At 37.6% G+C, this 72,089-nt stretch overlaps 6 protein-coding genes and 1 long non-coding RNA gene across 8 annotated transcripts in view; 2 read left to right on the top strand and 5 right to left on the bottom strand.

Annotated features, from left to right (window-relative positions):
• The window catches only part of LOC107801569 (auxin-responsive protein IAA12), a 4,003-nt gene extending 26 nt beyond the window's left edge, over positions 1-3,977 (top strand). The window contains 6 exon segments of the mRNA XM_075237727.1: positions 1-619; positions 2,088-2,410; positions 2,737-2,869; positions 3,334-3,401; positions 3,487-3,495; positions 3,498-3,977. The exon segment at positions 1-619 is cut by the window's left edge and continues 26 nt beyond it. Coding sequence (XP_075093828.1) covers positions 225-619; positions 2,088-2,410; positions 2,737-2,869; positions 3,334-3,401; positions 3,487-3,495; positions 3,498-3,526 — 957 coding nt within the window. The 5' untranslated portion in view covers positions 1-224 and the 3' untranslated portion in view covers positions 3,527-3,977.
• A 671-nt stretch (positions 3,978-4,648) lies between these two features.
• Positions 4,649-8,137, bottom strand: LOC107801568 (uncharacterized). The gene is made up of 2 exons (XM_016624913.2): positions 5,375-8,137; positions 4,649-5,262 (listed from the first exon to the last, which is right to left on the bottom strand). Exons 1-2 carry the CDS (start codon positions 8,037-8,039, stop codon positions 4,850-4,852), a joined length of 3,078 nt encoding a protein of 1,025 aa, XP_016480399.1. The 5' UTR covers positions 8,040-8,137; the 3' UTR covers positions 4,649-4,849.
• Positions 8,138-24,879: 16,742 nt separating this feature from the next.
• LOC107797028 (bifunctional TH2 protein, mitochondrial) lies at positions 24,880-29,900 on the bottom strand. Of its 2 annotated transcripts, none has more exons than XM_016619862.2 (6): positions 29,174-29,900; positions 28,964-29,072; positions 27,284-27,574; positions 26,746-27,160; positions 26,393-26,659; positions 24,880-25,955 (listed from the first exon to the last, which is right to left on the bottom strand). In XM_016619862.2, exons 1-6 carry the CDS (start codon positions 29,362-29,364, stop codon positions 25,549-25,551), a joined length of 1,680 nt encoding a protein of 559 aa, XP_016475348.1. In that variant the 5' UTR covers positions 29,365-29,900; the 3' UTR covers positions 24,880-25,548. The 2 variants fall into 2 exon arrangements, with proteins under 2 accessions (XP_016475348.1, XP_016475349.1); XM_016619863.2 differs by having other exon boundaries at positions 24,880-25,952.
• A 2,093-nt stretch (positions 29,901-31,993) lies between these two features.
• Positions 31,994-33,524, bottom strand: LOC107797027 (uncharacterized). Its single transcript, XR_001650575.2, has 2 exons — positions 33,299-33,524; positions 31,994-32,283 (listed from the first exon to the last, which is right to left on the bottom strand). It is a non-coding gene; the product is annotated as an uncharacterized LOC107797027 (long non-coding RNA).
• Positions 33,525-36,030: 2,506 nt separating this feature from the next.
• LOC107797030 (photosystem II reaction center Psb28 protein) lies at positions 36,031-37,486 on the top strand. The gene is made up of 2 exons (XM_016619865.2): positions 36,031-36,204; positions 36,863-37,486. Exons 1-2 carry the CDS (start codon positions 36,132-36,134, stop codon positions 37,330-37,332), a joined length of 543 nt encoding a protein of 180 aa, XP_016475351.1. The 5' UTR covers positions 36,031-36,131; the 3' UTR covers positions 37,333-37,486.
• A 179-nt stretch (positions 37,487-37,665) lies between these two features.
• On the bottom strand, positions 37,666-40,279 carry LOC107797029 (subtilisin-like protease SBT1.2). Its single transcript, XM_016619864.2, has one exon. The coding sequence runs from the start codon at positions 40,165-40,167 to the stop codon at positions 37,858-37,860; it is 2,310 nt and encodes a 769-aa protein (XP_016475350.1). The 5' UTR covers positions 40,168-40,279; the 3' UTR covers positions 37,666-37,857.
• A 26,221-nt stretch (positions 40,280-66,500) lies between these two features.
• Positions 66,501-69,074, bottom strand: LOC107832056 (xyloglucan galactosyltransferase MUR3-like). Its single transcript, XM_016659859.2, has one exon. It carries the CDS (start codon positions 68,539-68,541, stop codon positions 66,754-66,756), a length of 1,788 nt encoding a protein of 595 aa, XP_016515345.1. The 5' UTR covers positions 68,542-69,074; the 3' UTR covers positions 66,501-66,753.
• Positions 69,075-72,089: the final 3,015 nt, after the last annotated feature.

The raw sequence follows: 72,089 nt of genomic DNA, 5'->3' as shown, positions 1-72,089 counted from the left end.
GGGGACCGTTAGGAGAAAAATCATCATCCTATTCATCCTCCGCTGAAGCGCACAAAGCAGACAGGTGGTACCCCACTTCTCCCTCCTTTTTCTACCTTCTCATACACTCCCCCCCCACCCTCACCAACCTTTCATTACCATTTCCTTTCTCCCCATTTGCTTTTCTTTTCTTCTTTCCCTTCTTACCCACCTGCAAAAAATCAAGAAACCCCTCTCTGTTTTTGATGGAAGCTACTCTTGGTCTAATGGATTTAGCTGGTGATGGTGGAGGAGGAAGTGACGGGTCAATTTCAACAGTGTCAAAGGAAGAGAATATGGTGTTGTTATCATCTGAGGCTTCTTCATCATCATACCCTGATGAATCTGAGCTTGAATTGGGTCTTGGACTTAGTCTTGGTGCTGCTGTTTCTAAGTCTAATAAAACTGGAGCTTCAAGGGCTAAATTCTTGACGGCTAAAGATTTCCCTTCTTTGGGTTCCAATTCATTTTCTTCATCTTCCTCTTCTTCAGCTACTAAACTTAATAATAATGCCTTCTGTGGCACCAAGAGAGCTGCTGATTCTATTTCACCTCCCCGTTCTACTGTCAGGCAAGCAATCAATTTCATAAATTTATCTGCGTAGGTGCTAGTTTCATGCTTTGCTAAGGTTATGGATAAGCACTTACTATTTCTTAGCTGCAGCTTCTTTACTGCTCTAATGTGATTTTTTAATGTAACTATGTGTCAATTTTCTCTTCTTTATTACATTATGTTTGATTAGAACAAGTTGTTCAAGATATTTGGTTCTCTAGGAATCTGATACCTATGATGAAATGCGTTTTCTTTTATTCATTTCCTTTAATAAGCATTATCTTGTAGTATGTACTTTCTATATCTCTCTGCATTATTTTGTTCCTCGTGGTGGAATATTGTACCAAACTATGTGATCTCCGACTTTAATTGAATATTTATGTCCCTTCATCTAAAGGAAGGATCCCTTTTGAAGTGACAAAAAGGTGAAGTTTTAATCTGACAGAAATTATGTGACTCATGACATGTGGCTTGTGATGTAGAGCACACGTAGACATATATAAATTTAACAAATATTAGATTCTAAACCCATAATTCCAAAAGTGTAATGCTTTTTGTTGTAAGAACCTAAAGGTTAAATCCTTAAATTGAAATATGGATCCGCCTCTACCTGTGTAAGATTTTCATGAATGGTTTCAGTCTTAGTCCATCAAGTAGGAAAAGGTTCTTTGGCAGAATGGTTTCAGTCTTAGTCCATGAAGAAAAAGATTTTGTTTATCCTCTATTCAACTGCCCATTCAAGAGCATTTGGAACCAGCACAGGTAACTCAAATTCGTGTAGAAAAAGAGAGGGTGCTCCTTTGGATATTGAGCTCGTCTTCATCTTCCAAGATTGGTGGTTGAGACTACATTTATGTATGAAACTCTTAAGGAAGATTTTGATATTGTTGTCCTGAAAAGTTGCATCCTCCTATAACATTCCTTATGGTCAGACTCAATAAGTTTTGGTTTCACTGAACCTATAGATAAGTTTATATCCTATCAGTTAATTAAAAGAGTGTGATTACATAGTTTTGGTGCCTCTTTGTCGTTGAGTTATTCCTTGAAGCGCTCATTTCCAAAATGTCTGGGGTTGGTGATATAAAATTTTGCTCCTTTTCAGGAAGTTTATTGTATGTTAAATGTGAGTACATATTGTGTATTGTTTGTTATGGTTTATATGTTTAGTGTGTGATGTGGTATTGTTCCATATCGTTATGTTACTGCATGTATGGTTATTTTGACTGTTTTGCTACTTGGCACCCCTAAAGAAAATGTCATCTGCCACTTGTCAGTTGTCATGACTAAACTATGTCATCACTGTTGTTGCATACATAATTTTGTGTTTGAAACTTTTCCTATGTCACAGGAAAATATGCCTTTCCTTTTTCATCTTTGCTAATGTAGGTTGTGCATTTTATTTAGTGAGTAAACTATAATAAGCTGCTTAACATACTTAAGATTTATAGTTTTCTTTCTCTTTGTCTTTTTTAATCTTTTACTTTTACTTACCTTTTGCTTGAATCCGACATTGCAGTCAGGTTGTTGGATGGCCTCCTGTAAGAACTTATAGGATGAATACCCTAGTTAACCAGACAAAATCACCACCCACCGAAGAATATTGCGGGGCAATTGAGAAATGCAAAAGCAAAAATTTTATCACTAACGGGGGAAGCAGCAAGAGCAACAGTTTTGCCAAGGAGAAAGGGCTCATCAAGACTTCCATGTTTGTGAAGGTCAATATGGATGGAGTTGCAATTGGAAGGAAGGTAGATCTGAATGCTCATAGTAGCTATGAGAACTTGGAACGGACTTTAGATAGGATGTTCCTAAAACCCAACACAGCGGTTTGTGCAAGATGTAAGTAGTTCTTCTCCCTAGTTCATTAATCTGACAATGGAACAGAAGATTGTTACCACAAATATGCCGTAAAGGATAATGAGTTTTTAGTTGCTTCAGAAGTTGAATGAATTATACACCGAGTTTTGGTCATGGTTGTAATGAATTATGTTTTTTTGTTGGAAATATTAGCTGTCCCATATGTTCTAAGCCTGATATCTTGGAGGAACTGACAGACATTTCATGCTAATTTCTGGTTTTTTAACAATTCTTTGGAGTTCTTATAACTAGTATTTTAGGTTCATTTTCCATGGTTTCTGACATTAACAATTTTTGTGTGCTGTCAGCGTCAAATGCACAAGAGCTAGGTGTAATGTCAGAAACGTCATCTTCAAGATTATTAGATGGATCATCAGAATTTGTGCTAACTTATGAAGACAAAGAAGGAGACTGGATGCTTGTTGGAGATGTTCCATGGGAGTATGTCCTGCATCTGTTACTTTGCTCCTCCTGCACATAGGCAACTGAAATACACCTAGTTATTGTTTATAAAACGTGTTGGAAAAAATCAACAGATGCATAGTACTTTACGTCTGAACTTTGTTATCTTAAAGTGAAAAATGAATAGGAGAAGTTGCTTATTAAATAATAGGGGGATTATATTCATCAACATGAATTGGCAATTTGGTTCTTACATTATATGTATGCAGTTTTGTACTTTGTTTTGCTAGTTTAAATTCTTATTATGTTCGAATTATAAGGGTTGGGGATTGCCCAATCTGGTTTAGCTTTGGCTTCATAGAAATCAGTAATTGTTATAATGCAGTTCCCTCTGTGCTTTCTGGCTGATTTTGTAGAACGCACAACATTCTTCTGTATGGAACCGATTAAATGTACCCGTGTTTATCATATGGCCGCCTTATTTGTTTCCTTGTTTGTTTCAGGATGTTTATTAGCTCCGTCAAGAGACTACGAATCATGAGGACATCTGACGCCAATGGACTTGGTACATGTAAGCGTGAGTCACATATATGATGCACATGCTCCTCGTACAGATTAAAACTGACATGCTGACTAAATTCTTTGTTGAATTTCAGCTCCAAGTTTCATGGAAAGAAATGGAAGACAGAGGACTAAGCCTATATAGGTCAGATAAATAATCTACTTTCAAAGATGAAGAAGCCCCTTATTGGAAGGATGAAGTACAGAAGGAAATTATAGTGGATTATAAAATAATTTCTCAGTAACAAACTGATCATATGTGACCTTATTGGCTTTTTATTTTTTTGTCACTTTTTTCCTGCTTTTTACCACACGGGTCATGGTGCCCACTCTCTGGGAGGAGAGACCTTTTGGTAGATTACAGAAGATGCTGGTATATGTCATACACTATGCAATCTTCAGAGGAAGTTGCTTTCTGCCTTGTGAGTATGGATATGTCTACTTGTATTATATTACGATGATGAGCTTGCCGCCCTGAAACAGATGAACGCTAATGTTGTTGAAAGAAAAATTTGCAAGGTTCATACTGGGAACCTTTTTTGTTGGTTTTGATAAAAGATTTCATTGCTTCATGTTTGTATTTCAACTTTTTGTCTTCTCTTATTTCCGCAAGTATTTCTCCAACTATTGCTTGGAGCAAGATACATTGTCTATAAAACTTAAAATTATTTGATTGTCAGAAGCGTAGGGAAGAAAGTATAGCTTAGCCACGGAGGAGGTGTGTTGGAATTGTACATTTTACAATGCTGGTTGTAACCTTCCTTGGATTCTTTATATTGCATATCATCACTTGTTCAAGAGGAACGTACAGAGTTAAGAGGGAGAAAATAAGAAACAAGAGAAGGGGAAATAGAAAACCTACAATAAAGAACAGAAATGCAGACTCGAGTTGCCAAAAGTGATTTGATTTGTGATGGGTTTTGGTTGAAGAGAAAAGGGGCTTAAGGGTAATTCTTTCTGAACAAAATGGCAAATTGGATGAGAAAACCATTATAAGCTTTGGATTTTTTTCTAAACGAAAAAATGTTAGGGAGGTTATGAACATCAAGTGAATAACCTACAGATAAAAGGAGAAATTGGAGAAACCCTTGTGAGGGATATTTAAATATCCTGGAATTAGATAGTTAGTTTGAGTTGATTTTCTTCCCCTTAAAGATTGTTTTAGATAGTTAGTTTGAGTTGATTTTCTTCCCCTTAAAGATTGTTTTTTCAGGTAAGCAATACAATTCCATATCTTGATTAGAGAATATTTCCGTGTTAAAACTGTGTTATTCTGATCAATAACTTTTTCTTACATGATCAAAAAAATCACTTGCAGCAGGAAAAGTGCTGCCTGTACTGCCTTAAATTCTACACATACAAGAATCGATATATGAACTTCTAAATACAGGTCAAATACTACATGAAAATTACAAATAAAATGGACTCAAGTAGGAAAAAGGGTCATGACTTCTCTTCTTACAGAAGGCCATTTACAGGTGATGTACTGAATATTGGCTTATCTTTATCAGTAGTAGCAGGACTACTTCCACTGTTGCTACTGCTCTTTCTTCGAGGCTTTGCCTCTTCGAGCATTGTCAAAACATCCCTCATGGACGGTCTGTCCTTGGGGAGTTTGGCTATACATAGAATTGCTATCCTTAAAACTAACAACATTTCTTCTTGAACATGTTGTATCGTTCCTACATTGGGGTCTAGAGCTTCTTCTAAAGATTTATTGTCTCGGATCTTCATCCGAAACCATTCTACAATGTCAACAGATTCCCCGAATTCAGGATCTAGAGGACGTTTTCCAGTTAGGAGCTCCATGAGAACTACACCATAGCTGTAGATATCAATCTTTTCATCCACTTTCAGTGTGTACCCATACTCTGCAAAGTCATCATCCAGATAAATGATTGTCAAATATTAGCAAAGATCACTCTATAAGTATACATTAAGATTTTACTAAACTAGGCTGAAAATTTTGGAGTAAGGACTTACCGGGGGCTATGTATCCGTAAGATCCAGCAACCATAGAAACTGTTTCATTCTTCTTGAGCATCATTCTTGCTAAACCAAAATCTGCAATTCTTGCCTCAAGATTTGCATCAAGAAGTATGTTATTTGACTTTACATCACGGTGAATAACTGGTGGATGGCAATCATGATGGAGATAAGCAAGGCCTTGTGCCACTCCAAGTGCTATGTTGTATCGAGTGACCCAATCCACAAGCAATCTCCCTGCTGCTTGTTTACCATGTAAAGCTTCTCCAAGGCTGCCATTCTGCATATACTCATATATTATCATTGCATCGCGATTGTTGTGAAGGAACCCCAGAAGCCTGACAATATTCCGATGCCTCAATTTTCCTAGAACGTTCACCTCACCTACAAGATCTTCACTTCCCCCCATCTCAATATCAGTTCCAGATTTCCATAGCTTCTTCACTGCAACAACCGTATTCTGACGTTGCATTTCAGCTTTGTATACAACCCCTGTTGCTCCCATTCCAATGACATTCGACTCTTTAAGGCAAGCCAAGATGTCATTACTAGTGAATCCTAGCCTCTGGAATGCCATCAACCTCCACGGCCATTCACTACTGCTCATCTCAAACCTTTGTTCGAAACAGCTTCCACTTTCATTCCATCTCTTGTATAGAGACCTAGCTCCAAGACTTGCTGTAACAAGAAGTAGAAGAGCTGCTACCCCAGTTAGCCATCCTGCAATGATGTGCTTCGCGTGCAAGCTCTTTTCCTTCAATGTGTATGCTGCATTGTGAGAACATGGAGGAAGCACACCACCACAGAGACCGGCATTGCCAATCAGGTCATCTGGATTGATTGTTCTGAGCATGCCATTTGCCGGAACAGGGCCCTCAAGTTTGTTATGAGAAACATTCAGCGTTTCTAATGCTGGGGAATTGCCAAAGTTGTCAGGTATTCCACCAGTTAAAGAATTGTTGGATAGATCTAGAACAGCTAATGTGGGCATCATAGAAATTGCTCTTGGAATTGGACCAGTTAATTGGTTGTTTCGAAGATTCAAAGTTACTAACTTCTCACAGGAAGCAATGCTAGCTGGAAGATCTCCAGTGAAATGGTTTGTGGATAGATCCAGGACAGAAAGAGAAGGGCAATCCTGGAATTGATCCGGGATTTCGCCTACAAGGTTGTTTTCTGAGGCAATGAAATTCTGAAGACTTGGAAGTCCAAGAATGGATGAAGGAATAGAAGACTGAAGGTTATTTTTAGAGACATCAATAAAAGAAAGAGAGGTAGAAGAAGCAAGATCACTTGGGATTTGGCCTGTCAAACTATTGTTTGCCAGTTCCAGCCTTTGGAGTTTCCCAAGTTTACCAAAACCTGCTGGGATTGTCCCGGAAAGAAGATTGTTTTGCGCTCTTACACGAACAAGGGACGTGCAGGTTGATAAACCAGATGGAATTGGACCAGAGAAAGCATTGTTGAATAAGATAAGCTTAGTTAGGTTACCTTTGGTGCATAACCCTTCTGGAATAGGACCAGTGAATGAATTGGATGAAATGTCTACCCATTGCAAAGGCGAGTTTCTGCCAAGATCACTTGGCAAAGGACCTGATAAGCTGTTATTCCACAGCTCAAGAATTTCCAGCTGAGGCAAACCTCCAATTCCAGAAGGAACTGAGCCTGATAATTTGTTGGACATCAAATTCAAAAGCTGCAAATTCTTAAGGTCAGCAATCTCAGCTGGGATGTCACCCGAAAGCATGTTATCGGAGAAGTCAAGTAGCTGCAATGAAGTCATGCTGCCAATCTCTGGTGAAATCTTACCTACAAGACTGTTCTTGTACAAGAAAATGGTGTTGAGCAGCTTCAGCTTGCCCAACTCAGCAGGAATTTCACCTCCAAGATTGCCAATAGCAAGATCAAGATACTTGAGATTGGTCAAATTTCCAAGCTCAGCTGGAATTCCACCTTCAAAACTATTGTATCCAAGAACTATAGTCTCAAGCGACGATAGCTGCCCAAGCTCTCCTGGAATGTGGCCAGTCAAATTGTTCCCTGAGAGGCCTAAAAACTTCAACTTTCCTAAATTCTTGTAAGATTTAGGAATTGAACCTTCGAAGAAATTCCCTCGAAAATCCAAAGTCTCGAGGAATGTTGCATTGCCAATATCCTCAGGAAGATAACCGGAGAAGTTATTACTCGAAGCATTCAAATACATAAGCCCTGCTGACATTCCAAGACCCAAAGGAAAGCCATAGACAAAGTAGTTCTGGCTTACATCAATGCTTTTCAATGCAGTGAGATTGGATAAGGTTCTTGGCAATGGTGATGAGAAATCATTGCAGCATAAATTAAGTGAAGTCAAACTCTTCAGCTTTTGAATATCATCAGACACTTTGCCAGTGAGATTCATGTGTGACAGATCAAGCTTCTCAACTGCACCTTTGGAGTTGCATTCAACTCCAGTCCAGCTGCAGGGAACCGAAACGTTCCCTGCAGCTGCATTCTTGGGCACTGTCCAATCGCGAAGTTGATCCAAAGGATCAATAAGACTTTCTTTAATAGAAAGTAAAATAGACACTTCGTCTCTCAACTCAACTTTTGCCTCCACCACCACCTTAGCAAAACCAATGTAACAGTAAAACAAGAACAGTAGGAAAATGGTAAGCAAATTCATTTTTCCCTCTACTTACACTTTCTTTTGCTAATAATTTCTGTGCTATTGTTGCATCATGATTGAGACAACGATGAGAGGGAAATGATGGGGCCGGTGAAGTGGGGTATGAGGGGGAAGAAGAAGAAGATAAGAAAAAAAGAGAAGAGTATAGTACTAGTAATATAGTATATACAATATTAATGGAGTAAGTAAAATACTAAGTTCACATGGGGATTAGTTAACAAAAAGGAGGAGGTCGTGAGATCTTGGGTTCTGCAAAACAGCTGTTAATATGCAAATAATTGACTGGGCAAATGTTTGGACTTTATTGTAAGTGACTCCGACATTGAACATGGAGAGAATGTGTTCTTCTTCATGTGTTGCCTCGTTCTACATCAGTTACTTCTTTTTCTCCTTCTCATAGTCAACGTAATTTTGTGTTAATGTTCTTGTTTTACTTTTTCCCCTTTATTGCGTATAAGAGGCCGGTAGAAAATATATATAAAACTTCCAATGCTAGAGAAATTATTTCTTGATAACTGATATTGGACTGTGACGGACATAAATTGAGCGACATCATAGGCAATGACTCATGTATCCGACATTAACTTGCTTAAGATCACTGTTTTAGAAAAGGCGTTTTCGGGGCGAGCTTCGGGGCGAGGCGTACCAAAAAGGCGATGGTGTGGGCGAGAAAGTCTCAAGAGGCGTACATCCAGCAATTTGGGGCGTACGCCCGAACGTTCGAGGCGCGTTTTTTTTAATGAGGAGTAAGTCTCAGAAATTTTTTCAAATTAAAACGAAATTTGTTGAATAAGTCATTCATATAATACCCAAATTCTCAAAAATCAGTTTGGTAATTACTCAAAAGTATTAAATTTAAAAGTCAAAACCTTTTTTATTGATTGAACCCCTAATTCATGATCTTTCCCAATTTTTTATCTTGTCCGCTAGTCTGCTAATATCTCCCAAAAGCAACGAATATTTATTTTTTTTTACAAATACATAGAGAACTACATTCTCCTTCATTAAAGCAAGTTCAAAGTTAAAATTGCAGGTTAATCGTCATTTTTGTTCCTCCATATAAATTTTTTTATTCTTTTATACTCAAATTACTGTGCTTGTAAGTAGCGTATAATAGATTGTTTTGATTATTTTTTTGTGGACTTTTGACTCTAATGATGTTTTTAAAAAAAAAAAAAATATATATATATATATATATATATATATATATATATATATATATATATATATTTCACATATTTATAGTTTTCTTCAATTTTTATGCAATTTTACCTGTTTATAAATATTTACTGTTATTATATTATTTTATAAAATATTAAAAATTAAATACTTATGGGGCTCACGCCCCGTGCCTCAGGGCTTACGCCTCGCTGAGGCATATATAAAATGTCTCGCCTTATGTCCACGCCTTTTAAAACATTGCTTAAGATTAAGACGTAGCTATTGTTGTTGCACATTTAGGTTTTTTCAACTTTGCGCTACTCGATCTGCAGATAAATAGTTGAACAATTTTGATAAAATTACATATTTATGTTAAGTTCGTATCTACTGTCACAAAGGAGTAGTGAGTGTATTATTAAAATATTAAAATCGTATATCTATCTTCATTTATTAGTTCTTTTTCTCTCTTTAGTCGATGACTTTTTGTAAAAGATGGCTTGATTTACCTACATGGCCGAGTGGCAAAAAAGGTGCAAAATCAGAGAATTTAGGGAAAGGCAGCTTTCTTAAGGACAAAGGTATTCTTAACTCATGTGAATGACAAAGATTTCAAGAATAATTACGAGTGAAGGTTACTCTCTCCATTCTTAAAGTTTGAGTTACCCTATTTTATAAAGATTAACTAGACAGTACTAGTTGAGAAACATTACTAACTTTTGATACGTGAGCTTTGTCTTTTCCAAAATATTAGCTTATTGTATTACATTTCTTTATACTATCAATATAATTTAATAATGTGATAACAAACTAATTACTTATTTTTTCAGTTGAGAATCTTGATTTAAGGAACTGTTCTTATAAGAGGTAATTTCGAGAATCAAGTCAAGGGACTCTCAACCTTTCTTCTCACACAAAAACATAATGTAGGATGAATCAAATCAATAGAAAGTTAGCTAAACTAAGTAGTACCAGTAGGTACAATTAAGTTAGAGCACAAAGACAAACAGAGGAGGAAATGGATAGATAAAGGAGGGGGTATGTCTGAGGCAATCAACTGTACCTTTTTATTTAAAAATAGAGTAAAACAAAGGCCAAAACAGAGTAATCTTAAAAAATAAATCACATGGAATCATGTGAGGTTTTCTATTTAAAAAACAGTGAGTGGTGTGTCACTTTGTTATGTGATGCTTCTTGGCTTCTCAAGTAGTGAAAGTGGTAAGGGATTTTGTGTATGGAGGCCATGTGAAACTGCAGCTTCCTTGTCAATTTTCCTCTTTCCCAATTATTAGAGAGAGAATTGATGTTAAAACTTAATATCTTTTCCTTCTCAATTTTAATTGTTTTCTTTTAATTTTTACAAATATCATCTTACTGACATGCTTATGTAGAAATTACATGACATATTGAAGTTTTAAGAGTTTGTGTTAAGTCAGATATCGCCATAAAAAAAAGAGTGAAGATATTATTTCTAAATGTGACTGTTCTGATATTTTGTAAACATTTAGAATGTTTAACGATTTATGGCTTAATATTAAGTTTACAGCTTGTTTGGATGGTTGTTACCTGTTGTATTGTATCGTATTGTTACTTTAAATACGATGTTTGTTTTGATTGTTACTTAAATTTTATTGTATAGTATCGTTAAATCCGTCGTTACGTAACGACAAAATGTGCCACTTTATGTAACGACCGATTTGGTGTGGTCGCGTCGTTACCTTATTTTTTTCTCTCATCTCACCCTTCATTATTATTAAATAATTTTATTTTATCATTTACCCTATCTTTTTATATAATAATTTACCCCGTATTATAATTTTTCTTTAAAATATTGCAAGTTTATTGTTGGTGTGTGATATCATGACACAACGTCAAGCGATACAATCTATCCAAACATTATATTAATTAAATGATACAGTACAATACAATACGATACATTATAAAACGATACGTAATAACCATCCAAAAGTGCACTCTCTACATATATAAATTTTATTTTCAATAAATACATTGATTTTCAAAATCATACTGAAGATTGAATACTCTGACCGTCTTACTTCAAGTTCTATGAATTTGGCTTTATCCAACCTATATATGTGTATACGATCAAAATCGGTTTCGACCTTCGTATGATTAGTCAAGATTAGGACATAATGGATCGAAAGTCATCTTCATAATATCAGGTATAAGATCCGAAACCAGGTTACCGAGCTCAAATTTCTGGGACCGATCAAATACCGAACTCGAAGTCATTACCGAACTCTGAATTCAAATCGAGCTATGATGCGAAACGGCGTTATCGAGCTTGAGAACCAGAGACCATCCAAAATCGAGCCCAAGTCAATATCGGGCCCCGAGTCAATATCGGGCTCTAAATCTGGAAACCAACCAATACCAAGTCCGATCGAGGTCGAGCCAAGGGACAAGAGCCGTTACAGCCGCACTAAGGAGAGAGAATCTCGGCGGGAATTAGGAAAAAGCTATTCTACCACAGGTTCCCCACTATGTATTTTTAATTATATCTAAAATAGGATACCTCCACTATAAGAGGCATAGCTACTATTTATGTAAGGCATCCATGATTAAGGCATTGATACACTCTCATATTATTAATAGAGAAAAACATACTGATACAGTTATAGAGAATATCCTCTTGCGAGCTTATACATTGATTCATCTTGCTTGTTCATAAAATAGCTTTCTATTCAATTTGGTTTGCATTTCATTCTTTATGCAGTCAATACTCAATATATTTCTACTCACTTTTCGATTTGTGCCAAGTTATACCACGTATTCTTAGAACTATGTATAAATTCAACTCTCTCCGTTTTTCGGGTAACAATTTGGCGCCCACCGTGGGGCTAAGGATAATAGTGTTTGTTTGGTACGAATCTCTACAAAATACACCATTTTACACTTGCTCTTGGAAGTATCTTTAATTTCAGGTTGAAAATGATGAATTCTCAATTAATGGCCCTACCTATCGATAACGAAGCTGACCTTCAAGATGAGAACAACAACTTAACCCCTAGGAATGGAAGGCCACTCGTCGATCCCGCTGGAGCTTGGGTCGAAGAGCCAATAGACGTCAATTCACATGCAGCCATCGAGGCGAACCAACGTTCCGACCCTGAAAATAACATTCATGGTGGAACTCGATCCGCAGCTCGAAATACCCAAAACACTGAGGAAAACGAAATCAGTTTGCGTATGATCATCGAGATATTGCAAGCTCAACAAGTAGCAATAGCCCAGTTGCAGAGCCAAACCCAGACACCAACCAGACTCGAGCCCAGTCCACCCCAAGAAGTCACCCACAAAGCGGGGCCAGCTATAGTAAGGTCAAATGAGCAAGAATCAGGGACTAATCCCAAAATTGTTAAGATACTCGAAGAACTAACAAAACGAATCGAGTCATGAGAAAGGAGGATCGAGGCAAACGACAAAAAAATAGAAACATATAATTCCGGGGTTAATCAAATTCCGGGGGCACCACCGATATTGAAGGGCTTAGATTCTAAAAAATTCATACAAAAGCCTTTCCCCCCGAGCGCGGCTCCTAAACCGATCCCAAAGAAGTTTCGTATGCCCGAGATTCCTAAATATAACGGAACGACCGACCCCAACGAACATGTCACCTCTTACACATGTGCCATCCAAGGGAACGATCTAGAGGACGGCGAGATCGAATCTGTATTATTGAAAACATTCGGGGAAACCCTGTCAAAGGGAGCAATGATACAATATCAAAATTTACCGTCTAACTCTATCGATTCTTTTGCTATGCTTGCAAATTCTTTCGTAAAAGCATATGCTGGGCCCATAAAGGTCGAGACCAGGAAGTCGGACCTATTCAAGGTAAGACAAAAGGATAATGAGATGCTAAGAGAATTCGTATCTCGTTTCCAAATGGAACGAATAGATCTACCACTAGTCACAGACGATTAGGTTGTTCAAATTTTCACTCAAGGTCTAAACGAATGAAGCTCAATGGCTTCACGGCGGCTGAAGCATAATTTGATCGAGTACCCAGCTATTACTTGGGTTGATGTGCACAATCGATATCAATCCAAAATAAGAGTCGAAGATGACCTGTTGGGTTCTGGGTCCGATATTAAAAGGGATATCGACCAAGAACCAATGGCAAACAAGGATCGATATCGGCCGTATAACGGAGATCGTAGGGGTAGCGAACCTTCACGTAACCCCGTATGAGGTGAAAAGAGAAATGATCAAGGCCAAGGGTCTTGGAGGCTGATGAACATGAATGGGTTCGACAGGCATATCGGACCCAAGGAAGCACCTCAATTATCGGAGTATAACTTCAGGATCGATGCATCCGCTATCGTGTCGGCTATCGAATGCATCAAAGATACTAAATGGCCTCGACCTATGCAGACCGATCCTGCCCAGAGGAATCCCAATCAAATGTGCGAATATCATGGCACTCATGGCAACGGAACGGAAGATTGCAGGCAACTAAGAGAGAAGGTAGCCCACTTATTCAATAAAGGGCATCTTCGAGAATGTTTAAGTGACATGGCCAAAAACCATTTCAAAAACAGGGATTTCAGTAGACAGAACGATCAAGAAGAGCCACAACACATCATCCACATGATCATGGGTGAGATCGATACCCCCAGGGCCCGGTGCTTAAACGCACTAAGATGTCGATTGTAAGAGGAAAACGGTCCCAGACTTAGGATTACACCCCTGAAGGAATCTTGTCCTTTAATAACGAAGACGGGGAAGGAATCATGCAAACACATAACGATGCACTGGTAATATCTGTACTTATGAATAAAACTCACGTTAAACGTGTGTTAATTGATCCAGGTAGTTCGGCCAATATCATTTGATCAACGGTCATAGAGCAACTCGGTCTACAGGACCAGGTCGAGCTGGCAACCGTGGTACTAAAAAAATTCAATATGGCATGTGAAACTACTAAGGGCGAAATAATCCTGCCAATTAACGTGATCGGAACCATCAAAGAAACGAAGTTCCACGTGATCGAAGGCGATATGGGATACAACGCTCTGTTCGGAAGACTGTGGATCCACAATATGAGGGCTGTACCCTTGACCCTCTACTAGGTTTTGAAGTTCCCAACATCAGAGGGAATCAAAATTGTCTACGGGGAGCAACCGACCGCAAAAGAAATATTTGTCGTCGATGAAGTGATTCCGATATCATCATTCTCATCAGCAAAAGGATCGGATTCGAAGGAGGAGCAAAATACCAAATAGCAATCACAAACGTCAGCTCCGACCCAATTAGAGAACCAAAAGACTGACGAAGATGATGAACATAGGATCCCTCTATCTTTCGTGATTCCCGATGATTCCGACGCCACCCAACCAACAATCGAAGAACTGGAGCAAGTCATACTAATCGAATATCTGCCCAAACGAAAGGTATAACTAGGCACGGGGTTAGATCCCGAGCTCAGGAGAAAGCTTATTCAATTTCTTATAACTAACATAGATTGTTTCGCTTGGTCCCATCTTGACATGGCATGGATCCACCGGGAATCACCACTCATAGGCTAAGCTTGGACCCAAAATTTCACCCGGTAAAATAAAAAAGAAGGCCCCAGTCTGAGGCCAATCACGCCTTCATCAAAGATGAGGTAACCAAACTTCTTAAAATAGGGTCCATTCGGGAAGTAAAGTACCCCAAATGGCTAGCAAATGTGGTGGTAGTCCCTAAAAAGGGGAACAAACTTAGAATGCGTATAGATTATAAGGGCGTGAAGAAAGTATGCCCTAAGGACTCTTTTCCTTTACCTAATATCGATCGTATGATCGATGCCACGACCGGCCACGTGACTCTCCGTTTTCTCGATGCCTATTCCGGATACAACCAAATACAGATGAACCCGGAGGATCATGAAAAGACCTCATTTATCACTAAGTACGAGACCTATTGCTATAATGTAATGCCATTTGGCCTAAAAGATGCTGGTACAACTTATTAACGCCTAGTAAACAGAATGTTTGAAAAGAAAATATGAAAATCAATTGAAGTTTATATTGATGATATGTTAGTTAAATCCCTGCGAGCAGAGGACCATTTAAAGCAATTGCAGGAAACTTTCAACATACTAAGACAGTACAATATGAAGCTCAATCCCGAAAAATGTGCTTTCGGGGTTGGCTCGGGCAAGTTTTTCAGTTTCATGGTGTCCAATCGAGAAATCGAGATCAACCCCGATAAAATCAAAGCTATCGAGGACATCATAGTGGTAGATAATGTAAAGGTCATTCAAAGGCTAACGGGATGGATAAACGCCCTGGGACGATTTATTTAGAGATCCTCGAATAGGAGCCACCGTTTTTTCTCTCTGCTTGAAAAGAAAAGCAATTTTGCATGGACTCCGGAATGTCAGCAGGCTTTGAAAGAGCTAAAACGGTATCTATCGAGCCCTCCGCTGCTTCATATCCCGAAGGTAGATGAACAACTTTACCTGTATCTAGCTATCTCGGAGGTAGCGGTAAGTGGAGTCCTAATTCGAGAAGAATGAGGTACGCAATTCCCTATTTATTATGTCAGTCGAATTCTAGGCGAGGCCGAAACTAGATATCCACACTTAAAAAAATTAGCGCTTGCTTTAATAAGTGCCTCTAGGAAATTAAAACCATATTTCCAGTGCCATCCAATACATGTTGTAACAACTTATCCTCTACGAAATATTTTACACAAAACTGAGCTTTCAGGTCGATTGGCCAAATGGGCCATAGAGATCGGCGTGTACGACATCGAGTATCGACCTCGAACCACTATCAAATCTCAAATATTAGCGGACTTCGTGGATGACTTTATGCCGGCCTTCGTACCCAAGATCGAAAAGGAATTATTGATAAAATCGGGTACCTCTTCGGGAATCTGGACCCTCTTTACCGACGGTGTCTCGAACGCAAAGGGGTACGGACTGGGCATCGTACTAAAATCGCCCGCAGGTAATATAGTTAGACGATCTATTAAAACTATAAAATTGACTAACAATGAGGCCGAGTATGAGGCCGTGATTGCAGGTCTCAAACTAGCTAGAAGTTTGGGAGCCGAGGTCGTGGAGGCTAAATGTGATTCCCTCCTCGTGGTAAATCAAGTCAACGGGACTTTTGAAGTCCGGGAAGATGGAATACAGAGGTACTTGGATAAATTGCAAATGACTCTACATCGATTCAAGGAATGGACTTTGGAACATGTACTTCGAGAGCAGAACAGTGAGGCCGACGCTCTTGCAAACTAAGGGTCGTCGGTCGAGGATGACGAACTCAACTCAGGGACTATCGTATAACTCATGAAATCGGTAATCGAAGAAGGTCATGCCGAGATAAACTCCACAAGTTTAACCTGGGATTGGAGAAACAAATATATAGAGTACTTCAAGAACGAGAAACTTCCATCGGATCCTAAGGAATCAAGAACTACACGCACAAAAGCTGCATGGTTCACCTTATCCAATGATGGAAAGTTGTTTAGAAGGACGTTCGATGGTCCACTGGCAATATGTTTGGGACCGAGAGATATCGACTACATCCTACGTGAGATTCACGAGGGCATTTGTGGGAATAATTCCGGTGCCGATTCATTAGTCTACAAAATAATCAGAGCAGGATATTATTGGACCGATATGGGCAAAGATGCAAGGGAGTTCGTTCGAAAATGTGACAAATGTCAAAGACATGCGCCTATGATTCATCAACCTGTGGAACTTCTCCACTCGATCCTATCTCCTTGGCCTTTCATGAAATGGGGAATGGACATCGCCCCCCCCATCGGCCCCAGGTAAGGCTCAATTTATTTTGTTTCTGACTGATTATTTCTCTAAATAGGTTGAAGCACATGCTTTCGAGAAAGTTAGAGAAAAGGAGGTGATAGACATCATTTGGGACCACATCATATGTTGTTTCGGGATGCCATCCGAGATTGTATGTGATAATAGAAAGCAATTCATCGGAAGCAAGGTAACTAAATTTTTCGAAGACCACAAAATCAAAAGGATCCTATCAACACCTTATTATCCCAGCGGAAACGGACAGGCCGAATCGACCAACAAAACCATCATCCAAAATCTTAAGAAAAGATTAACCAACGCTAAAGGAAAATAGAGAGAAATACTACGTGAAGTCCTATGGGCATACCGCATAATCTCAAAATCGAGTACCGAAGCGACACCATTCTCGTTGGTTTATTGCGCCGAAGCTCTTATCCCGGTTGAGGTTGGAGAACCTAGCGTCAGGTTTCGATATGCAACAGATGAGTCAAATAACGAGACGATCAACACGAGCCTAGAATTATTGGACGAAAAAAGAGAAGCGGCTCTCGCCCGATTAGCCGCCCAAAAACAGCGGATCGAAAGGTATTATAATCGAAGAACCAATCTTCGATATTTTAAAATCGGGGACTTAGTGCTAAGTAAAGTCACCCTCAACGCCCGAAATTCAAATGAAGGAAAACTGGGTCTGAACTAGGAAGGACCGTATCAGGTTCTCAAAATCGTCGGAAAAGGATCCTACAAGCTCGGTGTAATAAACGGCAAACAACTACCAAGCAATTGGAACGTGTCGCACCTAAAGCGTTACTATTGTTAAGGTACGAACCCCCCATGCTCATTTATATTTCGAAATTAACCCTTGCAGGTGATCGATCAGAAACGAGGATGGAATATTCAACTCAAAGCCTTTAGGCCTGAAAGTACACGTTGCACTCTTTATCCCTTAGACCGGTTTTATCCCAAATGAGTTTTTCGGCCAGGTTTTTAATGAGGTAACCAATAATCGTGCTAACTTAGAAAAATTCAACAGTATCCAAGGCCTCCTTACAATCAACCTCGAATACCGGGGGGCATTACCATCGAATATATTAAGATCGATGCAAGGAGGTTACTTCATGACAACAAGGTTTCGATAGGAAAAATTGTAAGAGCCAAATGGTCAGAATAAACCATGCTCGTGTAGTTTGCTCGATCCCTGGTAAAAAACATATACACATGTATAATGACATAAAGAGAAATTTCTCCTTTACTGCTATCTTATATCTCGGAATCCATCCTCTATTTCGCGATCTATTATGCAAACAAGCTTAAGGGCTGACCATTACCCCATAAATCGGGAACTGCCAACCAAAAAATCAACAAGATCGAGCCCCCACATAAGCCTAAGGGATACCTTATAAAGCCTACAGACTACATTACTTTGAGTTCGAGCAATCACTCACTCGACCATAAAGCCTACGGGCTACATTACTTCGAGTTCGAGCAATCACTCACTCGACCATAAAGCCTGCGGGCTACATTACTTCGAGTTAGAGCAAGCACTCACTCGACTACTAAGCCTATGAGCTACATTAAGCCTAAGGGCTAATCTTATTTGAGTTCGAGCAATCACTCACTCGACCATAAAGCCCACGGGCTACATTACTTCGAGTTCGAGCAAGCACTCACTCGACTACTAAGCCTAAGGGCTAATCTTATTTCGAGTTCGAGCAATCACTTACTCGACCATAAAGCCCACGGGCTACATTACTTCAAGTTCGAGCAAGCACTCACTCGACTACTAAGTCTACGACCTACATTAAACCTAAGGGCTAATCTTATTTTGAGTTCGAGCAATCACTCACTCAACCATAAAGCCTACGAGCTACATTACTTCGAGTTCGAGCAATCACTCACTCGACCATAAAGCCTACGGGCTATATTACTTCGAGTTAGAACAATCACTCACTAGACCATAAAGCCTACGGGCTACATTACTTCGAGTTCGAGAAACCAAATACACTCGACTATTAAAGCCTAAGGGCTACTTTTTAATTCAAGTTCGAGGAAATGCTCACTCATTTATAAATTTTACAAGGTCCAACTTTGATCAAATTGCCTAAAGCCTTGAAATTATGAAAACTTTCATAAGGCATGAATGGAACAAAATCTTCACAAGGCAGAGAATAAAACAGAGACAAGTCGGGAAAGGAAAAGATCTTTATATATATATATAAATGTTTACAAACGTCAGATCAGGACCCTACACAAAAAATCAAAATGGAAAAAACCCTAAGTTTCATGGTTATCTCTGGGGGAAGTCTCTTCTCCATCGGGCTCCTCCCTGCTCTCAGACCCACTCTTGCTCCCATCATCACCATCATCATCATTGGAAGTCAAGGCTCAAGTATCGGCTTCAAGCTCTTTAGCCTTTTTTATCTCTTCGGTAAGATCGAAACCTCGAGCATGGATCTCCTCGAGGGTTTCCCTCCGAGATTGGCATTTGGCGAGTTCACCAACCCAATATGCTCGTGTTTGAGCGATCTCGGCTGTCTTTATTGCTTGTACTTGAGCGGCTTCAGCATCGGCCCTATAGATGGCCACGAATGCATCTGCCTCGGCCTTTGATTTTTCGGCTTCAGATTTGGCCTTGGCAAGTTGAGAAGCCAACAGAGCCTCGAGCTCCCTTATCTTTCTTGCTTGAACCGAGCTCTTCTCCTTTATGCCTTGAAGTTGACTTTCGGCCGATGATAATTAGGCTCGAGCAATCTCTTTTTCTGCTGCAAGGCGGTCCATGCCTTCTTTCCACCCCAAGGTTTCCGCCCTTATCGTATCGACCTCCTCACGAAGCAGCCCGATCACCTCAAGATTCTGCTGCAACTGTGAGATCGAAATATTAGCCACCGTTCCCGAATCGAGCCCATGAGTTTTTAAGATTATAATTACATGCTCGGTCAGGTCGGTCTAATCTTGATATGGCTTTGCCAACTCGGCTCGAAGATCTTTGATCTCTTCCTCTTTCTGCCCATTAAGAAGTTTGAGGGCATTTCTCTCCTCCGAAATCCCTCGAAAGTCGGCCTCACGTCGGCTCAGCTCAGCTCCTAGACTTGGAAAACTCCTCTTGATGAAGAGCTAAAGCCTATACGAAAAAAAGAAAAAGTTTGGCAGAAAATAGAAAAATATGACATCAACAAAGGGAATCGAGACTTACCCGATTCAGGGTTCGTTGAACCTCGAAGAAAAGACCCGACGCGTCACTCGGGCCGGCAGCATCCTCAATACCGGTAAACAAATCACGAAAGGGGTCATCTCCCTCATGGGCCCTGTCTACCTCGAGGTTCCCCAAAGCTCGGGCTTCCCTAATTGCCCCTTCAAAAAAAGCAGGGAGAGTAGGCGAGTCTCCGATTACTATTGCCCCAAGCGAATCGCTTAGGGCATTCTCCTCAGTTCGAATAGTTTCAGGGCCGGCCCCTTCAAATATACCCACCGTTTGTTGACTTCGGTGGGAGGCATCCTCGATCTCTAACGACTCGGGGACTTTGCCCGAGTCCTTCTCCGACATCCCCTCAGTTCGAGATGGAGCCTCGTCAAACGCCATCGACCCAACTGCCTTTGAGGCATCGATGGTCTTCTTCACTCGGGCCACCAATATGGACCCGTCGTTTTCTTCTTCCTCTTCGTCTTCATCCCTTAGACGCTGAGCTGATTCTTCGGTCAAAGGGATGATGTTCTTCTCGGCTTACGAGACGCCTTTATCTTAAGTTTTGGATCCTGGGAGGTATAGGCCCTTTTTCTTTTGTTGTCCTTCGCTGGTTTTGGAACTGGGGCCAAAATTGTTTCCTCGCCAGACGGGGGCCTCACAACTGCATCTTTGCCTAGGCCTACACACAAAGAAGTTAAATATAGGAAAGATATTTTGTTCGAATGATTGAAGACATAAGAAAGAGGCTTACCATGATTTTAGCCTCTCATCGGCTCTTTGATAAGTCGCGCCACGAGCGCTCGGCATATGTGGAGGTCGAAGCCAGGTCCCGTACCCAGCTCTTAAGGTTAGGAACTGCACCGGGCATCCAAGCAGCCGCTACATCACAATAAAGGATATCGGTGAGAAAGAAACGAAGGAGCAAAACAATAAGAGCTAACAATAGGATTGTACTTGCGCTTCATATTCCATTCCTCGGAAAATGGCATCTTCTCTCGACCGGGATTAGGTCGAAAGTCTTTACTCTAACGAACCGGCCCATCCAGCCTCGGTCCATGTCCTCGTCTATACTCGATAACAATACTTTGGTGGCCTGACGTTGGAGTTTTATTAACCCACCTCGATAGAGGCGGGGGCTGTACAATCTAATGAGGTGGTCGAGGGTGAAAGGCATCCCCTCGGCTTTGTTCACGAAGAAGCGGATCAGAATAACAATCCGCCAAAAAGAAGGGTGGATTTAGCCTAGAGTTATTTGGTATTGGCGGCAAAAATTGATGATAACAGGGTTGAGGGGGCCCAACGTGAAAGGGTAAGTGTATACACTTAAAAACTCTTTCACATCGGTAGTAATATCCTCTTCGGGAGCCGGGATTATCACTTCTTTGTTCTTCCAGTCACAATCTTTCCTTAACCGCTCAAGGTGTCCCTTAGTTATCGAGCACATATACCTCGATACTAGTTCACTTTAACCGGGAACCGACGAGGCTTTATCGATCTTAAAATCAGAAGTAAGAACACACCCCCCCGGGAATGCACTCCTCCGGTCGTGGCTCCACCGGTGTTTTGTCTCCGGCGGGACGCGAAGAAGAAGCACTTTCTTTTTGGGGAACGGTTTTTGACGTTTTCGCCATTTGGATTTAAAGATTGAAAATAGAAGGAGGCGACGAAGATTTGGTGTTTTAAATAGAGATTTTGAAGTAAAAATTACAGATTTACAGATGAAGAACTCAAAAAACGCAAGAAAGAACTTAGAAGATTTGGAAATTGAAGATGTAAAAGTAAAAAATAATAAAAAGAGGAGTTATTTATAGGGTTGGCAACGACGGTTCAATATTAGCAATGGCCGATCACCGTCTGACACGTATTTAATGCCTTGGTTACTGAACCGTCGGGACATTTATCACGTACGTCATGGTCGGGCTCGATACAAACGTCAGTGTATATCGAGTCATACCGCTTGCAAATCATGTCGTTTCTCGCCACATTCTTCCCGAGAAACGAGGGGACTATCTGTATACGGTCAAAACCGATTTCGACCTTCGTATGATTAGTCAAGATTGGGACATAATGGATCGAAGGTCATCTTCATAATATCGGGTATGAGATCCGAAGCCAGGTTACCGAGCTCAAATTTCTGGGACCGATAAAATACCGAACTCGAAGTCATTACCGAGCTCGAATCCAAATCGAGCTATGATGCAAAGCGGCGTTATCGAGCTTGAGAATCAGAGACCGTCCAAAATCGAGCCCAAGTCAATACCGGGCCCCGAGTCAATATCGAGCCCGAGTCAATATCGGGCTCTAAATCTGGAAACCAACCAATACCAAGTCCGATCGAGGTCGAGCCAAGGGACAAGAGTGTTACAGTCGCACTAAGGAGAGAGAATTTTGACGGGAATTAGGGAAAAGCTATTCTACCACAGGTTCCCCACTATGTATTTTTAATTATAGCCAAAGTAGGATTTCTCTACTATAAAAGGCATAACTACTATTTCTATAAGGCATCCATGATTAAGGCATTGATACACTCTCATATTATTGATAGAGAAAAACATACTGATACAGATATAGAGAATATCCTCTTGCGAGCTTATATATTGATTCATCTTCCTTGTTCATAAAATAACTTTCTATTCTATTTGGTTTGCATTTCATTCTTTATACAGTCAATACTCAATATATTTTCACTCATTTTTCGGTTTATGCCATGTTATACCACGTACCGTTAGAACTACGTATAAATTCAACCATATCCGTTTTTTGGATAAACAATATGTCAAAAGATGTGTTCTTATTCAGAAGGACGAGCTAGAGTCTTTTCATTATTCACACAAAATAAATCGAATAGATATCTCATTTTTGAAAAAACAATGTTTATTTTTACCCGATTTCTTTATCACGGATAGACAGGCTACTAAGCTTTGCATTTTGATTTGTGAACACCACTAGCTAAGTGGGAATATTAATTATTCCATCCTGTAATTTTCAACGCAGTAGTAACTAGAACTAGTAAGAAGTGAATAGCACATAATAATTAAATAGTGGATATAATACATGTTTTTTTATATATATATATATATATATATATATATATATATATATATATATATATATATTTGCAACAAATTCGATATTAACATTCGGTGATCTAATCTGTTTAGAGAAACTAAATTATTTAAAGATGGAACATGAGGATTCTCAATGATTTGATGATGGATTAGTTTAAGGAGTGGGAGTGAATAGGTGTATTCACATGGGGTTATGTGTAACCCATTGTACCCTAAAGTCTACAAAAATAAATCAAAATCACAGTGGCTAAGCATGTGGCACATGCTTGGCTAATGGACACACTCACTTACATGTTACATTACATACTGCATCCCTTCAAAAAGATTAGGAAAAGAAATTAAGAAAGATGTGCAAATTTAGTAGTACCTCTCACGTCTAAGAGAATGGCTGCATAGAATATTGTTCTTTAAGTTCTGTTTTAGAAATCTATATAGTTAGAAAATGTGTGAAATATTACATTTTGAAGTTAAAATTATTAACAAGTATTGAAAATTTTAGTTTTATTAAAGAAAAATGCTTGATCTTTATTAGGACAAGAGTGAGTTGCTCTAGTGGTGTGCACCCTCCACTTTCAACCAAAAGGTTGTGAGTTCGAGTCACCCCAAGAGCAAGGTGGGGAGTTCTTGGAGGGAGGGAGTCGAACGTCTATTGGAAACAGCCTTTGGGTTGTTGTTGTTATTGTTTCTTGATCCTTATCAGTTTTTGGAGGGAGAGAATCGGGCGTATATCGAAAACAACCTCTAGTTTGTTGTTGTTGATGCTTGATCCTTATTAGATTTAGAAAGAGAGAGAAAATGTGTGTGTATTGGAAGAACTTAGCAAAGCAAAAGAGAATTAAATTGACAGGGATAATAAGGAGCTTTCATCTGCTTTTATGCCTTGTTATTGTCTTTCTATTTCCAACAGAAATTCTTCGGGCAAGCGGCGGACGGCATCTTTCGGCTAATTTAACATTAACGCTTTATTAATTATGATCACATAAAGCACATCATAGAATCAAACTGCACTACAATTCTTAACTAGTTCGAATAAGTTAAAAAGAATTTCCTTTATCAAATTCATTCTGTTCAGACTGTTAAATGTTGAAAAGACTCAAAATAATTAACACTATAGTTAAAAGACATCTACAATCAAACATCTCTATAACAACTCGTTTATTCCAAAATTTTTTGGCTGCTATAGTAAATTGCTATTATAGAGGACATATATTATATCATAATATAATATTCGGTTCCGAGAAAAATTCGGCTTTTATAGTAAATGACTATTATATAGGGATGTTGTTATAGAGAGATCTGACTGTATCTGCTTTTTGATATAACCCGTAAAACACATTGAAAAATTCCTTAACAACATCGTTCAAGAGTTTTTTCGAGGCATCGCAGTACATTAATTGGAATTCACAGTTCCAGTCAACAAGCAAATATAGAATTTAAATGACAAAATATGATTAATGAGAATTCATATAATTGACCCAACTTAGGTGAAGCAATATTAGTATATGCATTTTCCTTGGTTCATTTCTTCTAAACTACACCAGGTTGAGACTTTCAATTTGGTTTATATCGATTTGATTCAGAAGCAGCTTTAACTTTGGGATCAAAGTTAATTATATTTCAATGGATCCCATAAATTCAAACTAGCCATAAAAAAAACTAGGAAAATCAAAGCATTCATTAAGCAACCTTTCATGAGATACACATTTTACAAATGGGAAAATAAAACATTCCCATCATAGTTCATCATTACTCAAGGGAAGAAAAATAAAAACAGTTCAAATCAATATGTTCAGTTTACAAGTAAATAACCTGACAAACAATTGACTTTTCCATGTTGCCTTTACTAAAATATATGTAAAGCAACAATATCCTGAAAATGAGATTCCTAATAAAATCATCTCATATTCAGGATTTACACCGAGGCAGATTCACAATAAGCACTCCCTCATGAGTCTCATACTTCTCCCCCTCAAAAGCTTGAGAAAGTGAACAACTACAATGCTTTAAAACACGAGGCCGATGCACTCGACTAGAGGTGAGTAGCACAAAGGAAACAAACTACAGTACTAATTGCCTGGAGTGACCAAATTGCCTTGGGTCCTAAAAATCACCCAGACAGTATAACTTGACACGGGCTACTAGTCCTTGACGAAAAAAGGACCAAGGACCGACACATGGACATGTAGTTTGATTAGCCACATGTTAGACAGATATAACCTAATTTATATGCTTGTTAATCTCAGATAAATTTACCAACCCCCATTACCCTGTGACACATGCTTCAGGGAGCAGCTAAATAGCCGGGGGCTTGGAAGTCTATAATCCCAAAATGAATGCATGTATCTCAGACCAACTGGAGACAGTGTAAAGAATGCCAGACATTCCCTTCAAACCACCTTCAGCTAGCTCCCTCTGTTTTGTTACCAAACCGGAGAACAGTGGAACAAAAGAAATACCAAACTGTTCACCTAATCTTCTAAGGCCAGCACTCAGACCAATCACAATCCCCACGTCTGCATTGAGCAGGCAAAGCAAGTCACCGACGGAGCCTCCAACATAAACTGTAGTATGTTTGCTATTACTCTCACGGGACTTCAGGATGTCGTTAAAGGCTTGAAGCTTGTCCATAGGAGATTCCATCTTCTTAATCATGTCACCAGTGGTAACAGATCCTTCATAAGGTAACTCATTTGAGTGCACATTTAACACTGGTAAGACCCCTGCTGATGGAAGAGGATGTCAACCAATAGCTTCTAACTTAAAGAATTCAATCTATATCCAACTGAGAAAAATTTCAGATATCATTTTTTTAAGGCAGTAAATAATCATAATCATGTGGGCTGATGGCCGGCCCACGTATCTATTGGTTACACCCTAGTTGTCACAAGTTCATTATTTATCTCTTTAGCTCAAATCTGCTCAATTCGATTTAAAGATAGAAAACCGGACATGAACTATCAACTAACCAACCCATTCTTATATCCCCGCGTGCATTTTTTACATTTTTTGGGTTGGTACGAAAAGATGAAGTTACATTCTCGTGCTTTGATCACATTCAGCCTGTTATTATGTTACAGAATTGGAGACGTTTTCCTTGCTTTGTGTTCTGCAGCAATGTATATCTTTCCAGATAAGGAATTAATGGAGTGCAAAGGTATACCTGATGAAAAAGCTGATCTGATCAGATCTCCGGACCAACAATATGACAGTACATGAACATCTGCATGCAAGTTTTCGGTTCCAAGTATTTCTTGAAAAATGTTTTTGCAACCATTTTGAAAGATGAGGCGTTCCCCAGCCCGTTTTATGTCTTCCTGACTCAACCCTCTTAATACACCAGAACGAACCACCATATCATTTGCGCTCCTTTCAAAATCAGACAGCTGCTCTAGTGCTTTACACAGACCCTCATAATCAAATCTCCCAACTGCCATGAATTTGGAGATATTTTAGGACTTCTCATTGTCGTGATACAAAGAGGCATCTACAAAAGAACAGACGAAGACTACATACCTGCTTCACTAGGTATGATGCTTTCTATGCATTGCTCGTATTCCTCAATATACTTGCTAGAAAGATTGCTCCAAGTGGCCCGAAGATCAGCTGCAGAAACACGAGGGTACAGGGTTTCACAATCATCTAGATCACTCTTTGCTGCTGCTATGATGGCAACATCGGCCAAAAGGGCAGATGAATCAACAGCACTGCACGTCATGTCAAAATCACAAAACATGGTAAGATTGCATCCTGCTGGTTCTTGGACTTGAGAAATGGGGGTTACAGTGGACTGGGTAATTGGCTGAGCAGAGATGAATTCCAATTCAAGTTTCATAGCTTGGTGATACAGCCTTTCGACAACATCAAGTTCTTCACCAGTCAAACAAACACTTAGTTTATCCAGTAGGTCCTCAATCCTTGAAGCATATGCCTAAGCACAGAACCATTACAAGGGAACGGTTAGACAAATTTCAACTACAGAATACTCTTTGTATTTGGATAAGAAATTCCTACCAAAATGAAAAATAATGCATTGCTCAAAAACCAGACACACCTCAAAACTTTCTGAACATAGACAGTCAATCCATCTCTCATAGATGTTATTGTTCTCTTCAGGGACCAAAACAGACTTAATCTCCTTGCTAAGAAAGCTGTAAAGCCTCATACAGGGTGCAATTACACTAAGTGCATAAGCCGCAAGCCTTGTCTTCTCAAAAGGGGTCACAATTTTACCGGTAAACTTTTCCCCTTCAACTTTTCCTGCTGCTGTGGCCAGCAAAAAGTCAGTGTATCTAACTGTGGCACTGTCACAAGTGCTATTATTTGGAAGTTCAAAGCCCCATTCCTGCATTATGATGTATCTGTTAAAAGCTGAAGAATCGACATCGCTGATAAATAATACTAATAACATGGACACCTCTAAATGCTGATATGGTTAATGCAAGAACAGCTGCTCTTTGGACTTTGTCCTTCCTTATAAAGAGATTCTAGACCGGTCGAAGAGGTTCGGAGAAGTGAGCACAAGCCCATTAAATCGCTGGACTCTCATCTTGTTCTTTGTTGCTCTCATCTAAAATTCTTCTAGCAGTACAAAATTTGCACTACCAGACAACCTACTAGATCAACTATTTATCCAGTAAATTTCACGTTCCGTTATACACTTATACTACCCTTTTCAATTAAAGATAAACTAGAGATAAGATTTTTTTTTTTTGGGGGGGGGGGGGGGCTTTGTCCTTCCTTTTTCTTTGAAGATGCCCAGTCCAGCTTGTGCACACCTCAATCATTCCACCACCAGCAGAGGTACGGGGTAACTCTACACACCAAGACTTAGGCACATGAGAAAAAATCACCTAATCTTTTATGTCTCTGCCCGGATTCGAACCCTAATCTCAAAGGTTTTCACTTATTTTATTGACCACTAGGCTACAACTTTTGGATGCATCTCAATCTTTCGCCTTTCCTCAATCAGGAGATGGAAAAAAATGAAACCGAAATTATATACTCCCTCCTTTTCAATTCATATGAACCTAATTGACTAGGCACGGAGTTTAAGAAAAGAGAGAGGACTTTTGAACTTGTGGTGTAAAATGAGGCACATATATTTTGTGTGGTTATAAATCATTGCATAAAGGTAAATTGTTTCCCAAATACGGAAAGAGCTAATTCTTTTTGGCATGGATTAAAAAGGAAATAGGTTCACATAAATTGAAACGGAGGGAGTATGTGATATTAATCACAAAGACCTTGAGTTAGAGAAAATTTGCACGTGATCCTCTACCAATTAACCAAAGAGTGTTACATCTATTTATGAAACTGAATTACCAATTCATATTAACTTCCCAAGTTAAAAATCCAACAAGAAACCCATCCATTACATGCTTTTAAATGGTTAACCTGAATTTCGATATGAACAATCAACCGATTACACCTCAATCACACACTAGTTGGATCAGTTATATATAAACCTTAAGCATCCACCTGTTCTATTCGCGCCTATCTATTGGCCTTTTAAGACAAATTGGGGGTTCTCGAAAACTAAAATTTGTCCAAAAGCCACACTTATTCCTATGCTAATATACAAGTCTCTAGTCAGACTAACAAGACTATGTAATAACAACCACTACACCTTAATCCCGACTAGTTAAGAACATCATTTTCTTCCATTTTGATTTACTCTATCAATTCATATGAACATAGACAGAATAAACCAGGAATTTCAGGTGTAGCTTACCCGCACAAGATCATCTTGATCTTTAAGCTTCCTCAAGACACGCTTTCTCAAATCACGGATAGCTTCCTTGTCTTCGTCGTCATCCGCAAAATCCTCCGCCAACTCATAACTGCCAAAAGCAAACGGTTAATCAATAGATTCAATAGAACTCCTCATGGATTTATCTTTTTATAATATGTATATTGATGAATTAAAAAAGTGGGGGCTTACGCCTGAGCAAAAGCTTGAAGGAAATAGACATCTTGAGAGATACAGTGAAGAAATGATTTAGAATCCAAAGTCCCAGATGCCAAACACACAATAAAAGGAGTATAAAGAGCACAAAGTGATTCGTTCTTGAACTTGACCCAAAGCCTCTTTGCTATCCCACCATCATCTGGGGTTGCTTGGAATCCTTCCATATCAAATCTTAGCTTCTAACCAAATGTAGCAATACTTAGCTGCTAAAAAAGATGTGAACTTTGTAAACAACTTTGACCCGTCAGTTCAGATTTATCCTACACCTATGTTTGTGGGATGTAACTTAGTCAAGATTTTGGGTCGAAAAGTAGCTAACTTTCCTTGAAAGAGTCGAAAAGGGCGTGTAATTAGAGACGTGAGAAAAGTGGGCGTTTTTATAGATATTGGGTCTCACCACAAATGGGAATGCGCGTTTGTGTAGTGAGAAAGAGTAAAGGAAGGGGACTAAGTCTGAGTTGGTCACTCACGGATTAATGGGTAAATTCAATTCAAAGGTCGACTCCTCTGACCAAAGAAAGAAAGAACTGTAGAGATGAAGAAGAAGAACGAAGAAAGAAAGGAGAGGAGAGGATCCGTGACGTGTTGGAGAAAGCAAGGAATCAAAGAGTTGAAAAAGAAGGGGGTGGGTGTTGGGACAAGGGGATTAATTGGGACAGCTAACGGCGCGCTAAATGCGGTGTCAAGTTGCAGAGTACGTGAATATAATACGGACAACCTAATACAGTACTTTCATTGAAGCTGCCCGCCGCCTCCTTCATTCCCTCTCTCTTGTGAATCCAATAGAATGATGTTTTCACACAAATCAAATCATTCATTAAATGTCCATATTAATTACAGATTGTTAATCTCAAATAAAAGAATTTTTTTTGAATAATATGTTAAAGTTGATCAATTTATAACACCAAGCAAGGAAAAAGGGATAAACGCATAGAGGTATCGGAAGATTGATCAAGTAATTTAATCTTAATAGTTAAAAAATTCAAGTGACAACGCATTTCAGTTAATTATTAATTAATTGATAATTGTTCTATGCAAATTTATGAAAATAATGTAAGATTGACTTATAGCATGTTTGGCCAAACTTCTAAAATCTGCTTATTTTGAGAAGTATTTTTTTTTCAAAATTACTTTTCAAAAAAGTACTTTTGGTGAGAATCGGTTTGTGTTTGACTAATTAATTTGAAAAACACTTTTGAACAGTAATTAGTGCTTGGCCAAACTTTTGAAAACTGCTTCTAAGTGTATTTTTCTCAAAAGTGCTTATCAAAAAAGTACTTTTGGAGAGAAGCTACATTTTTCTGCTTCTCAAAATCTACTTCTGCTTCTCCTCAAAAGTACTTTTTTTCCTTCTAAAAGCTTGGTCAAACAACTCAATTTTTGGCTAAAAGCATTTTTGGCCCAAAAAAAGTTTGGTCAAACATGCTATTAAAGTACATGCTTTTCGCGATACTCCCCCATCTCAATTTAACTGATACACTTTTCTTATTAGTCCGTTCCAAAAAGAATGATACATATATTTAAAAATAATTTAACTTTGAAATTTTTATTTTACCCATTTTATCCTTGATGAAAAGTTTTTATAGCCACACAAATATTATGACCTCACAAAACTTTTATCCTTTAAGCTTTTAGGACTACATGTTTCAAAAGTTTCTTTTCTTTTTTAAACTTTGTGTCGAGTCAAACTATCTCATCTAAGTTAAAACAGATGGAGTAATAAGTATTGGTGTATAACATTTGAATAAGATTGAAATTAAAAGGAATATAGGGAATTTGTAATTTGTGAATAACATTTGTGCAATAGTACTATGTAAGTATAAACCGTTCTTATCATTTTCCAATTTAGAATTGTTTTAAAGGTGAAGTCAGAAGCTTTACGATAATTGCACAAACTACTGAGTTTGTATTATAAACAGGTTAATAAAATTTCAAATGTCAAAACTCAAAAATATTTTTGGATTTTTTCTTCAACCAAATGCCATTAGGGAAAAGTTTTTCAGCTTTTGCAAAAACTAAAAATACTACTCCAAATGTGTTTTTAGTTCTTGCGAAAAAACTGAAAACCTTTGTTTATTGGTCGAATTCTTTTTCGAAAGCATTGAAACAATTTTTAATACTTTTTGAAAATAATCCATAGTTTCAAATCCTTAGATTTTTCTCTATTACATAATCCTCGGCATGTTAAGGGATCTTAGCCCCATAGTATATTTGGACGGATTGAGTGATTCATGCTTCCATTATCAAATAACACTCAAAAAGTCAAAATGGTTGACCAAATCAAGCCTTCCAAGATAAGATCACTTGGATTAATTATTAGCTCAAAATAATTCACTAGTTTGTCTGTCGTGAAACAATCAATAAAAAAATCATTTTCAGCAACACAGTTAAACATAGAATTTTTAGAGAAAACTATAAAAGAGTGACTCCAGTAAAGTGGATTGTTTTTAATCCGCTCCTTAACCCTTATTGACCAGACAAACTTTAGATGTATCGAGTTACAATTGAAAAATACTATATATTTTTAGCCGTTCTAAAAAAATAGCTAACTAAATGTATATACGTGTAATATTTACAAATATATATATATTTTATATACCTTTTGGCTAGATAATACAATTAGTTTCGGCCGAGCTGCTAATTTTATCACACCCCAACCTCGGGAGGTGCGATACAACACATAATGCTCGAAGACCAGTGGGAACTAACGTCCAACTTAGACCCTTCGTCATGAGATCTGGGCCAACAAGGCCTCCAAGTATGATACCAAAATTAAGAAAATGTTCACAAATGACCGTGGAAGAAACTTTAACATTTTATATATACACCACCGTTGCCAACATAGTCATAACCAACATTTATATACACACAGGACACTAGTATGCAAGCCTCCACAATCAATAACTTGGTTGGGACAGGGCCCCATCATACCCAAAATGATAAAGACATGTACTCCAGTACCTATCGACTTCTGTTCAGCTACTCCGGAGAAGTGGAGTGCGACAACTAACAGGTGAAACAGGTACCCTATTGAAGAGGCATGTCACCGGATCTATCTGTATTTGTGGGCATAAACATAATGCCTAGAAGAAAGGGGTATCAATACGAAAGATGTACTGAATATGTCAGACATGTAATAAAGGTAAACCAAAGACTTATTATAATAGATATAAATACAAAATTTCGAACTGAATACCGAAGACAGGCCACTGGGGCATACACTGCGGAAACCATGAACTATAAATGCGTGCCACTCATTGGGGCTTTGCATTAAATATATAATATAATACAATATTATTCAACCGCTCTTTGGGGCATATAATCTCATATCATGCTCAACCACTCTTTGGGGCATATCATATCATATCATATCGTACTCGGCCTCGAAGAGGACTCGGTAAAGTCCTATATCTTCATCACATCGTACCCGGCCTCAGGAGATCTCGGTTGTACTCGGCCTCAACAGGACTTGGCGTTCCCGGCCTCAAGGGGACTCGATCGTACCCGGCCTCAGAAGATCTTGATTATACATAGTCTCAACAAAACTCGATGTACACGGTCTCAAGAGGACTCGATAATATCACATGATACATCATTCCATACCCAGCCTTGTAGAGGACTCGGTCATACCCGGCCACACGAGGGCTCGGTAAATACTTCACATCATTGTCTCATCACACCCAACTGATCAGTGGATGCACAATATATATATATATATATATATATATATATATATATATATATATATATATATATATATATATATATATATATATATATATATATATATATATATATATATATATATATATATATATATATATATATATATATATATATATATATATATATATATATATATATATATATATATATATATATATATATATACTTTAAAAAAATTACATTTCACTGCCTCTTGATACCATTCGGGAACATCTCAAACTTGAAAAAAATTGCAACACGCAAAGAATGTATAAGAACATGAACATCATTATCAAGAAAGACTTAGAACAATTCAATTTTACAACAAAAGGATTTTTCAGAAGGGACAGCTTGCATCAAGACATGCCAACGAAAGAAAATTGCCTCACATACCTTTTTGAAAGGCTAACTATGTTTTTTGAGTTCTTACACTTCTATGGTGATTTCACTTCAACGGAATCTCCAAAATTAGTATAACAAGAAGGCAAATGACTCAGTGATGGTAACGAGATTCTTTACGTTAAATTCAGCTAGGTTCGCCTTTGATTATGCCTTGAATCATTTAAGAGTTCTTAAAAGAAACCCGAGAGATGATTTTTGTGTAGAATGAAAGAGAAGAAAGTTGTATTGCTTTTTATATCAAGTCTAAAAATTTCACCGCCCTCAATACTAAACGGGTCGCCTCGCACCGACCATTGCGCCCTGTGGGGAAGGTGGCACAATCTGATGGAATGCGTAATCACCTTTTGTCCCCATAACTTGTCGCCGGCCGATTGGTTGCGCGTAAATTCATCATTAGTTTCCAACTTTTTACGAGAGGGAAAGTATGGGGTGTAACAAATTTTATATTTTGCCCGTCATAATTCTAGTTTTTCTTCAACAATCCATTTTATTAACTCAACTATTAACTTAGTTTAAATTTGACTCAATTAATCCATATGCAGATAACAATGAGGGTTAATGTACAAGTCTTTATCAAGAAAAAAATCTCACTTTATACCTATTAAGCCCAAACTATTTACTCTTTAATACCCAAGCCCAAAAGATTTACTTTTCTTACCCATACGGCCTAAACTATTTACCCGTCTATCCAATCCCCTTTCTCTTTTCAATTTCTCTAAACAAGTAGAGTCCTACATCCCAAACGTTCTTTTTCCCTTTCAAAAAAAATACCCATAGCTTAGTCTTTTTAGTGGATGATGAAAACCCAGTACAAACCCATGCATTTACCTAATATTTTTTTAGAATTTTCTATATAAATTTTAAAATACAAGTTTTCGTATGATTTTACATGAGTTTCACTCCAAAATCCTTTTTCTATATTAGTATATTATGTTTTGTGTATTTATTTGTATTCCTGAGCCCATGTTGTTGTGGTTATATATTAAGCTTCCCATATCAAAAAAATTGTGTGTCATTGAAGACCCGCCATTGTTGATATTGAAGCTCCTACATTAAAATTTTATTTTTAAGATTTGATATTTAATTCAAAGTGGGTGCTGTAAAATATTACTTATAGTACTTTCAGGAAGTTTATAGTAAAATTTGTTCGCATTTGGAGCTGATTTGAGGTGATTGAGATCGAATATTTTTAGCTGAAATCGAAGAACATAGTTACCCAACAGTATACCGCTACGGTATACAGTATGCTGTAGGAGTATATAGCTATATTGTAACAGTATACCGTTATAGTATACAATATACTGCAATGGTATACTGTAATAATGGAAGAAGAACACAATTACCAAATAGTACACCGCTATGGTATATAATATACTGTAGGAGTATATAGCTATACTGCAACAGTATACTATTATAGTATATAATATATTGTAATGGTATACTATAATAATATGCAATATACTACAACAATATGCTGTAATAGTATACAATATACCTTAATAGTATACTTCGACTGCTATTTGTTGAATTATCTAGGTGTTATTGTTCAAAGCTAAAGTCATGGTTATGGTAACATTATATTGTTATAGTATATAATATAATATAATAGTATACTGCAATAAATAAGTAATTTTTTAATTTTTTTTAATATTTCCAACTATGTCCTTGCAAATATTTTCTTAAATGACTTTTTATGGAGTTTCATGAAAATAACATTCATTGTATAAGTAGATGTAGGAAGGCATAAAATAGTAATGTAGCTATTTGGTATACTTATATGCAGCTTTGGTATACTATTGTGACAAGTAATTTACAATAACATTAAATACTAACATGTGACTTTATTATACTAATATAACATTTTATTATAATGATATATAATTTTGAATCCTATGTGCTAAAAATATTTACAATAATACATACATTTTTAAAAAAATGAAAATGCAATGAAAAAAGAGAGAGAAGAGAAAACAAGTATAATGTATAAGTTGTTTTAATAATTGATTTAAAGAAGAAAAAAAAGAGAAAAATGAAGACAAATAGTTTATTATACTATCAGTTATATTAAAGAAGGTGAATAAATATTAAATATATCATCTATATTTTATTATTATATAAAAAAAAAGAATAAAGAAAAGGAACAAAAAAGTGAATGTAATTAGATTATGTAGAAATAAAGTAAAGCTAAATTAATTTATGAAAGGAAGAAGAAATAAAGAAAATGAACAAAAGGAAAGAAAAAAGCGAAAAAATAAAATAAAATAAAGGAGCCAAAATTGTGTATGGAATCAGATTATTTGAAAATAACAAAATAAAAAACATTATGATTTTAAAAAAGAACAGAAAAGGAGTAAAAAGGAAAAAATAAAGTAAAAGGAGAAAAAAGAAAAGGATAAAAAATAGCTAGTTACCCACAAAAGCTACAATGGGTAGGAAAAATAATTAGTTTAATGGGTAGAAAAATAAATAGGTAGACAAGAGTAATTAGTTTGGTTTTTATGGGTAAAGCTATAAAACTCCCTTTATCAATTGCTCAAACATCTAGTGTTTTTATTGGGCTGCTATTAGAGCCAGCCCAAAACTTGATAAAAGCCCAGATAGGATTTTCAGCCCATCTAGTTAATTAAAGTTGGCGGGAGTGTATTGTCTGGTGGTTGGCTCAAAAATCAAATGGTATGGGTAAGCCAATCCATTTGAAAAAATCTAAAAGAATGTTAGAAGCGAATGGCTGTCGTTGTTACAACCAGCCACTCTCTCTTTCCACATCGACTGTTTTTTTAGTTCCCTCTGCTCCATTCTCTCTCTTTCTCTCTGCACTTTTCTAATGGCTACTCTTCAATCTCTTGCATTCTCTCCTGCACTTTCTCACAGTTCTCATCAGCCTCGCTCTCTTTTGGGTATGTTTCCTTCAACTTAATGTGCTTATGTATCTTGACTCTCTTTCCTTTAATGGCCGAGTTCTTTCAATAATTCTTGGTTTATCAGTATATCTCGTTAAGTTCCGTAAGGAGTTGTATTTCTAGTTTTCTTTTTACGCTTTTTGAGTAACTAATGAGGTGGGTATTTGTGCATTCATCTTTTTGATAATCTTCTTTCTGGGATAATTTGTACTGGAAATGTAATGCAGCTGAATGTTAAACTTGGAAATTAGGGCCACAAGACCTGCAGTCTAGTGGCACTAGTGGAAGTTTTCCACATAATAGGTGTGAGTTCAATTCTTGTTGTCTCCCTTTTCCATTCCCTCCCGATGTAATAGAAAAAATTAGGAAATTAGGGATCATAGTTGATTCAACAGCAACAATTACACCTCAATCCCAAACAAATTAGGTTCACTATATGAATCCTCATTGACCATGTTTCTCCATTTAAAATCATCTCAGGCCAACATTACAAAATAAAAATAAAAAGTACTAGAAGTTCTCTATATTTCCTAGTGGCATAAGAATAATAGGGCTAAGAAACTCCTGGATAGCATAGTACCTAAAGTAAGCATATTAAAAAGGCGATCATTGTTAATTCAAGATCAATAATTATTTTTTGTGTTCTGTACTGTAGGAATAGCATCAGGGGTGGTTCATCAAAGTGCAGGATCTTCATTCAATGGCCAGCGCTTGTGCCTAACCCGTTCACGTTTTACTTCCAACATCCAAAACCAAAAAATGTCCAGACTAAGTATAATGATGGTTCAGCCAAAAATTCAGTTCATACAAGGAACTGATGAACAGACAATACCAGATGTGAAGCTTACCAAGTCAAGGGACGGGACAAATGGTATGGCCATATTCAGGTTTGATAATCCCTCCGTATTCGACTCATCTGGTGAAGTTGGGGATATCACTGGATTCTACATGATTGATGAGGAAGGGGTTCTTTCATCAGTTGATGTAAATGCCAAGTTTGTTAACGGAAAGCCTGCGGGAGTTGAAGCTAAGTATATAATGCGGACTCCACGAGAATGGGACAGGTTCATGAGATTTATGGAGCGGTATGCTAGTGCAAACGGATTGCAGTTTGTTAAAAGTTGAGATTGTATGTTTTCTTTTTATTGCCTGACCAATTTCTTGAAATTTTTGTCTGTCATATTGGTTTATGAGTAATTAGTTCAAAAGGTGTAAACTTGAAAAATCTTCTTAGCGACATGCTGATAAGTGACAAGATAGCTGCATCCATTTACAGTTAGATGTTACTTCTAGTTCCTTTTATAGCTTTCACTATTCTCTTTCTTCGTGATATTTGTTCATTTGTGATGGTTCCTTTAGTTTGTTATAGATGGTTCACTTCCAAGTCCAAGTGCAAACTTGTGCTTGGTCTAATCTATTTATACATGTTACAACTTCTGAACATTGAGGAGATAAATGTACTTGGTAAAACACATTGCTTTCAAATGATTATCATTCATTTCTTCTTTATCGAAAGATAAAGATGATCTTTGCCTGTCAGCTGTATATGCTCTAACATCAGTTTCTAATAAGATTGTGAAATTCCTAATGGAAGTTTTGAACTAAGACAATAAACATTTGGTGCTATTGTTGTGACATTGGTGATAGCCTTCACTTCGTTGATGCCCATGTGACTGAAATAGGACTCCTGACTTTGTTGGCTTTATTTCCTAGATTGACCCATGTCAATTGCCCCTCTGCAAAACTCATCCTTTGAGATCCATTTCTTTTCCTTGACATAAACCAAACTCTGTAACTTAAGCTTTGGTTTGCATGTTTAAATATCAGGCGACGTGGTTTGACTCTCACTTTGACTCCCTCAGGTGTCACAATGTCAACTGAGTAAACAGAATTAGGGTTCCCTACGTTTGTTACTCTCCTCTTGATCATCTTTCTAGTCATTCCTGCCCTGAAAATTACTGAAATTGAGGGGTAATTCAGGCTGAAACCCCTCTCCTTCTGTAAAATGTCACGGCAGCTGACATTCCTATGAGTAATGCTGAAGACTTCAGAATTTCTGTACCCAATAGTACAGAGGTGAGTGATATATTCATCAACCCGGATGTCATATATTAGTCCAGGATCGATGGCTCTTTCTGGTTTTACGTGTCCAGCTCCAGTTGCAAAAAGCTTAGCCGGTGCATCTCCATCCATGATTGGTTTTCCCAAGTGGTCAGTTGTATCTGCAGTGGTCACTAATGCGGATTTGATTGCTGCTGGAGTCCATCTAGGATGAGCTGAGTGGAGCAATGCGGCAATTCCACTAACATGAGGACAAGCCATAGAAGTCCCTGACATAACAGTGAAATTTACTCTTCTTGAATCCTCTGGAAGGCCACTGGGGCCTAAATTTTGCGGCCAAGCGGCTATTATGTTTACCCCTGGAGCAATCAAATCGGGTTTGAGAATTGAAGGATCGGTATAACTTGGCCCCCTTGACGAAAATTGAGCTACCCCAGGTGCTCTTGACTTTCCTATTACCGTTCCTCCAAATATGAATCGAGCTGTTGGCCTTTTTGTCGAGTTCAGATAGTTTTGTAATTGAGTTGATTCATCGAAGCCAATCAACGTTGCTGGAATGACATGGACATCGACAGAATCTTCCTCTAAATTTACTGCTGTGTTTACTAGGATCATAGCAGCACCACCTGCCTCCTTCACAACCTGCCCTTTTTCTGCCCTTCCATTGACTCCCCTATTACACACAACCATTTTTCCCTGGACTTGTTCTCTTGAAAGCGATCCTCTCAAGCAAAATTCACTTCCCTTGTCCGCATTCTTGATATAAACGAGTTCAAGACTCTTACCTGAGCAGCTTGGAACTTGCTTCCCGGGGTACAAAGATTCTCCATACAGGAACTTTCCATTGCCTAACTTAACTAATGCTGGAAATCTCCTGTCAAGTGTGCTAGCGCCAACAGTGGCAATCCAAGCAGCCCCATTGGCTACTGAACTTTGGATTGGACCATTATTCCCGGCTGCACATATAACTGAAATTCCATGCTCCATGGCTCTAAAACTGCCAATGGCAATAGTATCATCATAAAGTGGAACGGGGAAGCCACCAAGTGAGAGTGACAATATGTCTACTCCATCTCTTATGGCTACATCCATTGCTGCAAGTATATCAGAGCTGTAACAACCACTGAACCAGCAGACTTTATATATTGCAATGTGGGCACCCGGGGCCATCCCTCGTGCCTCCCCCGCTCCATTTCTAAGCACACCAGCCATTGGCACCGCAGCTCCTCCAGCAGTGGATGCTGTATGTGTGCCATGGCCATGGGAATCCCGAGGTGATACATATTCCTCCACTAAATCTGGTGACCATGTCATTGAGGCCACACGATGTCCTTTGCTGAAAAACCTCGCGCCTATAATCTTGCGATTGCAGCTTGAAGAATTGAAATCCTGTCCTCCTTGACAGATACCCCTCCATTTCTGTGGAACAGGAGGCATTCCATGATCATCAAAACTTGGACTTTCTGGCCAAACTCCAGTGTCTAACACTCCAATGATCGCCCCTCGACCAAATCCAGACTTCAACCAAGCACCTTCTCTCGTCGGACTTAGTCCCAAGAACTTATATGAATAAGTAGTTTGAACTTCAAGCCTCCTCTCTGCACGTATTGATAACACATCATTGTATTTTCTTAAAGACTCGAGCTCAGCTTCAGTGAGTTGAGCTGCAAAGCCTTCCATAGCAGAATGGTAGGAGTACAAAAGGCGAGAAGACGAGTCTTCTCCAGAGGAAATGGCTTTTGCAAGGAAAGAGAGGTGCCATTGAAGCTTAGAGCTAAAAGGGGGTCTTGTTGCTCCATTTGGATGCAACTGAACAATGTACGTTTGAAAATCTTGAGCTTGTATGAAAACAATACAGAGTAAAATACAGAGAAAGGAGAATTGGGTACTGGATTCCATTGAAGTAGTATTGGCTTAACTATGCTTGGAAAAGAATGCATGTTTCTTGGAACAAAGAATGAGGTATTTGAAGGGGATGAAGAGAATTCAAAAATGGGGTGTTGGAGACATGTCTGAGCCTCTGAAAGAGAAGAAGAAACTCGTGAAAATATATGAGCTCTATATCACGAGTATCATTTGTCAAGAAAGAGGAGAGAAGCAGAGAGGATCAGATACAATATTGTAGTATTATACGAGGAGCTGAAGGTCTCGCCTATGTATTCACGAGATATTGTGAAACATTTTAAGAAACATTCTCAATTTCAAGTTTTAGATTTAGAGGATGTCCCTTTATTTAATAGATTCATTTGTTAGACAAGAATACACAAATGCATTTATGCTCAGGCGCCAAACTTCACCATGTCTGAGATCCTGCAGTGGGAGCATTCAATTGAGTCACGCCACGCTTAGCTCTCCTTGCACTTTTACGTAGGTCTCTGCCAGGGGCGGATTTAGGGGGCGGAAGGGGTTCACCCGAACCCCCTTCGCCGAAAAATTACACTAATATATAAGGCAAAATCTGTTTTTTACCTCTATATATTGAGTTTTGAACCCGCTTGACACAGCCCAAAAGTGTAGCTTAGTGGTCAAGGGAGTTTAAAATCTTTGAAAGGTCATAGGTTTAATTCCCACTAGCTACGATCTTTTTTTTCTTGAACCCCTTGGCGGAGATCCTGGCTCCGCCACTGGTCTATGCAATGGAATGGCAGCTCTACATTTTGGCCCACTAATACTAGGATGTTGTTTTTGTTTTTATTTTTTCAGGAATTAAATATACTTCTAGTGAGTTTTTTTTCTTTTGGGGGTTGGGGGTTTAAAAAGAAAAAAAGAAATGACGAGGATTGACTCGATAGAGGGTACATGATATTTGTTTGGAAAAATTTATCCGCGGTTGGTGTTTACATCAAATCAATAAATACATGATAGGTGTTTTTTAGAATATACTTCAATCAATAAATCCCTATATAACTTTATCTTAATATAACATTTAATCATGATTAACTAAGATAATTTGATGTAAACACGTGGGAAAACATTTTTCTGTTTAGTAAGATTGTGACCTTATATTCTAGTGGTGCATATTAGACTTGCAATCTTAGGTTGCAACTTCAATCTTACACGATGTGTTAATTATGCGGGATGAAAAGAGAAAAATGCTAAATCAATTGAATTTTACCAACTATTCAGACTAACAGACTATTTCTCCCCTAGATGATAACTTTAGTTGGCAAGCCGTATCATTTGGTAAATGTTTTAGTTTGGCATAGGACTAGTCTAAAAAAAAAAAAAAAAAAAGACTTACTAAAATTGAGAAGTGTAAATCGAAATTATTACTACATATCTTTTTCCTTGTAGATTAAAGATTAACTTATATTTAGTACTTTGTAAAGCCGGAGGGGAAGCTCTAAATGGCTTATACCACAGACTAAGGATAAAATAAGGGGAGAAAGAAATGTTTAAACTAGCACGACTGAGAGAGAAAAGACTAGGTGAAGTGTATTAAAGATGATTCTCAACAAGTCTTGACAAGAGATACCAGGATGAATGACATATGAAGAGGGTATTTTGATCAACTATTCAACTTGAACCAAAAAGATAACATTTTGGATCTCCAACGTCTGTGTACAATAGAAGCTTTAGCTATATTCGTAAAATTGAGCCGGTAGAGGCAAAGGATGCCATGAAAAGTATGAAGATTAGAAAAGCTTGTGGTCTAGATAATATCTCTATATAGGTTTGAAAGTGTCTTGGGGAGGTTAGAGTAGTCACCAACCTATTTAATGCATATCCACCACAACCATCTGTGAAGACTAAGGAGAAGGGATGGAACCTCGCCTACATGTGGCCACAATCTCAAATTAATACTAACGGTGCTAGTACCTCCAGACCAAACCCTGCCCAGTCCCATTAGATACAACAAGATCAACTAATCCTATGGCTTCTTATTTTGTCCCTTTCAGAAGAAACACTCCAAAGAGGTTTGGAATGTTCTTGAAGCTGCTCTATCCTCTCCCTTTAATACCAGGATTCTCGGTCTCCATTATTAACTGTTGGGCCAAGTAAAGAATAGTTTTGAAGATTGACAAAGGAACTCAGGGATGAACCAGATCCATCACTAGTAGGCATAGACACGGGCATATTCAAAGCACGTGAGATGTACATGCAGCAGATAAACGAAATCTGGCATAATAATAGATATCTCTTGATCGAAAAGATTGCATAATTAATAAAGAGAATGACTCCTTACTCAACGAGAACATTATCCAAGATAAGGAAGGAGTTAGGAGTTGAGATTAACTAGAACTCTTCCACCAAGGAAGAGTAATATTAGAACTCTAGTTGTTTTCTACTCTACTAACTCTATAAATCGCATGATGTTCTCATTCTACAGGTGATGCATAAAAGCAGAAGTTAAACGTGAATTGAGAGCAAAATAATAAGGCATTTTGCAAGCAGTTCGTGTGTGATTCAAGTGTGCGAACTTGAAGCTACATGAACCAGATAGAAGAACCAGCTCCAAGTGTCTGTTTTTTATTCTAGTTCAATTGTAGTAGGTATTTTCATATTGTACCTTTAAGCTTTATCTAGAGACAATTGTAATAGGTACTCAGAGTATTCAATTTAGAGTTAACTTGAAGTTGTCGCAGCAGTTAGAGGCTGGTTGCCACAACGGGATTAGAGTTAATCCTAGGTTTACAAAAGTATTTTGTAAATGCAGTTTTTGGTTCAGTGATTTAGGGGAGAGTTTGAAAAAATCCTACTGGGAAGTAGGTCGTGGTTTTTTCACCTTTTGAGCCAGGTATTTTCTGCGTAAAATACTTGTGTTCTTTAATTTCTGCATTTATTATTTCGCAGCAGTAGCATAAGGAACACATAGAAGAACCAGGTCCTTCCATAATCTGTCACCACACAAATCACCCCTCCCCCTCTTGTGTGGTATTGAAGTTAAATCATCAATTGGTATCAGAACAGGTTATCCTTGAAGAGGCTAATACCTTAGGAGAAGATCAAGATGAGTGCACCACCTAAAAACTGGGAAGGGCAATCCACTGCTAGACCACCACTCTTCAACGACCAGTATTACTTTTGGTGAAGAACATGATGAGAGATCATATCATTGGAGAAGACTATGAACTATGGGACATTGTCACAGATGGTCCACTGGCTACCATGAAGATAAATGCTGAAGGTGAAGAGGTGCCAAAAACAAGAGCTGACTGCACTGCTGACGACTTGAGAAAATGGGAGAAGAATACTAAAGCCAAGAAATGTCTTGTTTGTGGACTCGGTCCAGATGAGTACATCAGAATTCAAAGTTGTACTACTGCTAAGGAAATTTGGGACACTCTGCAAGTGGCTCATGAAGGAACACCTCAGGTGAAGAGGTCTAGGGGAACTTTACTATATTCTCAATATGAGAATTTCACTATGAAGGAAGGGGAAACCATCCAAGAGATGTATACAAGGTTCACCACACTAACAAATGAACTTAAGTCTCTTGGAAGGGTTATTCTTGAAGAAGACAAAGTTGAGAAGATTTTGACAAGGGTTCTGCCAGTCTCATGGGGGAACAAAATCACTGCTATTCAGGAATCAAAGAACATTGCCACTCTTAGGTTGGATAAGCTAATTGGAAATCTCGCTGCTTATGAACTTAGAAGGCAAACCATGAAGATGAATATACCCAAGAAGAAAAAGAGCCTAGCACTCAGAATCACTGAAGGTTCTGATCTAGAGGAAGATGAAATGGCTATGATCACAAAGGACTTCAAGAAGTATCTGATGAGAGGAAACGGTTTTTCGAGAAGTGAAGGCTACAGCAAACCAAGGGTTACTGAAAAACAGACCAATGAGGGCTGCTACAAGTGTGGGAAAACTAATAACCACATCAAAAACTACCCTCAATGGGAAATTAAATGGAAGAAGGAAAGAGCTGAACGAAGAAACAGAAAGAAGGAACAGGTTCATCCCAAGAAGAACAAAGGATCAACAAAGGCTATGGTTGCTGCTTGGGGAGAAAGCTCAGATGAGGACTCAGATGATGAAGATGGAGATGAACAAGCACTTATGGAAATTTGAGAATCCGATAAAGAATCTAAAGTCCAAGTGAAGGGGAGCAGCCAAATATGGTACATGGATAGTGGCTTCTCAAAGCACATGACAGGAAGTAAGAACCAATTCCTTTCACTTGAGGACCTCAAATGAGGTAATGTCTTCTATGGAAATGGGAAGAAAGGTGAGATCATTGGGGTTGGTAAGGTAGGTAAGACTGACTCTCACTCGATTGAGAATGTCTATTTGATAGACAGCCTAAAATATAGTCTAATTAGTGTATCACAACTGTGTGATAGAGGTAACTTGGTAGCATTCACCTATACAAAATGCTTTGTGATTAATCTTACCACTGACAAGATTGTTTTGCAGGGAAAAAGAGTGAACAATATATATATTGTAGATCTGTCCATACTGTCAGAAAATGAACTTACTTGCTAAACTGTGTTGGACAATGATCCCCTCCTTTGGCACAAGAGACTTGGACATGCAAGTCTGAGTCAACTCAACAAATTAGTCTCCAAGGACGTGGTGATAGGTCTGTCTAACATCAAGTTCAAGGAATACAAAGTTTGTGAGGCTTGTGCAAGGGGAAAGCAGGTAAGATCCTCTTTTAAATGCAAGAAAGTGGTAAGTACCACCAGAACGATGGAACTGGTCCATTTGAATCTCTGTGGTCCAATGAGAACACTAAGCAAAAGTGGTAAAAGATATGTGATGATGCTTGTTGATGATTACTCTAGGTTTACTTGGACATTTTTTTTAACATCTAAAGATGAAGCATTTGATATGTTCACTTCTTTTGTTAGAAAAACTCAGAAACAACTAGGTAATTAACTTGCATCAATATGGCACTGAATTTGAAAATGCTAAATTTGCTAAAGTTTTTGATGAGCATGGCATAGATCATAATTTTTCTGCTCCTAGGACTCCACATCAAAATGGAGTAGTTGAAAGAAAGAATAGGACACTTGAAGATATGGCTAGGACTATGCTTCTTTCTAGTAAACTGCTCCATAGCTTCAGGGCAAAAGCTGTAAATATTGCATGCTACATCATAAATAGGTGCATGACTAGACCTCTTGTTGAGAAAACTCCCTATGAGTTACTTAAAGGGAGAAAACCAAATATAACCCATCTTAGGGCATTTTGATGCAAGTGCTTTGTGCACAAAAATGGTAAAGACTCCCTAGGCAAGTTTGATCCCAGAAGTGATGAGGGAGTATTCTTGGGATATTCTTCACATAGAAAAACTTATAAAGTCTATAACAAAAGAACTATGTGTGTTGAAGAAAGTGTTCATGTGATTTTTGATGAAACTAACATTCTTTCTGAGAGACAAAAACATAATGATGAAGCAATTGGGCTGGTAAGAAAATTAAATGAAACCACAGCCCAGACTGAAACTGCACTGGAAGAAGGAACATGTGATGGAATAAGTCCTTCTACCCAGGGCAACCTGACAGGGGGAATAGAACAAAAAGGAAATGATCCCCAAACCTCAATGGAACCTGTCCATGAACTTGTTCCACAACAACAAAACACTGAAGGAACATCAAGGGGAAACCAGTTGGTTATGAAACCTTATAAGTATCAAAGTTCTCATCCCATTGAGAATATAATTACTGATCCAACCTCTGGAATCAAAACCAGATCTTTATTAAAGAATCTTTGTGCTTTTGATGCTTTTTTTATCTCTTATTAAACCTAAAAATATTGCTGAGGCTTTGCAGGATGCAGACTGGGTAAATGCAATGCAAGATGAACTCAACCAATTTAAAAGGAGTCAAATTTGGCATCTGGTACCAAGACCCTTGGACAGATCAGTAATTGGCACAAAATGGGTCTTCAGAAACAAACTTGATGAAGATGAAACAGTTACAAGGAACAAGGCAAGATTGGTGGTTCAAGGATATAGCCAAGAGGAGGGCATGGACTACGATGAAACCTTTGCTCCAGTTGCAAGGTTGGAAGCAATAAGACTCCTTATAACCTTTGCTGCTTACATAGAATTCACCCTCCACCAGATGGATGTCAAGAGTGCCTTCCTCAATGGCTATCTAAAGGAAGAAGTGTTTGTCAAGCAACCTCCGGGGTTTGAAAGCAAGGAGAGTCCTGATCATGTGTACAAACTTGACAAAGTACTTTATGGGCTCAAGCAAGCGCCAAGAGCATGGTATGAAAGATTATCAAAATTTTTGCTTGAGCATGACTACATAAGAGGTAAAATTGACAATACTTTATTCTTGAAAGAAAAAGGTAAAAATCTCTTGGTAGTTCAGATATATGTTGATGATATAATCTTTGGAGCAACTACTGATAAGTTAAGTAAAGAATTTGCTAAACTAATGGGGAGTGAATTTGAAATGAGCATGATGGGTGAGCTTAATTTCTTTTTAGGCTTATAAATTAAACAAAATCCAAATGGAATTATGATCCATCAGCAGAAGTATGTAAACGAGTTGCTTAAAAGGTTTAAAATAAAAGATTCCAAAGAAATTGACACTCTTATTGCAACAACTACAAAGTTGGATATAGATGAACCTAGTTCATCTGTTGATCAGAAGTTGTATAGGGGAATGATTGGCTCATTATTGTATCTCACTGCTAGTAGACCTGACATTGTTCTCAGTGTAGGCCTTTGTACAAGATTTCAAGCAAATCCAAAGGAGTCTCACTTGACTGCTGTCAAGAGAATTTTGAGATATCTAAAATGCACCACTGATCTCTGTCTATTGTATCCAAAAAGTATTAATTTCAATCTAGTGGAACATGCTGATGCTGATTATGCAGGTTTTCTAGTGGATAGAAAGAGCACCTCAGGTATGGCTCACTTTTTTGGCTTATGTCTTGTGTCTTGGGCCACCAAAAAGCAAAATTCAGTGACTTATCTACTGCTGAAGGTGAGTATGTTGTTGCTGCTTCATGTTGTGCTCAATTGTTGTGGATCAAATAACAATTAATGGACTTTGGAATTGATGTTGGTTGTATCCCCATTTTTTGTGATAACACTAGTGCTATTAGTATGACCAAGAACCCGGTTCATCATAAGAGAACTAAGCACATAGATGTTAGGCATTACTTTTTGAGGGATAACTATGAAAAAGGGTTGATCACTGTGAAATTTTGTGCTACTGACAAGCAAATAGCTGATATCTTCACAAAAGCCCTAAGTAGAGATCACTTTGAAAGGAACAGGTTAGAATTAGGGATGATTAAGATCACCTAAAAGGATCAGTTCAGAATTTACAACGAAAAAAAAAATGAATTTTTTTTGTTGGTTTTGGTTAGAAAATCTGAAAATGTGTATATAATTAGATTAATTTTTGCTCAGACTCATACTTTCAATAGTATAATTTGAAATAATAGTATTTGGATTATGAGCAGAGTCTTACTTAATTCCAAACTCCTTTTGGACTTATCCGTTGCAAGTGAACCACTTCTGTTCAAAAGAGTCCCAACCGAATTGAAGTACCTAAATTCTAGGGATACACTCCAAAGTCTTTTCAAAACTAAAATTCAGTTTGATTAGACTTCCACACCCACTATCATCCCTTCCACCACCCCAACCTCTAAGAAAAGAGTAAAGATGCTTGCTCGCAAGGTTGTTGCGGGGAGAGAACAAATTTAGAGAATAGGTTTGTATTGGTAGGGTCTAAAGCAGGTGTTGAAACTACAGAGTCTGGATGAATTGGTGGTAAAAATGAAAAAGAAAAAGAAAAAGAGAGCAAGGGTGTTCGAAGTGCTGTGAGGGGAAAGGGTAAAAAAAAAGTGGTTGATTCTTCACCCACTCTTGTGAGTTTAACCAAAGACACAGGTACAATGGTTGTTTGGGGAGAAAAATCTGTTGGAGTAGAGGAGATTGTAAAGAAAACAGGGGGAAGTGGGTCTGGCAAAGCCACTGAAAGGCTGGTTCAACTTGGGAAAAATATAGATGAACCTGTTTCATCTTAACAGGAAACCCTCGCAGACCTACTGAAGAGAGTGACTGAAATTTATAATCCAAAAAAGAAAGGGAGGTTGGTACAAGCGAAGATCATTTTAGGAAAAATACGCTGCCTGCTTGTGACTATGAAGTCCATGTCACTCCCAAAGAACCTGGTTCATCTAAGAAGGTACTAGTGAATAGCAAGGTACGAGCCTTGGTGTAAGAAAGTGGGGCTAAGGATGCTGAGATTGAGAGGCTGAAGAAAAGGTTGGTTGAGGTGGAGACATAGAGAGATGCTCTCAGAACTGAGTTGGCAAGAGAAAATAAGAAGAATGATGGCATTCTTCAGGATATGCTAAAACTCCTCCAAGCAAAAAAACCAAGCACCTAGTTCTTCCCAGCCTTAAACTCGTAGCCTAGTGTAGATCAACCAGTGACCTAGTTCGGGATCTTTTTTGTTTGCTCATGTTTTCAGTATTTTTATTTCTTCTTATGCTTTGTGGTAGAATCTTATCAATCGTCAACGAAATTCACTATTTTTGCTTTAACTGTTTGTTTATATTTTTTTGATGGTTAAAATTCTTAGCTTGATCTATGATGATTAATCCATGATTGCATTTGAAGTAGCCCCAGTGGCCATGAGTAAGTTTTTAAATCTGGTTATCTCACATTTTTTATGCAACTTTTCGATGATGCCAAAAGGGGGAAAAAGGTTGTGCTTTACACTTAGAATAGTGATGTTTATAACCTAATAAACCTGGTTCTTGATGATAAGTGATAAAAAGGAAAAATATTTCTAACATTGTGTTGATGTTGAGCTAAGTTGAAACAGGGCCTAAGCTTATGGAAGCACAGAGTTTGTCATCATCAAAAAGGGCCTAAGCTTATGAAAGCACAGAGTTTGTCATCATCAAAAGGGGGAATTTGTTGGCCCAAGTAAAGAATAGTTTTGAAGATTAACAAAGGAACTCGGGGATGAACCAGGTCCATCATTGGTAGGTATAGACACGGGCAGATTCAAAGCACGTGAGATGCACATGCAGGAGATAAACAAAATCTGGCATAATAATAGATATCTCCTGATCGAAAAGATTGCATAATTAGTAAGGAGAAGGACTCCTTACTCAACGAGAATATTATCCAAGATAAGTAAGGAGTTAGGAGTTGAGATTAACTAGAACTTTTCCACCAAGGAAGAGTAGCATTAGAACTCTAGTTGTTTTCTACTCTACTAACTCTATAAATCGCAGGATGTTCTCATTCTACAGGTGATGCACAAAAGCAGAAGTTAAACGTGAATTGAGAGCAAAATAGCAAGGCATTTTGCAAGCAGTTCGTGTGTGATTCAAGTGTGCGAATCTGAAGCTACATGAACCAGATAGAAGAACCAGCTCCAAGTGTTTGTCTTTTATTCTAGTTCAATTGTAGTAGGTATTTTCATATTGTACCTTTCAGCTTTATCTAGAGGGAATTGTAATAGGTACTCAAAGTATTCAAGTTAGAGTTAACTTGAAGTTGTCGCAATAGTTAGAGGCCGGTTGTCACAACGGGATTAAAGTTAATCCTAGGTTTACAAAGAATTTTGTAAATGCAGTTTTAGGCTCAGTGATTTAGTATCTCTAAAGGTAAATGCAGTTTTGTAAATGCAGTTTTAGGCTCAGTTTTGTAAAGGCTCAGTTTTGTAAATGCAGTTTTAGGCCGGTTGCAAAATATTTGTATCTCTAAAGGTTTGCGATCACTATATATCTTATCCGCCTGCCCTGAACGAGTCACCTAGAGGACATGGTGGAAGAGGTGGCCACAATAATATTTTCAAGAATTACTCATCTCAGCCTTAGCAATTTCAAGTCAAATATGCAGTATCTATGTGACTAATCATCTTGCCTCTACTTGCTTTCAACTCTACAAATATGCAGTTCCTGGATTTGGACTCCAGGAAACCTCTTCTTTTCGGTCAGAGTAATGGGCGGGCTCTACACATTCAAGCCTTCTTTTTCTTTGGATCCTTGTACTCCCTCGGTACTCTATTCGTACAAGGCAACTCTATCTTGTTGGCGCCTTCGTCATCTTCCTCAATGAGTTCTTCAATAACTTCTTAGGAAAAACAAATCTTTGTACTAATTCTAGTTTTAATACTGTTTGTAGTGCTTGTCAATTACACAAATCATACTTTTTAAGTATCAATAAATTCATCTATTTTGCAATTGTAATACGTTAATGTATAGGGTGCAGCGCACATTGTTTCGTCTCAATACCATCTATATCTTTTAGTATTTGTTGATGATTGTGTTGAAATTTATTACACACGCAGAGCCATCGCAGCAGAAATTAAACAAGAAATGTACCATCAGCCATAGTTGTTCAAGTGATGGAAAATTAAACAAGAAATGTACCTTCCATCAAGGAAACTCTTGGGAGACAAGTTAATCAAATTAATTACCATAATATGTGGGCCATAGAAGTCTCATTAAAGAGACGTGATTCTTACATTCTCCCACTTGGCCGATATTCCTTTATGAGTGATAATTATAACAATATGGCCATATATTTTATCACTCAACTAAAAGTTATGCAATAATCACTTTAACTAGAACATATCATTACATGAATCATGGCGGTCATGCTCTTAAATAAACAATTCCTTCCATGTATTACAATGTACAATATGATCTAACAAAGTGTCAATAATTTTATGAATGAACTTAATATAAGTCATTTAGAGTCCAACTTTATTGATCCAATGATCACAAATAATACATGAAAAATCAAGTGTGCACTGTCATGTATATCAAAATAAACATAATGTCTAGACAAACTGCTAGAGAGCAAAGCAAGACTAAATTGAGCTACTAATTCCCATATGGGTTACATGATCCTTGAAAATATTAGCCGGCGGATCTTTAGTCATAGGATCAACAATCATCAAAGTAGTACTGACATGCTCAAAACACACATCTTGCTTCTTGACATAATCTCTAACCATCAAATACTTTATGTCGATATGTTTGCTTTGGCTGCCACTTTTAATATTCTTAGAAAAGAAAACTGCAGCTGAGTTGTCACAGGAGATTCTCAATGGCCTTGAAATGAAATCGACAATCCTAAGGCCGGAAATAAAGTTCTTCAACCATAATGCATGTGATGTAGCTTCATAGCATGCTATAAATTCAGCTTCCATAGTGGATGTCGCAACAATTATCCGTTTGACACTTTTCCAAGACACAACACCTCCAGCAAGAAGGAAAATGTATCCTGAAGTAGATTTACCAGTGTCTTTGCATCCACCCAAATCAGAGTCTGAATATCCAATCACCTCCAATGAGTCAGAGTATTTGTATGTGAGCTTAAAATCCTTGGTTCCTTGCAAATATCTCAAAATCGTTTTACCAGCTTTCCAATGGTCTACACCAGGGTTACTTTGATATATTTCAAGCATTCCTACCGCAAAGGTAATATCAGGTCTAGTGCAGACTTTTGCATACATAAGGCTCCCAACAAGCGAAGTATATGGAATATCTTTCATTTGCTCCCTTTTCAATGCATTTTGTGGACATTGATTCAATGAGAATTTGTCACCTTTAATTATGAGTGCTGCTATAGGTGAACAATTCTTCATCCTGAATCTTTCAAGAATTCTTTCAATGTAGGACCTTTGAGACAGTCCAAGTAATTTTTGGGATCTATCTCTGTGAATCTCTATGCCAATGACATAAGAGGCTTCACCCATATCCTTCATCTCAAAATTCTGGATAAGTAACTATTTAGTCTCGTGCAACAACACCAAATCACTACTTGCAAGTAAAATGTCATCCACATATAGGACTAGAAAAATATATTTGCTCCCACTTATCTTAAGGTATATACACTAATCAATGGTGTTCTCCATAAATCCAAATGAAGAAACAACATTATGAAATTTAATATACCATTGGCGGGAAGCCTGCTTTTGCCCATAAATAGATTTATTCAACTTGCAAACAAGGTGTCCTTATCACAAAATTCTTCAGGCTGACACATGTATACCTCTTTTTCAAGATCTCCATTCAGAAAAAGTTATTTTCACATCCATGTGATGTAACTCTAAATTAGAATGATCTACTAATGCCATGATTATTCTCAATGAATCATTCTTTGATACTGGAGAGAAGGTTTCATGGTAATCAATGTCTTCCCTTTGAGTAAAACTCTTGGCTACAAGCCTGAGTTTATATTGTTCGATATTACCAGATGAATCTCTTTTAGTTTTAAAAACCCATTTGGAACCTATAATAGAGGCTCCATTTGGTAATTCGACGAGTTCTCAAACTTTATTTTTAGCCATATATTCCAACTCTTCTTTCATGGCATCATACCAAAGTATGGAGTTTTCTCCACTCATGGCCTGTGAAAACGAGCATGGATTATCTTTTAGTCCAATATCATAATCAGACTCTTGGAGATATACAACGTAGTCACTAGAAATTGCTGGTTTTTGAACTCTTAAGGATTTTCTTACTCCCACTAGTTCAAATACTTCTTCAGTGGGTTCAGGTAAAACGGGTTGATCTTCATGTGGCTCCTCGAGTGGTGGTGGCTTTTGAACTTGTTGTTGTTCAGGCAATTCATGAGAAGTTTTTTGAGCAATATTCAAGTTCCCAATATATAAAGGTACCACATGTGGTTCCCTTATTTCTTCCAATTTCACCATTTGAGTCAAACCACTCCCACTTTATTCATGTTCCTCAAGAAATTTAGCATTTCTAGCCTCAACAATTTTAGGAGAATGAGAAGGACAATAAAACCTAAATCCCTTAGAGTTAACTGCATAGCCTATAAAATAATCGTGTATTGTTCATTCATCCAACTTCTTTAGGTGTGGGTTATAAACCCTCAATTCAGTTGGATATCCCTAAACGTGTAAATGATTTAAACTAGGTTTCCATCATTTGCATAACTCGAAAAGTGTTTTGGAGATAGCCTTGGGTGGAACCCTATTTAAAATATACACAGGGGGTTTTTAAGGCTTCACTCCATAAGGATAAAGGTAAACTTGATCTGATAATCATGCTTCTTACCATGTCCATTAATGTCCGGTTCCTTCTTTCTGCCACACCATTTTGTTGTGATGTTCCTGGCATGGTATATTGAGCAATTATACCTTCACTTTCAAGGAACTCAACAAATGGTCCCTTAACTTGTCCCTTATATATTTACCTACCATAATATTCTCCACCCCTATCAGATCTTACAATTTTGATCTGAGCACCCATTTGTTTCTCTACTTCTGTTTTGTAAACTTTAAAAGCATCAAATGCTTTTGATTTGTTAAAAAGAAAATAGAGATACATATATCTTGAATAGTCATCAATAAATGAGATAAAATATCTCTCACCATTCAAGCAAGGGGTAGAAAAAGGTCCACAGATATCTGTATATAAGATCTCAAGCAATTGAAAACTCCTTTTGGTACCTTTAAATGATTTGTTGGTCTGCTTACCCTTTATGCAGTCAACACAAGTCCCAAAGTTAGAAAAATCAAGAGCTTTTAGAGACGTGTCCCAATCTCTTGTGCCAAAGACTTGATGAGTTCTCATTGATAATACATCGGTTAGTGCCAATTTCTTTGTCATGCAAAGTTAAAACATTGCATTCAAATATGGGGTCTAGCTCAAGTTTATATAAATTTTCATTCAAATTTCCAAAACCAATAACTTTATTATCTTTAAAAAGTTTCACAGAAGGATAATAAAAATTCAAATCATATACACTAATCGATAGTCTTGAAAGAGAAACTAAATTTCTAGAATATTCAGGAACATAAAAAGTATTTTCTAAATCTAAGTGAAAACCATCCTTCAAAATGAGCCTATAAGTCCCCACGCCTTCCACACGTGAACGCGTCCTATTGCCAGAATAGACGTATTGTTCACTTCCTATTGGCTTCCTCTGAGTTAGAAACTCTGCATGATTTGGGCAATGTGAATTATAGCACAAGAATCAATCCACCGTGTATTATCAAAAACTTCAGTAAAATTAGCTTCATAACATACAAAGGTAAGATTACCTTTCTTCTCAAGCCATTTCTTGTATTTCAGGCAATCCTTCTTCCAGTGTCCATTCTTCCTATAGAAACGGTAAGCATCTTTGTCAAAGGTGCTTTTCTTTTTTATGGGAACACTTTTGCCCTTCTTTGCAGTTATCTTTCCATGAGTTACCATATTAACACTTTTAGGTGTCTCATGCTTCAACCTCTCTTCTTCTTGAACATGGTCAAAAGTTCATTGATTGACCATTTATCCTTATGTGTGTTGTAGGAAATCTTGAACGGACCATATTCCACAGGAAGTGACTTGAGAATGCAAAGCACAAGAAATGGTTTAGACATATTAACCTCAAGGAACTTGAGTTTAGCAGCAATGTCTCTCATCTCCATAATGTGCTCACGCACTGTACGACTTTTGTCAAAAGTCATACTTGAGAGCCTCTTCATAAGGGTGCTGGCCAATGCCTTGTCAGAGGTTATGAATTGTTCATCAATTGCCTTTATGTAAGCTTTGACTTTATCGGCTATTAAGGATAGAACCCCTAATGTTTGCCTTATGAACTTAAGTGATTGGATTGCTCCCACCGCTTATTAGGGGTGTACAAAGAAAACCGATAAACCGTACCAAACCGATAATCCGAGTCAAACCAAAAAAAACCCGATGTGGTTTGGTATTGGAAAATAAAATCCGACCATAATTGGTTTGGTTTGGTTTTAACTAAAAAAAGTCAAACCGAAACCAAACTAACCCGATAGTATATTTATATAATTTTTAAAAATATTTTATACATATAAATATTTATTGTAATGTAATTTATAAATATTTCTTAATTTATTTTTTTTTACAGTTTTATCTTTTAAAGTATTATTTCAAGTTTAGACCTAATATTCTTAAATGGTAAATAAATTTTATAGCCCGTAAATATAGTAACTCAAACAAAGTTCAAATCAATACTAATGCTAACAAAAAAAATTTAATTTAATACTAGGAATCATGAAAGTGCTGGATAATTATTTTAGTTTTATATTGTTTATAATGACAATGCATAACTTAGTTTATCTTTTTCTTTAGTGCTTAGTTATGTAATTAATATTAGTACTTATTAGCTATATTTATTTTAGCATGACCTATAAAATATTTTTAGAGTATGTTAATTTTCATTATGACTTATTAATTAGCAATATTTCGTTTTGGACAAAGTGGCTCGGAAGGATTTTGCTTAGTAGCTTCTTTATTTTTGTTTCTTTATTAGTTTTTTGTTTGATTTAGTAGCTTCTTTTTATGTTTTAGTAGACAATAAGCCTTTGATTTTCTTAATGCCACATTTTTTTCAAAGGTAGTTGTTGTGTGAACCCGGTGACTCGTCAACGATGAATGGCGTGACAACCTTCTTAAGGGAAGGAGTCCGGTTTTGGTGTTTAGGAAATAATAAGTAGTAGTAATGAATAAAAATACCTAATTAAGTCATGCTCGAAGAGCCAAACATGCTTCAATTGGTACCAACATACTTAACTACGTGCTTATGGTTAAAAATAAGGTTTCTGAAAGAAATAGCTCTAGTTAGTGACTTTGTGACTCTTGTGTTGACTTTGTCAATCATCGAGTGATTTAATTGGACCATAGTGATTTTAAAACTTGAATGTGATCGTTGTGGGCCCTTGACTCTGTCCTCTTTAACAATTTTGTTGCGTGAGGGGTGAGATGAATCGTTGCTAGTCTGAGTATCCGTGCTAAGGGTCTAGAACTTGCCCCGAATGTGTTTCAAGGAGAAATATATTCTTTTTGTTCTTTTCTTTTCTTGCATTCTCTTCTCATTGAGATCATTTTTTTTCTCCTTTTGTGCCTTGATACCTTTTTTAAGTTCCTCGTCTCTCCCCCCAAACTTACATTTTTAGTCGTTTGTTACACAAGAGTGTTAAGAAAACTCGGGTGCCAAGAGAGGGTCATGACAAAATGGGTAAAGGCTTGTAACATAGTTATCAAATGAGAAAGACTAGAGGCTCAACAGGGTTGACTAGGGATAATGACACTTTTTGGCAATAGATGACTCAAGCGGGCCAAGGAGGGCCTACAATCACTTTTCAAACCAGGTAAACTTAAAATGCAAAAAACGAATAAGTGAAAGGGTTGAAGGGATTCAAAAAGAGGTAATGATCCCAAACATGGAGAAATAAAATAGGGAGAAAAAGAATGAAATGATCAAGAAAGAGTGATGTTAAGTCTCTCTAGTCCCCAATGAAAAGAAAGTGCCTCTAAGAATTGGCAAAATGTGAGCAAAAAAATGAAAAAAAAAATGGAGTGCTTAAGGAAAGGTGTAACCGCTCACCCATACTATATCCAACCTTAATCCAAAATCCTTCATTATATACCGAAAGAAGTCCTACTTGATTTCAAGCCGAGTGCGCTTACATTAGTGGCGATCTACATGAGGGGCAAGCCTATGGTACTTGAAGCCGTACTTGCGACATTCTCTTGAGAGAGATGAGTGAACCTTTTATAAATCTTTGGATTGTGTGCTAAATTTCTTGAGTGAGCTAGGAAAATGGAAAGTAGAGGAGGAAGAGTTTGGAGTCCACCATGACCTACGTGATAGAGCAAGAGTCCTTGATGAGTAAAGTCAATTCTTGAAGCTCGAATGTCACATTAGAACTATATGTGCATGGATGTTTAAGTTGTCGCCTTGTTGATAATACATGAGTAGTGTGGGTAATTATTGGTCCCAACTGATGTGTGGATAGCTCACCTTTGACTCGATGAAATGTCTCTTAACTTTTGGAGGTGGGAACTAATTTATTTTCTTGAGGACAAACAAAGACTTTAGTTTAGGAGAGTCGATAAGTGGGGATTTTGACTGCTTATTAGCGACTTTTAGCTTCTGTTTTAGTCCAAAAGCATTGAATTGTATTCCCGAAACTAATAAAATTGTGCAAAATTGCAGGAATTCTCGAAGTTGGTCTCCCGAGATGAAATCCAACTCAAAAAGGAGTAGTCTGAAGCACAAGGCAATAAAGGACGCAGAAGCAAAAATGTGCGGTTCGCGGAAGAAATTACAGACCGTAGAAGTCCATATGCGGCCACAAACCAAGAGGAAGAATTTAGCAGAAATGTGCGCAAAGTGCAGACCGCACATGAATTGTGCGGCCGCAAAGCTGGGCTAGGAGTCGAAGATTAGATAGTATGCAAAAAGACTAAGTCCAGGAGCCTCTGTGAAATGCGGACCGCACAAGAATTGTGCGGACGCAGAAGGGTGGCCTTGCGGCCACAATCCTAATTGTTTGGACCGTAGAAGATTGCCTCGCGGCCGCAAGTTCAGATTTGTACGGCCGCAGAACTCCAGTTCCTCCCAGATAAAGAAATCTGCGGACCACACATGGAATTATGCGGCCGCAGAACCTCCCGAGGGGTTTTTTTATCCGAGATTTTTAGCCTTATATAAATAGATGAGTTTCACAAAATTAGGTCAAGTTTGAACATTTGAAGTTGTTGTAGCCATTTTTCTTTACTACTTTAGGAAGTTTTACATTGCTTTTATAATGACCCAACCGGTCATTTTAACTTTTAGAACCCCGTTCCCTAAAATAAAACTTTCCGTAGGTGCTTGTAATGATTTATGACTTGCGGGGATGGTTGGTTCGAGATTTGGAAGTGTTTGAGGTAAAACCGGAACACTTGGTTCCTTAAGTTGGCCTTAAAGTGCTAAGTTTGACTTCGGTCAACATTTTGAGAAAACGACCCCGGAATAGAATTTTGATGAATCCAACAGCTCCGTATGGTGATTTTGGACTTAGGAGCGTGATCGGAATTTTATTTGGAAGTCCGTAGTGAAATTAGGCTTGAAATGGCTAAAATAGGAATTTAAAGTTTGAAAGTTTGACCGGAGAGTTGACTTTTTGATACCGGAGTCAGAATCCAGTTCCGAAAATTTTTATAGCTCCATTATGTAATTTATGTCTTGTGTGTAAAATTTAAGGTCAATCGGAGTTGATTTGATAGGTTCCGACATCGAATGTAGAAGTTGAAAATTTTAAGTTTCATTAAGCTTGAATTGGAGCATGATTCGTGATTTTAGCGTTGTTTGATGTGATTTGAGGTTTCAAATAAGTTTGTATGATGTTTTAGGACTTGTTGGTATTTTGGGTTGAGGTCCCGAGGGCCTCGGGTGAGTTTCGGATGGTTAACGGATCAAAAGTAAGACTTAGCTGCTGCAATTTTCTGCTGGAAATGCTGTCAAAATCGGGCTGCCTGTCAAAATCGAGCTGCCTGACAAAAATCGAACCCCCTGACAATATCGAGCTCCCGAGATCGAGCTCCCAAGAATAAGCTCCTCGAGCTCCCAAGATCGAACTGGGCAGATCTGTAAGTTATAAAAACAGAGGCATTCAACCCATTTGCCATTTTTGATAAACTTGAGCTTGAACAGAGGCGACTTTTGACAGATTTTCAAGGAAAGACATTTGGGGTAAGTGATTCTAACTCGGATTTGATCAACATACACGAATATATCATTGTTTTCACAATTTAATTAGTGTTTTGAGATTGAAATTTGGAAAAAGTTTAGAAATCTCATAGAAACGAAATTTTGAGATTTCGGTATCGATTCGGAGTCGGATTTGAGTGAAACTGGTATGGTTGGACTCGTAATTGAATGGTTGTCGGATATCATAACTTTCGCCGAATTCCGAGATGAGGGCCCCGCGGGCGAATTTTTAATTAATTTCGGATCTTTTCTTTAAAATGCTCTATTTTCTTATAGAATTGATTCCTATAATATTTAGTGATTGTATCGAATTATTTTGGCTAGATTCGAGCCAGACGGAGTTGGATAATCGTGAAAAAGGCCTTATAGTGGATTAAATTGGAGCAAGATGAGGTAAGTCTCTTGTCTAATCTTGTGAGGGGAAAATTACCTCATAGGTAATTAAGATTAAATAATTATTGCTAATTGTGGGGGCTATGTACGCAAGGGTTAACGAGAGTCCGTGCGTAGCTACTATTAATACTAAAGTCCGGGTAGTTTAGGATTCAAAGCATATATTACTTGTGTAAATTGTATTCTTTGATTAATTGATATATATGAATATATTGTGAATTGTTTGATAAAGATATTAAAGGATGGAAATCTCATAGGCTTGATTTTCTATTTAAATCAATTAATTGTCAAAAGAAATTATTCTCCTCCCAAATTTATCTTATAATAAATATACCGTCCTTTCGGAGGCACATAAGAAAATGTCCTCATTTCTTGTGGAGCGGACCGAACGCCTCGGCAGGATAGATGCATCTATGGATCGTGTCGCACGTCTCTCGGCAGTGTACACGACACTCTGGATCGGGCCGTACGTCCTCGACATAAATCGTGCTTAATAATAATAATTACACGATACTTTAATAATTTATTTCAGCTTGAGAAGCTAATTAATAAATTGGAAAATCCTTGAAATTTAATGAATTATTATTCTTGCTTGTTTATGGAATTAATTATTACTCCTGTAAATAAGATTTAAATTGATAAATTAGAATTTTTCTGAATCGAAGGAATTTAATTAATATATTGAGAATTGTTACATTTGAAGGAATTTGATTATCTCTGCTGATTAAACAAATTATTGTAAATTCTGTAAATCATGCTGATTTAAATATTCTAGTTATATTTCAGTTATTATTATTGACCCATAGTGAGTGTCAAAGTCGGTCATCTCGTCTCTACCACTTCGAGATTAGGCTTGATACTTACTGGGTACACGTTGTTTACGTACTCATACTACACTTGCTGCATTTTTTGTGCAGGATCTGAGATAAGTACTAGTGGAGGACCTATCATCACATACCCACGTCATCCCGAGGCATAGTGGTGAGCTGCCTTTCTGAGCCGTTCTGCAGCTACCAATGTCTCTTCTTATATTTATATTCTGTCTATTTCATTTCAGACAGTATTTGGAGTTTTGTATAATCTACTAGATGCTCATGCACTTGTGACACCGGGTCTTGGAACACACACATTGGTAGAAGTTGGTATTTTATTATTTTCTTGGAATAAAAGTTTAACCAATGTACGTATGACTTATTAGTTGGCTTGCCTAGCTGTAGTATTGGGCAACATCACGACCTATAGGTGAAATTGGGTCGTGACAGCTTTGGTATATTTACATTAGGTTTAATCATTTTAAGCTTCCATTATGAGTTTAATTAACTTTTCTTTCTTATTTTCTTCAAATACCATTATGAGTAGCTAGACTTTTATTAGGGTTGTGACCCAACCCTAGTGTGTAAACCTTATTGGTATCTAATTTAGTGATTGTTTATGATTGAGTGTTGATTATTTATCTTAGTTCATGCTTTAATTGTAGAATTAATGGTTGCAAACATTAGTTCATGCCTATTTGACTTAGTCTCTACTTGAGAAAGAGGGACCTAGTCTAGGATAACTTGGCTAACAAGGAATTGGGTCAATTGAGAGATTGATTAACTCAATTAAAGGGTTCAACCTAGAGATAGTAATAACCCGACTTGAGCTCTTATTAGCTGTTTTGGGTGATACCCATTTGGTCTTGAGAAAGCCAAATTGGGCAAAACCACTCTCTGATCGAGAGGTATTGAAAGCTATAATACATCTCAATCAACAAAACAAGCATTAATGTTTTATCCCATTAGGCAAACACCTAGGTTATGGTCACAACCCTAGGCCTTTTACCCATTTAAAAAAACCCTAAAAATAATTATCGCTAGTATATTTTCTTTATCTTGTAATATATTAACAGTAGAAATAGAAAACAAATCCTTGTTGTGGAAGTGTAATCTAGATAATCCAATTGCTCAATTCAAATATATACCCTTAACTCCCATCGTAGCTCCTATTGGATTTGACCCCGGCTCCTAGTTGGGTAATTATTATTGCATACGACCGTTTTATATCTCTATTGAGGTGTGCTTTGGACGGAATCAGTAACCGATGTCCGTGCAGTTACTATCCGCCAACTGGGGTCCGGTCCGTATGCTAGACGAGACTGTTAGTGCCATACAGAAAAACCAATATCAAGAGCAATTGAGAGAACATAAAAGAGAATTGAGAATAAAAGAAAGCTTGATTGCATTAATGAAAGCTATTAAAGAAAGGCAACAAAATGTTGAGGGGGAGAGATACCAGTACAAAAAATTGTTTGCTTGCTTGACCCCCCTAATAATACTTTAAAAAATAAACTAAAGTCATAGGACTTGACCTATCTAAGCTAGAGAGAAATAATAGAAATACAGGAAGTAAAACTACTTTATATTTACAATGAAAATGACTTAGATTCCTACAAGGTAGAAGTAGGTCCGTTGGCAGCAACCTTGTCTTTAGCATCAGAGTCTATACATGCAGTACTGTTGGCATCTGCCTGCGGCTGGGCGCTGACGAGGGCTATTGTTTGGGCGACATAGGCACATGCGTGCTTGTCACTTGGCGTGGCCAAGACCCCAGGGCATTCCATGGCGCTAGGCGTTTGGAGGCTTACCAGGATGCCATGGGGCACGTCTAAAAGGTCATGGGACATGGCTGAAAAGCCCCCCATGACAGTACATATGAAATAGTACTAGTATGTAAGGTTAAGTATCCTTACATGAAATGGAATGTTAACATAAGGAGAGAACAAGTTAAAATAGAGAGAAAAATCAAATGGAATTGAATATGACATGTTAAAGTATAGGGAAAAAGTGTAACATAAGTAAAACCTTCAAGTAAACACTAACATTTTAGTTGGGAGATTATTAGTTACCGACATAGGAATATATAACCATCATGTGCACGACATGACATCCGAACTCGGCTTGATCAACTAAGTCATCTCACCACAATACCGTGTGAATCGACGTAACTTTGCTAGCAATACAGTCATCCCAATTAAGAGGCATAATCTCATCATAGTGCGAAGGGACTTATTCCTAGTCGTCTTCATACACTGGAACATGTGATTTTGGGTATAGGTCCTTGCAATATATACCATCGCGGTTACATAATAATACTCCCAAAAATATTTCTTCAAAGCATTTCACAATACCTTTCTTTTTATTGTCACTTTTAGACATACATCATCATTCTCATTCTTGGTAAAAGTGGCCGCATACCATCTTCATTCTTTCATTTCATTCACATGCCATGGATTTTTGAAAATCATAAAGATGTATATAAAACATTGGAAAGACATAGCTATAAATAGATGAGAACATGAAAGCTTAAACATTTAAAATAAATTTCAAAGAGGAAAGCACAACAATGACAAATGTAACATAAATCGAGTCATAAGCACTTGGTAATTCAACAATTTGAAGCAATTTAAAACAAAGGGAAAATGAGAACTTGAACAAAACATACTTGGAGTTTATAAGGAATTCGTGGAATCCAATTCTATGGGATGAGCTTAGGCAGACATACCTTAATCAAGATTCCTTAGGGTTACTTATATTTCACTACTTGTAATACTTCAATCTACATCACAAAAGTTCAATTGAACTAACATTAGAAGGGTTTCTTTATTTTTTTGAAGTCTTTTAGGTATTTTATCAAACACCAAGAGGACATAGCCCCTTACTACCTCTAGTAATGGTGTTTCTTCACTCCCCACTCCCCCTTCTATGAAGACGTTCGCCCTTGGTGTAGTATGTGACCTTCAATGACACATGCATGGTCATCCAAATTACACCTACCCAATAAATTTGTCAAACAACACCTTCTCCCTACTCTCCATAATACCCAAACCCAAAATTAGGAGCTTTCAATCACCATCCCATAAGCTTCAATATTCGATTTTTTTCTAATATTTCCATTATTGAAGATTGCATGAGAGCTAGGGATGGAATCTTACCTTGATAGTAGAAGACCTTGTAAATTACGTCTTTGAATTCCAAGAATCAAGTTAAGTTCTTGATGTGTAAAAGTGTTGGAGCTTCTCCTTCTCTCTCTAGGACTGTTCTCTCTCTCAAAATAGATGAAAATCCCCTTCTAAAATACCCTCCAAGCCTTATATTAGAAATAAAATCTGGTAACCTTTTCCCCCAAAAATACCCCTTTCAAAACAGTTTTACGGTCGCGAAAAGGACCACATAACGCTTTTGTGGTCTGCGAAAGGGATTGCGAAATGGTCCTCCAAATTTTTGAATTGCATTGATAGGATCTGTGGTGATTTTGCGGTTCGTGCTTCTATTCTGCGGTCCGCATATTGGACCGCAGATCCTCCTTCAAAATTTTTCCATGTGGCCTGACCATTTTCGTGACTGATCTGCAGTCTACAAAACTGATATGTGATCCGCATGCTCCATCGCGAAAAGACCTCCAAACCTGGCACGCTTCTGACCCATTCTGCGACGATTCTGCGGTCAACGAAGTATCTGCATATTTGACCACAAAATCATCCTTTCAAGCCGATTCACCTGCCCACTTGGTGATGCATTGTGCGATCCACAAATTAGTACGCGGTGAGTTATCCTATAACCTTCCGAACATCTAAGCTTGTACTTGGCACTCTAAACCCTTAGATCCCTAGCGATTTTTTATGGGCCCTTACTTTCTCCCCCGCTTAGGATCATTCGTCCTCGAATGAGGTTAGAGTCTGCTATAGACACCGAGCATGACTTAGCTCCTCACTCAATCACCAATGTCTCGGATTTTGTTCTCGGATTTTGGCTAATTTCTCAGATTTCCAGAAATTTCAACAGAATTTTCTTTGTATTCAGGCCTATCCACCTGTCAAAGAGCCACAGAAACCAATAACACATCTCATAACCCAATAAGGTATTACAAACATGTGGCAACATCAACCATAGCATTATATTCATTAAGCTTGTCCTTGGCACTATAAAACCTTAGATCCCTGGCGAACTTTTACGGGGCCTTACAGTAGAGAACTTTTATTTATTTATTTTAATTAAGTAATTTTATTTTGATAATGATGATAATAAGAGTTGAGCTTAAAGAAAGGAATGAGGATTCATATCGCTGACTTCAATTTGTTTGGGACTCATGCATAATTGTTGTTGTTTTTATTTGGTATTTTATGTGCCCGCATTATGATTATGCGGGCATTATGATTGTCAGATGGGTGTATTTGATTAAATTTTTAGTAGATTAATATGCATTTAATTTTTACTTGTGTCAAATTGAGGATGCCACACACCGTATTGGGGTAGGATGAATGAAGTGGAGGTTAGCATCTGGAGTCCTGTGTGACAAGAGAGTGCCACCAATACTCAAAGGTAAGTTCTATAAAGCGGTGGTTAGATCAGCCATGTTGTATGGGGCTGAGTGTTGGCCCATTAACAACTCACATATCTAGAAGATGAAAGTAGCAGAAATGAGGATGTTGAGGTGGATGTGCGGGCACACTAGGATAGATAGGATTAGGAATGATGTTATTCGGGAGAAGGTGCACGTGGCTCCAATTGATGACAAGATGCGGGAAGCGAGGCTTAGATGGTTCAGACATGTTCAAAGGAGAAGCCCAGATGCTCTGGTACGGAGGTGTGAGCGGCTGGTTGTGGAGGGTACGAGAAGAGGTAGAGGGCGGCCTAAGAAGTATTGAGGAGAGGTGATCAGACAGGATATGGCGAAGCTCCAGATTTTCGGGGATATGACACTTGATAGGAAGATGTGGAGGTCGAGTATTAGAGTTGTAGGTTAGGATGTAGTTGAGTCTTGACTTACTTCGTACTATTGTGGGACTGGCCACGTAGGGTTTTTGTCTAGGGTAGCTAGTGACAATGTTGTGTTTTACTACTTCGCTTTTCAGTGCATGTCCTATTTACTAGCTATCGTTTTTGCTTTGCATCTTTCTTCTGCATTTCATGGTATTCCTATTTTTTCTATAATTGTTGTGGTGATACTAATGTTGTCTCCTCTTGTCGTTTTGTCTTTTTGTTTTCTTGAGCCGAGGGTCTTTCGGAAACAACCTCTCTACTCCTTTGGGGTAGGGGTAAGGTCTGCGTACACACTACCCTCTCCAGGCCCCATTAGTGGAATTCTACTGGGTTGTTGTTGTGGTGGTGGTATCAAAATGAGATGAGATAACACTGAATTGAAGAATAGGTCATAGCCCAATTTGCTAAAGTCAAAACCATACCTCCGTTTGTTTATTTTCATAAATAATAATGTAACTATACTACACTCTGTGTGTGTATGTGGAAAAATCAGCTAAACTAGCCATCCTTCACGGCGACCGCGTTAGGCATGTATTTTCGGTAAATCGTAATCTCCTGACGGAGCCAGCTGCAAATTGCTGAATATATATGGTCATATTGATCGGTGACACGGCAGAATAGGCAAGTCTTCACTCGTCTTTCTTACGTTAGCCATTTTGGTGGTATAAGCTCAATATTTTCTTATACTACTACTTTGTGCGTAACCATTAGCTGGTTTACAAAGTCATATAACATGATCACAGCTCCTTCATTCTAACCCTTGCAAGTTGCATCCAATTTTCTTTCTTCATCTATTTTGTTTTTCTACATCGCGTAGCTTTTGGACCCACTCGGCCGAATTTCCATGTCATCCTCCGACGATTCTACTACTTGACCAAACTTCTCTATCATTCATACATTTTGAAAGTGCAATCAAATACACATCAACTTTATGCACAAACATTGAAAAAAGATGTATGAGAATATATCTCAATCTTATGCACTTTTTAAATAAACACTCATCTCGACTACTCCACCAATACCTGCTAGCAAACAGTGACGGACCCACATGCACCCAAGGGGTTCGTCGAAAAATTACTCTGTTTAGCTCGGTAATATTTTTAAAAATATGTATATATACTATATAATAACACCCTTTGACTTCTTGGTGAGTTTGTTTCTTTATATTTTGACTCCCCTTAATAAAAATCCTGCTAGCAAATGTACTAAGTAATTTCAATGTTATGCACTTCTGGCGTTGCTTCCAGAATAGTAATCACATATATTGCAGCAAAATATAATTCACTCCATAAGAGATTAACTATTACCAGGCAGGAAAGAAGTTGCCTTTTTATGCAGTTAAATAACAGAGTATGGCAGAAGAATAATTACTAGTTATTAGTATAAACAACTTTTGCATGGAGGGCATCATACCTACTGCTCCACAGCAGACTATTAAATATCCAGAACTTCAGCTGCAAGATAACCAACAAATCTGAGAACCAACTACACAAACTACAAAAATATACATCCTAAGCCAAAATGTTCAACCTGGTACTCTGTCCCAGCAATTAACTATAGAGGCATGACTCTAATAATAACACAATATCAAATGACAGAAGTTCCTAATTGAGTAGACATCATTTGCTGATCAAAAGTATTGACATGGATTTTATTGCTAATACTGTCTAACGAATAACATAGAATTGGAAAAAACAACAACAGCATTTAATATTAGAACCAGGATAATGTATTAGTATGTTTTTCCTTTGCACAAAGTTCTTATAATTTCATCAAAAGGTTGATTCTACTCTGATGCTAAACTTCACGTATAGCCAGTTCTGTCATTCTAATCCATGACGATGAGTGGTAGACTGCCAAAGAAAAAAAACCACATCATGCATTTTGTCCCTGTTCGTTTTTCCAAGAGTTTTTAGCAGCTTCTGCTGATGAACTATCAGATTCTGCACTTCCATCTTTTGGTTTTTCGAAAAATGGATCCCATTCGTGAGGTCCAAGCTCACGTTGCCCTTTATCCAGCAATGCATATTTCCAACTGAGCTCCTCGATGAAGTTATCATCCTTAAGACCTTCGATGATGTCTCTTCTTAGCTTTGTAACTCTACTAGTAACCGCCTCAACAGCTACATCAAAAGCATCTTTGAGAGTCTCCAATTTAGAGCGAGGATCGGCATAGATCAGCCTTGGAATCATACTTATAACCACCTCCCGCATTTCCTTCACCTTCTCAGGAGAAATTTGATTTAACCTTTCCTCTATGCTTACATTCTTCTTACGAACATCATTCTCAGAAATCAAAACAGAGAAGGCTGAGTAGTTTTTCGGGAGATGCCACGTATACTGCGTGTAGGCGGAAGCCGGGTGGAAAAAGACAGGTATACAACCAGCCAACATAGCATCAAAAGCCGACCTCCTTGTATATGAATCGCCCTGAGGCTGCAGGCAGAAAAGGGAGCTCTGAAACATCTGCATTATACTGGCGGGAGAATGACATTTGCTCTCTGATGTTTGACCACACTCCAATAACTTGCAGACTTTAGACTCCTTGCATTGGTTAATGATCTGCCCCCTGATCGATTTAGAATTTCCGGGACGTGGTGCACCAGCAAAACAGAAAAGCCACTTCCTCTCCAGCTTCCTCATCCGGTCCTGCCAAATGAACACTTCCGCATCCTTTGCTGGATGGAAATATGTCGGATATGGAATACCAAAATCATTTGCGTTCCATGGGCTTGATTCAACAACAAGCATGGACATATTCTTTGCAGCGGGTAAGAAAAGAAGCTTGTTGCCCCAGTCCGAATTCGAATCGCTCAATCTTCTGAAATCCCATGTTATCCTACCAGCTACAAGAAAGTGATCTTTTCCCCCCATGATACTCCACTCTGGCCTCTTTTGTAGCCAATCAACCAAATCAAGAGAAGCAACATCCCTCATAGATATATTGTAACCCCAAAGATACCTAGCAATGTCAAAACCTGCGTAAAATGGCACAAAAATGGCAGCAGCGAGGGAGGAATCGTTTGTGAGGCACTCATACTGTTTCATCCGGTTGCCAAAAATGACATCCACCGCAAACTGATTGGTTGCATACCAACCAGTATTGGAGAACACACCTTCATCATTCTCCATTTGTGGGCCAAGCCCAGCATTAGTGGTAAACTTACACATATTGGTCCAAAGACTAAGACTTTTGCACTCCTTAAGCATATCTTCATTGAATCTTGGAGGAAGGTCATGCACATAAATGTACCTTCCACCACAGGGATCGCTTTTATTCTCTGCAGTTCTCAATGCTCTCATAAAAGGGTAACTCTCAACAGGATCACGACGAGAACTATTCGCGCTAACCACAGGCTTCACAACAGGTGGTTGTGCTAACTCACGATAAATTTCAATCTTAGCGCGACGAAGCTTGACGGGACGATTAATGGGATTGGATTGAGAGGTGCTGATTAACTTTGAATTGAGGGAAAGTGGATCCAAACTAGGTGAATTGTGAGCATGATTATCCCCAAGAACCACAAAATGGAAATACAACAACAAGAACCAAAACAAACCTGATAATGAAGCTAATAAGCAAACCCTAGGGTGATGAATTTTGCCTTGTCCCTTCTCCATTGAATCATCTGAAGATTGGGACGTGGGGGAACGGCGTCTCATCAGATTATATTATATTATATTATACTCACATAAAACACCAAAATTCAACCTTTTATCTCATAAGTGATAAAAAAAGGCAGAATCTTTACTACAGCCCTAAAACCCCACTTCAGAAAAAACCAAGAAAATCTCAAGAATCAACTAAAATGGTGCTAAATCTCAAGCACAACAACCACCCTAAAACCCAAGTTCAAAAAACACCCAAAAAAACTCAAGAATAATAAACTAAAATAGTGCTATATTTCCCAAGAAAAAAAAAAAAGGGACTAGTCATAAACTAGCAGAGAGAGAAATCAGTGAATTGCGGGGGCTTTAGCACGTCAACAGATGGAGAAAATCAAGATGTAAGAGGGACTTAACGGAATAATGAAGCGAATCTTCAGGGGAAAAAACAAACATTTCTAGAGCTTTATATATATTATTCCAACTTAGGAAAAATTTTACCTAAAGAAGCAGCAAATTTTAAAGGGAACAATGAAGCGAGAACTTAGAGGGTAAAGAAGAAAATGAAAATGAGGGCTAGAAAAAATAAAAACGCTTTTTGGGGGGCCATTAACTTTTATAGTATCGAGGAAAATGATGGAAGTACTAAGATGTTTCGTGTCTCATGTCTATTTCCAAACAATATTTGCTGTGTCGGTGACCACTTTAACAAATTTAATAACAGGTGTCTTACAATGGACGAAAAAGAGCAGATATTTAACAATTTAATATAAATATTAAGCAAATGGAATATTGTGACACCATTTAGGTTGGTGATTTAATTAGTCTTGTTAGGTGAAAAAAATTATAAATTAGTCTTTTTACACGTGTCTTCTGTGATTGATGAAGGTTGCTTTCATGGGTCCTTAAGGTATGAAATCCGTCGTCGATTAATTAAAGCCGGCGCTAGTTGTAAATTTTTAGAATTTCTTAATGGGGATTAGGCCTGGACTGGATTAGTTTAATCTAATTTTGGAATATGTTTAACTATATTTAAATGCTCGGACAAACTTCTCGGACAATGATTATTATTCTTGTACTTAATTCCTTGTTTTTTTCCTTATCGGATGTCCCCAAGAGATTGCTTAATTAATTGATTGTTAGTGACATGATTATTAATTAATACTTGGTCAATGTCAACAGTTGACTGGTCTGAAAGAAATACTAGTATAATAGCACCAAGATACAAAAATCAGTTTATTTTGAAATGCTTTTTTTCAAAAGTATTTTTGGTGAGAAGTAATTTGTGTTTAGCTAATTTACTTAAAAATCACTTCTGAGCATGAATTAGTGTTTGACCAAACTTTTAAAAACTATTTTTAAGTATATTTTTCTCAAAAGTGTTTTTCAAAAAAATATTTTTGGAGAAAAGCTATTTTTTTCTGCTTCTCCAAAACTGTTTCTGCTTCTACTCAAAAGCATATTTTTTTTTCCTCTAAAAGTTTGGCCAAACACTTCAACTTTGGGAAAAAAAACATATTTCTTTGAAAAAAAAATAATTTTGGCTTGAAGAAATTAGGAAAAACTTACACGTGCATGATACTTGCATTAAATCACATAAATTTACTATGACTGAGTAACAAAGTAGAGAAGATTATATATATTACTTAACCACAGTTTAATAATAATGTACTGAAGCCCCTGTTTGAACGGGAAATTTTTTTATTAGTGCGTTAAAAAGCAGGATAGTAGAGCAACTGGAGTTACTTGATCCTATACTAGTTTGTTTTGTTTTCTGATTTCTTTTCTTACGTTAGTAGTAGCGAATTTGAAATTTAAACTTAATAGGTTCGATATTTAAAAAATTTAGCACTAAATTGGGTTATGGAGTAAGAAAGGAGGGAGTTGTGGACATTGAATTAGAGCTCAGATTTTAAGGAAAGCGCGCAGGAGAACTTTATACACATGGGTGTGTAGTTCATGGGCGGAGCCACCTTAGGCGAAGGGTGGTCCGGTGCATATTTTTCGCCGGAAAATTATATAATGTACAGAGGTTAAATATTTGCTATTATGAGTGTGTATTTAATTTTACACACCTTTAATATAACTGAAAAGAAAATTTGCACACCCTTTATCAAATTTCAGGCTTCCACTGATGTAGTTATGTGGGGGAAGTATACCTTTCCCAAGAATATTCACACACCTTACTTGTCTTTGAGGTTATTGGGAAAGACTAGTGTAGCCATCGAGATATGTGAATATCCTATCAAAGTTATTTTTATTTTTTTTGGACAATAAATTCACTGAAATTATTATCTTGTGACTTAAAAAATAAAAAGCACATATTTGATATGTCATGTCATATTTAACTCATACTCATTTTCTTATTGGGTAGGTTAGATATTTAAAAAGGCCATGAGTTAAATGAGAATTATTACAAAAAAATAAGGTTTTGATATGACATGGTATGAAAGTATGTGCTTTGTATTTTCTGAGTTAAAAAGTAATAATTGAATGACTTTTTTGTTTAAAAAAAATAAAAGTAATTTTAGTAGAATATTATTATAACTTGAGTGACCATCCAAGGAATTAAACATGTAACGGTCATCCTTCTTCTCTTTATTTTTAAAATTGTCTTGTCTTTCTCTACCTCATATATCAAGTATTGGCGGAAGCAAAATATTTAGTAAGAAAAATTAAAATATGAAAAAATAAATATATAAAACATCCAAGAGGATTCAAGAGGAATAGTATATATGCTAAAAAGAAGAAAAAAACATAGGTACATAATCTAAATTTTCGCCGAAAAAGTGTCAATTAACGCCTTAAACAAAAGTGGTGGACACTCCGCCATTAATAAAAAGAGTTTTAGAGTACCCAATTATGTCGTTAGAGGCGCTCTCACTATGAGTCGGTTCAGTTGATTTCAGGTAGCAAATATTTAAAAAATTAAACTCCGGTTTTACCATAAATTTTGGTTACTTTTTTTATTAAAAAAAATAAATATATTATTTGTTCATGAAATACGACTAATTTTTGAAAAAAGTTGGAAAAAAAATTTCAAACTTAGAAAAATTGGGTAAAATTTTTTTTTTCAATCAAAAAATTTTAATTTTTTTTTTCCATATTAACACTAACTCCAATGCAAACGCTAACTAAAATTTTGAGCTGGTGTGAAATAGTACTGTGCCATTTACTCTTTGGAAAGCCAACATGTGCTTTCATCCCCCACCGCTAACACTGCTCCTCTTCACACTAACCCTTGTCTTTTTCTTCCCTCTTTATCGAAAATTTTGGGCGCATCTGATAATATGAGCCACGTATTTTTTTCCACAGAACACACATGACACGTAACTATCCTGAGGTGCTAGCACAACTGAAGGCATTAAAGCTAGACCATTTGTTAGAATCACCTGGACATGCCAATCTGAACATGGTTTGGAAATTGTACGCAAGTTTGGATCTCAATCATGGGCATGCAGATGTACGAGGAAAGAGAGTATACTTTATGTAATGCTGTCTCATGATGCCCAGTTCCAAAATATACCGCTCATATGGCACAAAACAGTTGTACCAACCTTCAGCTTTAACACTACAAAATCGATATTCCAGACGAGACCTCTTTG

Source organism: Nicotiana tabacum, chromosome 19, assembly GCF_000715075.1.
Source record: "Nicotiana tabacum cultivar K326 chromosome 19, ASM71507v2, whole genome shotgun sequence".
Lineage (NCBI taxonomy): Eukaryota > Viridiplantae > Streptophyta > Magnoliopsida > Solanales > Solanaceae > Nicotiana > Nicotiana tabacum.
This window is presented reverse-complemented; position numbering and strand designations above follow the sequence as displayed.

Bases quoted from the DNA above. Each gene is read 5' to 3' on its own strand.
- LOC107797030 (XM_016619865.2), top strand. From the start codon at position 36,132: ATGGCTACTCTTCAATCTCTTGCATTCTCTCCTGCACTTTCTCACAGT. The intron at 36,205-36,862 runs GTATGTTTCCTT...TCTGTACTGTAG, and splicing joins TCAGCCTCGCTCTCTTTTGG to GAATAGCATCAGGGGTGGTT.
- LOC107832056 (XM_016659859.2), bottom strand. From the start codon at position 68,541: ATGAGACGCCGTTCCCCCACGTCCCAATCTTCAGATGATTCAATGGAG.
- LOC107797029 (XM_016619864.2), bottom strand. From the start codon at position 40,167: ATGGAATCCAGTACCCAATTCTCCTTTCTCTGTATTTTACTCTGTATT.
- LOC107797028 (XM_016619862.2), bottom strand. From the start codon at position 29,364: ATGGAAGGATTCCAAGCAACCCCAGATGATGGTGGGATAGCAAAGAGG. The intron at 27,161-27,283 runs GTGTGTCTGGTT...TTCTGTGCTTAG, and splicing joins TATGTTCAGAAAGTTTTGAG to GCATATGCTTCAAGGATTGA. The intron at 25,956-26,392 runs GTATACCTTTGC...CTCTTCCATCAG, and splicing joins CAGATCAGCTTTTTCATCAG to CAGGGGTCTTACCAGTGTTA.
- LOC107801568 (XM_016624913.2), bottom strand. From the start codon at position 8,039: ATGAATTTGCTTACCATTTTCCTACTGTTCTTGTTTTACTGTTACATT. The intron at 5,263-5,374 runs GTAAGTCCTTAC...ATGACTTTGCAG, and splicing joins TTACGGATACATAGCCCCCG to AGTATGGGTACACACTGAAA.